General features: G+C 37.9%; 1 protein-coding gene across 1 annotated transcript; it reads right to left on the reverse strand.

Annotated features, from left to right (window-relative positions):
• Positions 1-30,342: 30,342 nt before the first annotated feature.
• LOC104087592 (uncharacterized) lies at positions 30,343-31,064 on the reverse strand. The gene is made up of 2 exons (XM_009592108.1): positions 30,660-31,064; positions 30,343-30,588 (listed from the first exon to the last, which is right to left on the reverse strand). Exons 1-2 carry the CDS (start codon positions 31,062-31,064, stop codon positions 30,343-30,345), a joined length of 651 nt encoding a protein of 216 aa, XP_009590403.1.
• Between the last annotated feature and the right edge of the window lie 25,526 nt (positions 31,065-56,590).

The following is a 56,590-nucleotide window of genomic DNA, read 5'->3' on the forward strand; positions in this document are numbered from 1 at the left end:
TCAGCAACCCAATATGCTCGAGTTTGAGCGATCTCGGCTGCCTCTCTCACTTGTACTTGAGCGGCTTCAGCATCAACACGATAGATGGCCACGAATGCATCCGCCTCGGCCATTGCTTTTTCAGCTTCAGATTTGGCCTTGGCAAGTTCGAAAGCCAACCGAGCCTCGAGCTCCTCTATTTTTCTTGCTTGAACCGAGTTCCTCTCTTTCATGCCTTGAAGTTGACTTTTGACTGATGATAATTGGGCTCGAGCAGCCTCTTTCTCTGCAGCAAGGTGGTACATACCTTCTTTCCACCCCAAGGTCTCTGTCTTTATTATATCGACCTCCTCACAGAGCTGCCCGATCATCTCAAGCTTCTGCTGCAGCTGCAAGATTGAAACTGCAACTGCAAGATTGAAATATTAGCCTCCGATCCTGAATCGAGCCCATGTGTTTTTAAGATTTTCATTACCTGCTCGGTCAGATCGTTCTGATCTTGGTGAGCCCTGGTCAACTCGACTTGGAGGTCCTTAGTCTCCTTTTCTCTTTTCTCACAAAGAAGTTTGAGGGAATTTCTCTCCTCCGTGAGCCTTCGGAGGTCGGCCTCATATCGTCTCAGCTCAGCTCGGGACCGAGAACATGCTTCCCGATGAAGCGTTGAGGCCTACGTAGAAAGAAAAGAAGTTAGAAGGGGAAAACAAACATAGAGATAATACCAACCAAGAGAGTTAAAGCTTACCCGATTTAGAGCTCGCAACACTTTGTTAAAATGGCCCGATGCCTCACCCAAGTCCTTCCTCGAGACGTCCAAATCTCTCAGGCCGGTAGCATCTTCGACCCCAGTAAAATAATCACGAAAGGGATCTTCCCTTCCGTGGCCTCCTTTGACAGAAAGGGTATTCAAGGCCCGAGCCTCTCGAATCATTTCCTCGGAAAACGAGGGGAGCAACGGGGAGCCTCCAATTTCTATTGCCCCAAGTGAATCACTTGGGCCGTTCTCTCCATATCGAGAGGCCTCGAGACCAGCCCACGCAGTCGTACCCACTATTGGCTCATCATGGTGGGAGGTAGTCTCAATCCTCGATGACTCGGGGACTTCGACCAATTCTCTTCCCGAGATTCCCTCATCACAAAATTGAACCTTTGCGGCCTTCATCGATTCAGTAGCCTTTGGAGCCTCGGCGCTCATTTCACTCGGGACACTAGCCCGGAGTCATCATCTTCTTCTTCCCTTAGGCACCAAACTGATTCTTCGGTCAGAGGGATGGTATTCTTTCTCGGCTTACGAGCTGTCCTTGTCTTAAATTCTGGATCCTCGGAAGTAGAGGCCCTTTTTCTCTTATTGTCCTTCGCCGGTTTCGGAACTGGGAATGAAGTCGCTTCCTCACCAGACGGGGCTTCATGACCGCATCTTTGCCCAGGCATACACAAGAAAATTAATTAAGTATAGGAAAATCATTTTGTTCGAATCATCGAAGACATGGGAAAGAGGCTTACCATGATTTTTAGCTTCCCATCGGCCCTTTGATAAGTCGCCCCACGAACGCTCGGCATATGTAGAGGTCGAAGCCAGGTCCTGTACCTAGCTCTTAAGGTTAGGAATAGCACCGGGCATCCAAGCAACCGCTATATCACGGAAAAGGATATCAGTGAGAAAGAAACAAAAGAGCAAAATAATAGAATCTAACAATAGAAATTATACTTACGCTTCGTGTTCCATTCCTCGAGAAACGACATCTTCTCGGCCGAGATTAAGTCAAAAGTCTTCACTCGAATGAACCTGCCCATCCAGCCTCGATCCTTGTCCTCGTCTATGCTCGAGAACAACACTTTGGTAGCTCGGCGCTGGAGTTTTATTAACCCACCTCGATAGAGGCGGGGGTCTGTACAATCTAATGAGGTGGTCGAGGGTGAAAGACATCCCCTAGACTTTGTTCACAAAGAAAAGGATCAGAATAACAATCCGCCAAAAAGAAGGATGGATTTGGCCGAGGATTATTTGGTATTGGTGGAAAAAATCGATGACAACTGGGTCGAGTGGGCCCAACGTGAAAGGGTAAGTATAAACACTTAAAAACCCTTTCACATGAGTAGTAATATCTTCTCCGGGAGTCGGGATTATCACTTCTTTGTCCTCCCAGTTGCAATTTTTCCTTAATTGTTTAAGATGGCCCTCGGTTATCGAGCACATATATCTCGATACTGGCTCGCATCGACCGGGGACCGACGAAGCTTTGTTGATCTTAAAATCGGAGGTAAGAACACACCCCCCGGGAACACACTCCTCAGGTCGTGGCTCCACCGGTGTTTTATCGCCGGCGAGCTGCGAAGAAAAAGCTTTTTTTTTTGAGTAACGGTTTTTGACGTTTTCACCATTAGGATTTAAAGATTGAAGATAGAGGAAGATGACAAGATTCGGTGTTTTAAAAGAGGAATTTTGCAGTAAAAATCACAAATTTACAGATGAAGAACTCAGAAGATGCGAAAGGGAATTTAGAAGATTTGGAGATGTAAAAGTAAAAAGTTGTAAAAATAGGGGCTATTTAGGCAATGACGATTCAATGTCAACAATGGCCGACCATCGTCTGACACATATTTAATGCGTTGGTAAACTGAACCGGCGAGACATCTATCATGTATGTCGTGGTCGGGCTCGATGCAAACGTCAATTTGTATCGAGTCATACCGCTGGAAAATCATGTCGTTTCTCGCCACATTCTTCCCGAGAAATGAGAGGACTATCTATATATGGTCAAAACTGATTTCGACCTTCGTATGATTAGTCAAGATTGGAACATAATAGACCGAAGGTCATCTTCATAATATCGAGTATGAGATCTGAAGCCAGGTTACCTAGCTCAAATTTCTGGGACCGATCAAATACCGAGCTCGAAGTCATTACCGAGCTCGAATCCAAATCTAACTATGATGCGAAGCGGCGTTATCGAGCTTGAGAGCCAGAGACCGACCAATACCAAGCCCAAGTCAATACCGGGCCCCGAGTCAAAATCGAGCTCGAGTCAATATCAGGCTCTAAATCTGAAAACCAACCAAAATCAAGTCCGATCAAGATCGAGCCAAGGGACAAGAGCCGTTACAGCCGCACTAAGGGAGAGAATCTCGGCGGGAATTAGGGAAAAGCTAATCTATCATAGGTTCCCCACTATGTATTTTTAATTATATCCAAAGTAGGATCCCTCTACTATAAGAAGGATGTCTATTACTTCTGTGTAAGAGGATCCAACATTAAGGCATACATACACTCTCATATTCAAATATTACTATTCACAGAGAAATACAGTAGAGATTATCCTTTTGTGAGCATTATACATTGATTCATCTTGCTTGTTCATAAAATCGCTTTCTATTCAATATTGGTTCATATTTCATTCTTTATAGTCAATAATCGATATATATCTACTTACTTTTCTGATTTGTGCCAAGTTATACCACGTACCCTTAGAACTACGTATAAATTCAACTCTATCCGTTTTTCGGGTAAACAATATCTCAAATTTATTAAATTTGGGACCAGAAAGAATTGATAATTCATGGAAATACATTACGTCCATTTAATATTTAAATTTGAGTGGATTACATTAAAAATTTAAATTGACTTGCTCATCTCGACGGAAGAAACATGGGGCATTTTAAAAAATGGCTTTTTTGGAAACCACTAATTAAATTCTGTCTCATTAGTCCAATGAACTGAATTTTGCGGATATATAAATAGCTCTCAAAGTTGATGGTTTTAATTTTTTTTTCTCACTTGTCCTATAGAAAGAACTTTAAATTTAACAATTGTTGTTCCTTGCTTGGCCTTGATGAAAAACATGTATAAACATCGGAAATAAATAGCCAGGATCACTCGCATGTAATATAGGCAACACATAATCACGGGTTTAATCGAACATAAAATCGATACTTATCTCTTGAAACCTGACTGCGATTGCGAAAAGACATTCAAGCATGAGAAAAATCATCTACCAGATCATTCTCCAGTTCTACGGTCTTCTGTTGTGTGACCCGAATACAACAACAACAACAATAACAACAACTACAACCCAGTATAATCCCACTAGTGGAGTATGGGCAGGGTAGTTTATACGCAGACTTTACCCCTACCCTGGGGTAGAGATATTGTTTATGATAGACCCTCGGCTTCCTCCCTCCAAGAACTCCCCACCTTGCTCTTGGGGTGACTCGAACTCACAACCTATTGGTTGGAAGTGGAGGGTGCTCACCACTAGAACCCGAATAATATCCTGAATTAGCGAAACTCGCGTGGGCGAGTTTCTCCTAGGAAAATCGTGTAGTAAAAACCATAGCCTCCTTATGGAATAAGATCTCTTTGTATAGCTACATGTTTTAGGATTTAAAATTTTTTTCTAAATATGTTGGGTCTTCTTTTTCCCCCAAGAAATATGATTCTATTTAATTTGTAATTCTTCAGTCACAGCATGAACCACAATATTTAATTAACGAGACTTCCTATTATGGACTTAATTCAAAATATTCGAATTAATACTACCATAATAAATTATGAATTATTCCACTAAAAATTTTATAACTGCACTGCTCAGTTCAATTTTAAAATTCTTCCATTAAACCTTATTTAACTTCCCATGTTAAGATTCAGATACTAATTAAATAAATTAAATTACTGATAGTTTAATTCATTGATTATTTTCTTTAGACTTTCGCTTAACTTATTTCATGTGACAAATACAAAATCCACCTGCAGGGTTTACACATCAAAACCTATAAGCTTTCATAAGGTGTATCATCAACCTCTAGACCGAGACATGGATTTCATCAACTAACTATTACTATGCTAATGTATATCATCATTATCCAATTTACCAGGCATATTGACCCACAAAAGAATCTCGCATTTTAATAAATCAAAACAATAAATAATATACATAACTAATAATAATTATATCAATATTAAGAGTATAAGTATGTTTAGTGGCTAGAGAAGTTATTTTATTAAGTCAGTATAAAATACTTATCTCTACTTGATCCGTTTAATACATACAAAATGTACTAGCACAAGAAGTCGGAATTAAACCATTCTCATAATCAAGATAAATTATATTTAATCTTGTGCTACAATCATTCCTGATGATTTGTCCAATTCTATCATTAGATTGTGAACATAATCTTGATACTTATAAGAACCGATTATTTAATCTTCCATGTATAAACTAAACTCTATACATTAAATCATCTACTATATAAGTAAAAGGCACAGGCGAATATATGGTCTATTTTAAAACTTTATTAAAATTGAATAAACAATTATTCCATAATAAGTACTATATCCAAACCAAATCCATGACTAATAATATATATCCCAACAAGCTCATGAGCAACACTTCCAATTTTTAACCTTGAAGTTATGCCCATAAGGTAAGTGGAGGTTAAAAATTAAAAATTCATCCCAAAAAGTATCATATTTCTGTAATTTTTGTCTATAAAAAGAATAATTCATCCAATTACTTTTAAAGGCAAACTTTAGCCCTATAGACTAACATGGCTTGAAAAAGGGCCTAAAAAGGTCATACTGTGACTAATAATGGTGAAATGATGCTAGGTAGCCACTTTGAGGGCTGCTAATTAGCATATACAAGAAGTGCGACAAAGTAGTTAGGAAATAGTCACACAAATTTCAAAAATAATTTCTAGAGTTTGAACACAGTGGGTGGGATAAATTTTTACTTTCATGTTCGCATCAAACTAATGAAGGTAAGTTAGGTATTATCACTTTAAATTTTAACTATAAAGTTATTTTATTTGATGTGATATAAATATTAATAAATATTTACCAATACAACATATAATAACAAATGGATTGATTTCATACTTTCGAAACGTAAAAGACAATACTTTGTTTCTGCACTATCATATTGATTACTACTTTCCTTTTCTTTTTTTTTTCTCGCATCGATCATTCACATTGATTATCAGAGGCGGATTCAAGATTTAAATTTTATGGGTTTAACTTTTAAAATTTTTATTATTTAACCCATTATATTTTAAAGTTATGAGTCCATATCTACTATTTTTATAATTTTAGTAAATTTTTACATATAAAAATTTACTCTGCATCAAAAGTTATGAATTCAATTGAACCTATTGATACTACGTTACATCCGCCACTGTTGATTATTACCCCTCGATCATGTTATACTATTTTCAGGACACTTCCCTAATGTGCTCAGCCTTCGTTATTACAAGACACACGGATTATTTCTTTTTATACGTAAAGCTATTGTGTTCCCAGCATGCTAAAAAACAACATGAGTAGTTGGTGAAAAGGCCCGAACAAGTTTTGTTGTTAAGGAAAATGCATAATTAAGCAGGTGGAGCGGATTACAAGCAAACTCTTTGGCATTATTATAAGATCACGAGATCCTATTTACTTGGCTTGAGCAACAAGCAACATTATTATGGAGGCACACTGGAGTAAAAATTTAGTCGTATTTATACCAAACTAATGAATATATATATATATATATATATTGTAGAAAATTATGGGTTCACCCATAAGGGGTGCTCTAAGACCCATTAGGATAATTAGCTTAACCTTAATTATTTCCTATATAAGTACATCTAAAGTGTATAATTAAATATAGAAAAGAGACAGACTCTCAACGCATCCTATTCTCTACCGCATATCATTAGAGTTTAGATTGTGATTTAGGGGGTTGATCCGTCACATCGTGACAACCACCATCGACCAGTGATTCCAGCCGCGTTTCGTTTCACATTTTCGCTTCCGCTTCACGAAGAACAAGTAAGTTCTCATTTTACGATTTATGCGCTAATCTATTATTTTTAGTTTAACTTGTTATCATTTATTTTTCAACACTCAACCATAGTTAATGTGATATATTTCATAGGAAAAATTAGTTACCAACAACAATAACAATAATAAATCCAGTATCATCTCACAAGTGGAAAAAAAATTAGCTACCAAAAAACAAAATATATATTTATGTAGGTAATATTTTTCTAAAATATTTCATATACACACAATATTTGATTGATACCCCTAAAATATAATATAAAGTAAACAATAATCTATGATAAGAACTAAAACCTTAAAGCTAAAGCTCCAAACATGAATACGTATATACTAATAAAATTGTGACATTTGATTGACACTAACGACTGATCAATAGTGCTAATCAATATTATACTCAATAAATAGTAAACTGGAATAGGTAGTGCCACTTATTGTGCATGTTGACCGGAGCGGTTTTGATTTTGATGATTGATAAAGGAACACATGATCCATGAACACTGTATACAAGTTACGACCAGAATTAAGTAAAAGACATGCAATTGCAAGGGTTAAGTATAAGTGACTATTTTTGATAGTCCCTAAACAAAAATATTATATATTTGATAAGGAACCGGACTCCGTACTTGAAGAGAACTCTATCCAAGATAAGGGAAGAGTTAGAAGTTGAAGTTAACTAGAACTCTTCCGCCGAGTAAGAGTAAAGCAATAGACTTCTAGTTACTCTTTATTTACTAACTAACTAACTAACTAACTAACTAACTAACTATATATATATATATATATATATATATATATATATATATATATATATATCAGTTGTGTTCTCTTTTACAGGTGACACACACGTACTGAAGTAAAAGCAGAATTAAGAGCAAAATAGCAAAGCATTTGGTGAGCAATTTCTGTGAGATTCAAGAGTGTGATCTTGAAGGTACACGAACCAGATAGAAGAACCAGTTCCATAAAGAGTTTTATGTGTCTGTCTTTATTTCTAGTTCAAAGTGTAGTAGACATTTTGAATTGTACCTTTCAGCTTTCTTAGAAGCAAATTGTACTAGGTACCTGAGTAGTATCATTCAAGTTTGAGTTAACTTGAAGTAGTCGCAACAGCCTGTGGCGTGTTGCTTAAAGGGTTAAAGTTAATCCTTAGGTTTACAAGAGGTTGTAAACTCGAGTTGTATCTTTCAAGTTAGAGTTAACTTGAAGTAGTGCCAACAGCCTATGGCGTGTTGCTACAAGGGTTAGAGTTAATCCTTAGGTTTGCAAGAGATTGTAAACTCGAGTTGTATCTTTCAAGTTAGAGATAACTTGAAGTAGTCGCAACAACTTCTGGCTGGTTACTACAAGGGATAGAGTTAATCCTTAGGTTTGCAAGAGATTGTAAACATTGTTGTTGGCTCAGAGTTGTAGTGAAGTGTTTGAAAAAAATCCTACTGGGTAGTAGGTCGTGGTTTTTCACCTTTTGAGTCGGGTATTTTTTACGTAAAAATATTGTGTTCTTTACTTTCTGCATTATTAATTCTGCAATCGTAGTGTAAGGAATGCATAGAAGAACCAGGTCCTTCGATAATTCAGTGCACGCGAAGACACCACACAAATCACTCCCCCTATTGTGTGGTATTGAAGTATAAAACATCAGTGCATATTGCGTTATCTACAAATGATGCCCCGCATTAAACTTATGTGTTGGGTTTACGAACAAAGTCCCGTATTGTTAACTGAAAAGATTGGAAGTCTACATGTAAGGTGTATGGATCTCTTAAAGGTGTAAGACCTTTTGGGAAAAATCGTGCGAGCTTGAATAAAAACGAACAATATCACACCATGTTAAGAGTATCTTTGGATTGATTTAGCCAACATTATGTTTCATAAATATCTCCCATCCAACAGCTTCTACAGTACAATTTTTCAGAATCAGCCACTAAAAATAGATGATTCATCAGAGCTTTGAATGGATTTTGATTTTTCTTATTCAGCGTCCTGACATTTGCCTAATAATTATTTTTAACCTAAGTAGATTATCTTCAACGCAAACTGAAAAACAAGGAGGACAAAGTTGACCCTCTTCTTAGTGTGGATTCAAGATTTGGTGACGCTTACTTTCAAAATAAAAAAGATGTTTTTGTTTTTTTAATATTTTCTCGACCAACAAAATTGGAGAATAGTTTTTCATTTTTTTTTTTGCAAAAACTGTAAAATACATGTAAAGTAGTTTTTAAGTTTTTGCAAAAGCCTTCTGTGATGTATGTTGAAAATGTTTCTGATAATTTTTTTCCACTTGTTTTAAAGAAAATATCAAGTAGATACATGATGATTGATACCATATTATCATTGTACCTAAAATTTCTTTATAAGAATTTAGAGAAAAAATTATACTACTATTTTGTCTAAAAAAGGATACATGCTTAACGTCAAAGACTGTGGCGTGCCTACACCTATTGGTCAAAGTGTGCATTCATCTCTTCCTCTACGATTTCTATTCGAAGTATGAAAATCAAAATTTTGGATCATTTGCATCTACTACTTTTATTTGATAAAATAAAAGTCAACTCGATGCACAGAGTATTTCCTACGTATATTAACATAGGGTTCGGGAAATGACTGCATCCCAAGGAGTGTTTTGTCTACAGAAGAATCGCACTTTAAGAGTTGTAATGTAGACGCCTACCTTAATGTAAGTACTATAGCTGCTTTTACGACTCGAATCCGTAACTTATAGATCACATGAAAATAATTTTATCGTTGCTCTAAGACTCCCCTCGTTACTTTTATTTGATATTATCAAAAAAATTTAGTATACACCTTAAGCGAAGGATCAAATAAGTATGAAATTACAAGCAAAAATCCAAAACTTTTTCCTGCCCGCTTCTTGTTTTCTGTTTAAAAATTGGACGTTCCTCCCTTGTTTTCTTATCATTAGTGGTGAAACTGATGGTAAGCGCCTCTACTTTCAATTAAGAGGTTGTGAGTTTGAGTCATTCCAAAAGTAAGGTGGGAGTTCTTGGAGGGAATGATGCCTGAGGGTCTATTGAAAATAGCCTCTCTACCCCAAGGTAGGGGTAATGTCTGCATACACACTATCCTCTCCAGACCCCACTAATGAGATTATATTGGGTTGTTGTTGTTGTTGTAATAGTAGTGGTGACAGCAACATTGCCTTGCATGTGTAGCATGTCAGCAACCAATTCGCCGCCAAAGTCAGATGTATGTTTAGTACTTATTTGACTCGTGCAAAGAGAAATTTCTCCAGTCTTGGTCTTTAGTCTTAGGATAACCTTCTATGACATTGGCCTCCACGACTTGAAAGGGTAGCCAAACCATCCTCCCTACCAACCTTGTTTATTGTAGGGATTTTTTTTTATAAATATTGGTGGAATTTATTGTTTATCTTTTTAGTAAGTATATATAAATTATACATAATTATAGATATATTATACATTCGTTCGACTATTTTTAATTTGAGCTATTGGATGCATGGCGTAATCAATTAACTTACTACAATTCAGACACATGGTCGTTGAAGAAATATGCATCCTCACCAAAATTTAAACATATAGTCATATAGAGATCCACTAATAGCTTGTTTGGATTGTTGTTACGTAACGTTTCATGATGTATCGTATTGTATTGTACTGTATTATATTGTATTGTTTGATGAATATAATGATCATTTGATAGATTGTATCCTTTCCCGTCGTTTCATGATATCATGCACCAACAATACGAATAATAAACTTGCAACATTACTAAGAAAAAATAGGATATGGAGTAAAATTATTATATAAAAAAGTAGGATAAAGGATAAAATATAATTATTTAATAATAAAGAAGAGCAAGATGAGAGAAAAAAGCAAGAAAACGATGCCACCACACCAAATCCGCCATTCCATAAAGTGGTACTTTTTGTCGTTACATAACAATGGATTTAACGATACGATACAATAAAGTTTATGTCACGACCCAAAATCCAAGTAGTTGTGATGACACCTAACCCAACTCGCTAGGTAAGCCAATTAACAAAAAAATACAATATAATAATAATGATAAGAGTCAAAAATGAAATAACTGAATTTTATACAACTCCCCAAGGACTGGTAGAACAAATCATGAGCTTCTAAGACTTAGAGTTTACAAAGGTGATATGAAATAAATACATCATCTGTTTGAAACGTACATAAACAGATTTATAAATCTAAAGCTACCAAGAACAAGAGACAGCTATAACCGGAACACATGTATATCTTCAATGCCAGCTCCGGCCACTCGCAGCAACATCAACTCCAAAATTTGCACGTAAGGTCCAGAAGTGTAGTATTGGTACAACCGACCCCATGTACTCAATAAGTAAGAAACCTAACCTTGGGTTGAAAGCAATGACGAGCTTGGACAACGGTCAGAGTTCAACACCAATAGCCAAGAACAACTCGTAACAATATAATAAAAGCAGTACAAGCAATAACTCAAAGATATGATCCTGATAAACTCATTCATAGTTACGAAAAATAGGCATGCTTTTCAAGTATAACAGTAAAACCCAAATCTTTCACTGAAATTACCAAAATATGAGTAAATCAGAAAACTGTGATTTTTTTCAAAAAAACTTTCAACAATAGATAAGATATTTCATTCTCAGATGTGAAGTTATGAAGTCATGAATGTCACAAAATCGTGTAGCATTGAGGAAATGCATCTCTATGCCTACATGTCAAGTATGCATGTCAAATGTAATGCATCACAGTGGTGAGCTCATGTACTCACACTCTGAGAGTACTCAATCTTACTGTCCCACACTCAATCACTTGGTACACTCCATCACAAGGTACACTTAATCACTCGTCACTCGACACTCGGTACCTGCGCTCACTACTGGTATGTCAGACTCCGGAGGGGCAGATCCTGCCCAAGCGCTAATATAATCCAACATGGCCTGCTGCGGCGTGCATCCCGATCCCATCATGAATCAATAAAGCCTACTGCGGCGTACAACCCGGTCCCATAAATATCATTCATAATTAGGCTCTCGGCCTCAACTTGGTCATCAATCTCTTCAGTCTCTCGGGCTCACAAATCTCATGTCAATCAGCCTAAACAATGATACACGATGTAACAACAAATGATAATAGAGACTGAGATATGATATGCAAATGAATGAATATGACTAAGTATGAAATTGCAATTTAAGCAAGTAGCTCAACAACATAAATGACCTCAGTGGGTCCCAATAGAATAATCATATAGCCTAAACATAGTTTCTAACCTGGATTATAATTCAATTACTCTAGCACGTAGATATTTTATAGATAGAAACAAGATTTGGTAACTACACAGTACCACAGAATCCACTGAGTCATAATTTTTACGGTGCACGCCCGTCACCTAGCATATACGTCACCTCAATACCAAGCACATAACACGTATGTTCAGGGATTCTTACTCTCAGCACCAACTTTAGAAGTGTTACTTACCTCGAACAAGCCGAATCCAATACCGAGCAAGCCAAACAATAATCCAAAAATGCCATCCCGCGTGTACCGACCTCCGAACGGCTCGAAACTAGCCAAAAGCAACTCAATAACATCAAATAATACTAAAGGAAATAAGCTCAATCGATAAAGGTGAAATCTTTAAACAAAATCCCAAAGTCAACAAAAAAGTTAAACTCGGGACCGCACTTTGGAATCCGGCGAAACTCATAAAATTTGATAACCCATTCAATTACGAGTCCAATCATACTAGTTTCACTCAAATCCGACTCTGAATCGATGTTCAAAACTCAAAAATTCACTTTATGAAATTTTAGGTAACCCCCCTCCCCCCCAAATTTTCACTTTGAAATCATCAATCAAATGCCAAAAACGAAGACGGATTTATGAAATATAACCAACACCGAGTATAGAACAGTTACCCCAATCCTTGTGGTGAAAATCACCTCCAAAATCGCCCAATTCCGAGCTCCCCAACTCAAATATGACCAAAAAAACAACCCCCCGATATTATATGCTTCTGCCCAGTTGTTCTGCCTCATTTCTTATGCCAAACAATCCTGTAACTCTCTTTTGATGCCTCCAATGGATTTCTTGTGAAATTTCAGTAAAGTTAGGCTTTTGAATCACTCCATTTGACCTTATAACGAAGTAGATATGTTGGTTTCAATATTTGAAAATGGTGTAGATTTTTAAATACGAATTCAATGGTAATTTCGTAATTAATCTGAAACAAATCTCGCAACTCAATTCTTAGTAAAATAATCATAAATTCATCATACAATGTCAAAACTTGATAATTCCAGTTGCTATGGTTCAAAAATTACGATATGGATATAATAGTTTAGTTGAAATGCGAATCAAAAGCCGTTTGCTCAATATAGTAACTTTTATGCTCAAATCGACGTTGAAACCGAAAACAATCACCATACTACCCAAACTTATCCAAAACTCATCGAAATCTAACCAAACTTTGTGGACATGTACAAAATCGTCATACAAACTTATTTGAATAATTAAAACCCGATTCCGAGTCCGTTTACCCAAAAGGCAAACCCCTGGTAAACTCTTTCAACTTAAAGCTTCTAAAACGAGAATCATTCTTCCAAATCAATCACGAACCGCTTGAAAACCGAAACCAACCATACACGCAAGTCATAATACATAATACGAAACTACTCAAAGTTTTAAACTACTGAATGGAACGCTAAAGCTTAAAACGACCAGTCGGATTGTTATAATTTAATTAACAATCAAAACAAACATTGAATTTAAAGAAACAATACGTTACGATACAATAGGTAACAACTATCCAAACAAGTAAGTATAACAATTATGTATTCGGATTTACGAACTCCAAGTTGTTACTCTTATGTCTTGATCATGCATCCGTTCTCTTTGGTACCACAATAAATATTACCAAGCCTGATTTTCTACCACATATAGAAAATGAACATGATGCTTCTAGAAAGTATTTTTCATTTAAATTCAATCTTAGAATTATTTTTAGACGATGTTAATAGCCAAACACAAGTACACGTGTACGCGACAATAATTTCTCCCATTTGTGAATATATTTCAAAATAACACATCCATGATCTTGAACCACCTTTGAAAAGAAAACCATAGACTTTATGCTACAAAGTTAGTAACAATTAAGATATAGAAATTGGATACTGGAAAACGAAAACGATATAACATGTCGGAAAAGAGGAACAAAAAGGCTGGATAAAAAATAAACAAAAAAGGGAAGAGAAATCTACAGAGAGTACCTATCCCCTAAAATGGTAGCCTGCGAATGTCTATGTTTTGTATATTAACTAGGGGCGGTAATTATATTTGGCTAACCGCCCAATGTATTAAAAGTCCAAACAAAAAGCTAATTAAAAAAATAGCTAGCGTTTACAAAGTCATTAAAAAATAGTCACTATTTTGCTGCAATACGAAAAGTTCCAGCATAATATACTGGAGATTTGAGCCACCTGTGTATGAACTTTCAGCATATTATGCTGGAACTCCAGCACACAGAAAGTTCCAACATAATATACTGGAGATTAGAGCAGACGTGTATGTACTTCTAGCATATTATATTGGAACTCTAACACATTATGAAATTCCAGCATGTTATGTTGGAAGTTCACAAGTAAAAAATTCGAACTCCGGCATATAATGATGTAATATTTTTTGGATTTTGAGCTGTGTTTTTGTTCAAATTTATCTTTACATTAAAAGTGACTAAATTTCGATTACTTTTGAAACTGTTGTTATTTTTCAATTACCACTTGTAAATCTGCCTATTTTGAAATTTCACCCGCTAACTACACAGTGAAACCCACACTTAGGTGTGGACTCAGCCCAAAGAATCAAGGGTTGGCCCATGTACAAAACTCATATTGGGCTTGCGAATTACTGGGCCGACAACTCAGTAGTTACTGCATCTCCTCTATATAAGCAAGTAGGAGTAAAAGAGGAAGGGAGAATCTTTACGCAAGTAGTCGATTGGATTAATTGTATACTTTTCTTCGGTATACATATATTATATATGATTATATATCAATCGACTATTTTTAATTTAAGTAATTGAGTGGATGACTATTTAGGTTAATTCTTTTAATATATGGAAAAAGGGCCAATACTGCCATAGACTACGATTTGGTATAAAAATGCCCATTGTCTACCTATTAGAATAAAAATACCCCCATCGTTATCTTAGTGACTTAACTTTGCCCTTATTACTAACAGACTTATTTGAAAAAAAAAAAATCAAATTAATATTCACGTGTTACCCTCCCATTGGTCTAACTTAAACCCAGTCCCAAATAGAATTAAACCCGCCCGATACCCGCTCGTATATTAACCCGCCCGGTTTTAAAACACCACTTCTCCATCTCTTTGTTTTTCCCTCGTTTCAACCGTTCTCATCAATCCCGATAGTTCTCATGGATGGACACAGATTTTATTCCAATAGAATTCTCATGGATAGACATAGATTCAGTAATCATCAATCCGGACAGCAAACAGAGAGAAAAAAAACTCAATAGCAACCGATTTCAATGGAGGTCGCCGGATTCTGACAGATCTACAAAGAAAAACCATCTCTCTTTTTGTTCTTCTTTCTTTTAGATATGTATGTTGTGTCATGTGTATATGTATATAATATTAAAAAGGAAAAATGGTCAAATATGCCTATTTACTTTCATATAGGGTCTATATTCAATCTCCGATATATTATCAGATCAAATTTATTCCTACCGTTATACTATCGGGCCAAATTTACCCTTACAATTAGCAAATATTTAAAAATACTCCTTGATCTGTTAAATAATTCAAAATCTCCTAAATTTTTTTTATTTAAATCACTTGTTGTTTTTCTTGCTCCATTATTTTCAAAATTACTATTGATGTGAATGCTAAAGTTACTAGACTATACAAGTTATTCATAATTATTTTTAATTACCAATGCACCCATTATTCTTCTTGTAGTAAATAAAATTAGTTTAGAATTTTATTTATTTTTCAGTCATATACAGTGTAGAATTTAGTGGGTCTATTTATTGTGTATTATATGCAGTTGATCATCATGTATGTGCATGTATATTCAAATATATTTTGTCATTGCCTGGTTAGTATAGAGTTCAATCGACTAGCTTAAGAGTGCACAATGTGTAGACATTTAATTAAAGCAAAGGTAAATTAGACAATGTAAAGTCTCTAAGAAACTTCAACTTCAATCACTAATACTTGCAAAGTCTCCATACATTTGGTGCAACGAATTCATTAAATTTGGGATGTTGTAAATACTTTTAGAATTTAGGAAAGCTACTTAATTTAGATTTTTTAATTTGCTATACTTTGTTTATTCAGTTGTATTATTTAATATTTTTTTCTCTAATTCAGAAAGCAGGTAAATGCCAATTATTTCAAAAATAGTGGACCAACAAGAACAACAAGTGACTTAAATAAAAGGAATTTGGGAGATTTTTTATTATTTAACAGATCAAGGGGTATTTTTAAATGTTTGCTGATTGTAGGGATAAATTTGGCCCGATAGTATAGCGGTAGGGGTAAATTTTGCCCGATAGTATAACAGAGGTTAAATATTGACAATATATGAAAGTAGAGGGGCATATTTGGCCCTTTTTCCTATTAAAAATTGAGGCTCGTCAGATATCTGGCGATATCACCGACCATAAAATCTGAAATAAAGTCAAACTATTCGGGTCAGATTTCTTAATTAGTCTTCTCTTAGATTACTTTTTCTTCTCTTAAATTTTTCTTCTTTTTCTAAAAGATGTTGCTGGGTTGGTGTTTGAGCTCATGACAATGATAGTGTTTACCCTCAAAATCGGATAACAATTAAATTTGTAAGTGGTTTTAAGGATATGCAGATTAATTTGATACAAAACGATAAATTGAGTTAGAATGAACAAGTAAAGATACAGTAAATTCCAACAACGCGAGGAGGATGATTCCAGCCTTAGTGAAGCATTCACCCTCGATCCGGGCTCATAGTGGACAACTTTTTTGAACGAGAGAAAAGCTTACAATAATAGTGAAAATAATAGTATATTGCTTTGGAATGTGTGTTACAATATGCCTAAATAATTATCAGATCCCCGTTTATATAGTAGGGGAATCCTACTCTAAGTACAACTCTATAAAAGGTAAAAATCTTCTGTTTAACTGGTTACCGGTTCTTCATCAGTCGCGGATATTACGACCTTCTGCTGTCCGTGCTTGATTGCCCGACAATGTTCTCCGATGTCTTTTAGGATTTAGATCGATCTCGAATCATGATCCCGATATTCTCGAAGGCAGACAATGTGCCCCCGGATTCTGACTCGATGAGACCTTTGCTTCGATTCCGATCCTTCGTAATCATATCTCGAGCTCGTTTTACCCTATTGGAGGCTGGAGTATATCATGAGCTTGATTTTTACCCGTATACAGATAGTCCCCTCGCTTCTCGGAGAGCAAGCTGACGAGAAACGGCATGAGCACCCCGATTCCTTGTTCAATATGTCGTGATATAAACTACAAAAAAAAACCCAAAACGTCTCTTCAGTCATGTCATAATGGCATTAAATGCACGCCAGCCGCCGATTGGCTATCCCTGGAGGCGAAACGCCACGGAGCCAATATAAATAACCCCTGTTTTGTTCATTTTTGACTTTACATCAAACCGTCTACCCTCATACCCTCAGGATTTCACTATTCTTTTTCACATTCTAGCATTTTTACCTCAGTTATTCGAGATTCCTTTAAAATATTTACTCATCATCTACTCAAGCCAACACATATGAGCTTCCAACTTTCAACCTTTCTCTATCTCCTTCAAGCTTTCCCCTATAACAATAGCAAAAACCTCAAAATATATTCCCCCAAAAGGTCGCTTCTACCTCCCAAACGACTGTCGGAACCAACGAAACCACTTCCGATGGGGTCGACCTAGAGAGATCCGCTGCTAATGTGGTTACCGATGAAGCGGCTCTTGAACCTCCCTTGAAAATGTTCATTCCCGGGGGTTATTCGATCGCTGACAACTTCAAGGTTGAGAAGCCTTCTTCGGTACAAGGTCAGCATGAGGATGCCTCGAGATTAATTTGCTCAATCACCGAAGAAGACCTCCCCACGGTCCGAAAAATATAACTAGGCTGACAAAGACATCGTGGTCCCCGACTACGAAGAGGCCATTACCACCCATGTCGAGGGATATCTGAGTGTTTACACTTATCCCTCTACATTGGGCCCGGTGGACTTGGTCATCTTAGACTTTTGCAAGAGGTATAACGTATTCCTCGGCCAAATTCTCCCTTCACTGTGGAGGATCGTGATCCTCCTCCGATTTTTTATGAATAAAATCGATTTGTGCACATTCACCATCGATCATCTATTCAGTTTATATAGTCCCCGAATCTTCCGGGGAGGGGGGGACTGATAAAGCTTGTACCGGAATCGAGGTTGGCAGGGTCGTTTTGTCCGGGTGAGGACCTCAGATTTGATCCTGGCCAAATTCAGACCATTCCCCAGAAGTGGAATGCATCATGTAAGTAAAACTTTCCCTTGAATGTTGATTTCGTGTTCATCTCTCTTTTTCTCATTGGTAGTCGTGGTGGTGCAGCTGTCGCTCGAGTTCCAAATGATGTCCCTCGACTCAAGGAGTGGGCCAAAGGTATTGTCTCACAGATGCCCTACTCCGAACGCTCGTGGCACAAATTCTCGAAGGGCCGTTTGGAGGCCCGTTCCCATGGTAAGATTCCTTTCCCGAGTAGGTTGTGATAGGCTTCTTCTCTTAACATTACGTTCTTATTATTTTTTCTTTACTTATCTTTTGCAGGTTTGCCTAAAACTGTTGAGCTTAGGCCCCCGGTTGGGGACGAGGACTTACATGCCGATTCTTCTGCTTCGGGACAGCCCGGAGCCATAGTAGGGGACAAGAAAAGGAAAAGGGGCCCGAGTTCCCCGAGCTCGGAGAAAAAGAAAACGAGAAGGGGGTTGGTTCGTAAGCTAAAAGAAACCTCCAGCTCCCGAGTGCTTGACTCAGAATCATTCATTCGGCTCAGAGACGAGCCTGAGGAGGATACAGTCTTTGAGGCCCACGAGCCGTCTGTCCCCGAGGAACGGGTGAAAGCCGAGGGGGAAACTATGAAAGCTAATCCCCCTTAGGTTCGCGAGGGTGATGCCGAAGTGAGAGCCGAGAACTCTCGACCGGCTCTGCCCCGCCCGGCGTTATAGATTTCGGGATCGCCTTCGTTCACAGAATTAATGTTCGTTGAAGCTCGAACGACGAAGGAGCGATCCTACGAGGGGATCCATAGAGCGGACGATCCCCTCCGAGGCATTTTTGACAGTGTAGACGCATCCACCGTGGAGGATTTTACCAGATTGGTTGACTTAGAGGTACCAAGGAAAAGTCCATCCTCGGAGATCGGCGGGTCGAGCTTGAGTCCGAGATTGATCAATTCGAGCCGAGTTGGATGCGGCTTAGAAAGAACATGCCGACCTGGTGGAACAGGTAAAAATCTTTGAAGTTATTGACGATGAGCTAGGCACGACGTCTAACGGTCAGAATCCGTAGGTCCAACAGAAGGTTGATCGGGTCGACCAGCTCTAGGCTGAGATGGAAGAAGTCAAGGCCATGACTGAAGAGTGGAAGGGCAAGATGGACCGATTGACTTCGGAAAAGGAGACTGCCCGGGAGCAGCTGGCCTCGGCGGAGGCCCAACTTTGATCGATGAAGGAGAAAGATACAACCCGATCCCAAAATATCGAAGTCCTCCAGTCTCATCTGGGCTCGGCTGTTGCCACACGGGATACCCTTGCCAAGGATCTTGAAGTAGCCAAGTCAGCGGCAGAATTAACCAGGGCCAACGCTGAAGAGATGGTGGCCCAGTACAAAGCTGATGCTGAGGCAGCTCAGGAACGCATGAAGGCCATCGTCAAATATGTGAGGTGGCAGTCCCGAAGGGAGGTTCTCGAGGAAGTTCATGCCCGGGGGTTCGATTTATCGGCCGATATTGAAAATGTTAAGAGTCTCGAGGCCGAGGCCAAGAAGTTGGCGTTCCCCAAGGAAGAGGAAGATTTTGAGGGCTCAGGTGGATTCGAGGACGGGGAGGACCCCGATGGTTACAGTGATGAGGCGGGCTCCAGCGAAGATCGAGCTTCTTAGGTGCCTTGTAGATTTTGCTTTGCTTTTGTAATTTTATATTTTGTTGGGGCCGTTTGGCCTTTGTAAAAATTTATGTATATATACAAGGCTTTTTTCCTTCGACAAAGCTTATTTCTTTTTGCTTTTTTCTTTACGATCACAATGATTTTGAATGCCTTAGCACGCAATAATTAGGTCTTTTCGGAGGTTCGAATAATGCTCGTTCTTGATATTATTTTTCTTAAGACTCGAGGGGCTTGGTATGACCAGAAGCTTTCCTCGAAGTGTTTACTTAGAATGTTTTAGATTATAATTTTGCCGACGGTAGCCTTTGAACCGGTTTAGAAATTTTGAAGGCATTATGTTTTGGTTACGGATCTAGGACGTCTCCGAGCTGTTCTAGGACGACCATTGCCTTTTAAGTTTGGGTGTCACCCAATGGGCTTATTACCCCGAACCATCCGGGCTTGCCCATGATGGCAGTCCTCGAGCGGGGGTGATCTCTTAGATTCAGATAGAGGTGGCCCTTGGGCCCGATGTTATTAAGGAAAAATATTCAGTAATTTTTAAGAGACAAAGTATGTATCTGCAAGGTAGAAACATTCTCTTATTTCTGTGTAACATACAAGATTGCAAATGTGTACAAGCTTCATGTTATGGCTTAAGTGGTCTATGTGGGAACGATTCATTTGACCGTTTGACCCTTACAACAAATTCTATCCACCAGGTCCAGACTTTATTTGAGCATGAAGTTTCCTTCTTTGCTAAAATCGTTACCCGATGGTGATGGCCCCCAGTATTCGAGGCCGATCTTAGAGAGGGCTCGGATACTGTTGATGTGAACCTTGATTCCAGTTATAGCCATCTTCAATTCTAAGTTAGCATGATCCACTGTTGCCTCGTTAGAAACCTTGCCGGAAAACCCATTTGGGACAAAACCGGTTCAAAGGAAAAAGAGTGCAACGCGTGCTTTCAGGCCTAATAGTTGCATAATTCCTTGGTCGTTACCTGCAAGTGTTAGTCCAATCCATAATATATTTAAAGAAAAGTAATGAATGGGGTCGTACCTTAGCAGTAGTATCATTTTAAGTGGGTTATGTTCCAGTTGTTCGATAGCCGCTCATCGTTCACCGTTTCGAGTTTGTATGATCCTTTGCCGGTGATCTCAATACTTCGATATGGACATTCCCAATTCGGTCCCAACTTCCCTTCATTCGTGTTATGGGTGCTCAATGTCACCTTTCTAACATCAAGTCCCCAACATTGAAGTGTCGAAGGTTGGCTCTCCAATTATAATATCTTTCGATCTATTGTTTTTGGGCGGCCAATCGGATGAGGGCGGCCTCGTGCCTTTCGTCTAATAGTTCCAGGTTCGTACTCATGGGCTCGTTGTTTGACTCTTTGGAGGCATATCGGAACCTGGGACTCAGTTTTCCTACTTCGACTGGTGTAAGAGCTTCGACACCGTAGAGCTACGAGAATGGGCTAGCCCCGGTACTGGATTTTAAGGTCGTACGATATGCCCATAAGACTTCGGACAAGATTTCCTTCCATTTCCCTTTGGCGTTGGTCAACCTCTTTTTGAGGTTTTGGAGTATGGTTTTGTTCGTGGACTCTGCTTGCCCGTTTCCACTAGGGTGATAGAGCATTGATATGATCTTTTTGATTTTATGGTCCTCGAGAAACTTGTTCACTTTGCTGCTCAGCTGTTTCCCATTGTCTCACACGATCTCGGCCGGCATTCCGAATCGTCATATTATGTGGTCCCATATGAAATCAATAACCTTCTTCTCCCTAACTTTCTCAACTGCATGGGCTTCCAACCATTTATAAAAATAATCAGTCATAAATAAGATAAATTGAGCCTTACCGGGCTCCCAAGGCAGGGAACCAACAATATCCATTCCCCATTTCATGAACGTCCAGGGTGATAAGACCGAATGCAGCGGTTCCTCGGGCTGATGGATCATCAGAGCATGCCTCTAACATTCATCGCATTTTTGCACGAACTCCTTTGCATCTTTTTCCAAGTTGATCCTGTAGTAACCGTCTCTGATTATCTTCCGAACCAATGACTCGGTGCCCGAATGGTTCCCGCAGGTGCCCTCGTGGACTTACCTCAAAGCATACTAGGTGTTTCCCGGTCCCAGACATATGGCTAGTGGCCATCAAATGCTCTTCTGAATAGGGTACCGTCTTCAGACAAGCTGAACCAGGCCGCCTTCGTATGCAGAGCTCTCGATTCTTTAGGATCCGAGGGAAGTTTTCTGGTCTTCAGGTAATCTATGTATTTGTTTCTCTAGTACCAGGTTAATCTTGTTGATTTTATCTCGGCATGGCCTTCCTCTACTCCCGATTTCATGAGTTGTACGACCATTCCCGAATTGAATTCATCGTCGTCGACCGACGATCCCAAGTTAGCAAGAGGATCGGCCTCACTGTTTTGATCCCGAGGTACATGTTGTAAAGTCCATTCCCTGAACCGATATAACATTACTTATAGCTTATCCAGGTATCTTCGCATTCGTTCCTCTTTGACTTTGAACATTCCATTGACTTGGTTCACCATGAGGAGGGAGTCGCACTTAGCTTCGACCACCTCGGCCCCCAGGCTTTTAGCCAGTTCATGACCTACAATCATGGCCTCATACTCGGCCTCATTGTTAGTCAATTTTATAGTTCTAATAGATTGCCTAACTACATTACCTGTTGGTGGCTTCAATACGATGCCAAGTACTGACCCTTTTGCATTCGAGGCACTATCCGTAAAGTGGGTCCAGATTCCGAGAGAGGTCCTCGAGTTCAACAACAACTCCTTCTCGACCTCAGGAATTAGAGCCGGTGTGAAGTAGGTCACAAAGTCCGCCAAAATTTGAGATTTGATTGCGGTTCGGGGTCGATATTCGATATCGTACCTGCTGATCTCCACTGCCCATTTGGCCAATCGCCCCGAGAGCTCGGGCTTATGCATCATATTTCTTAATGGGTAAGTAGTCACAACACATACGGATGGCATTGAAAATATAGTTTTAGGTTCCTAGAGGCGCTTAGCAAAGCGAGCGCTAATTTTTCTACGTGAGGATACCTAGTTTCGGTTTCGCCTAGGGTTCTGCTAACATAATAGATAGGAAATTGCGTACCTCTTCTTGGACCAGGACTCCACTTACCGCTACCTCGGATACCGCCAAGTACAGGTACAACTGTTCGTCTACCTTCGGAGTATGAAGCAAATGTGGGCTCGAGAGGTACTGCTTGAGTTCCTCCAAGGCTTGTTGGCACTCTGGGGTCCATGAGAAGTTATTCTTCTTCTTCTTCAACAGTGAGAAGAACCGATGGCTCTTATAGGAGGACCTCGAGATGAATCGACCCAAAGCGGCTATGCGCCCGGTTAACCTTTGAACGACTTTGTTATTATCCATAATGTGATGTTCTCAATGGCCCTGATTTTATTGGGATTAATTTTGATTCCCCGCTTGGACACCATGAATCTGAGGAATTTCCCAGACCCGACTCTGAATGCGCATTTTTCTGGGTTCAAATTCATATTGTATTTCTTCAATATATTGAAGGTTTCCTGCAAATATTTCAAATGGTTCTCTGCTCGCAGGGACTTAACCAACATATCGTCAATGTAAATCTCCATTGATTTTCCTATTTTGTCTTCGAACATTTGATTTACTAGGCGTTGGTAAGTAGCACCGATATTTTTTAGTTCGAATGGCATTACATTATAGCAGTAGGTACCGTATTTAGTGATGAAGGACATTTTTTCCTGGTCGTCCAGGTCCATCCGATTTTGGTTGTACCCGGAGTAGGCGTCGAGAAAATTGAGGATCTCGTGGCCAGCCGTGGCATCGATCATGCGATCGATGTTTGACAGAGGGAAAGAGTTCTTGGGACATGCCTTGTTTAAGTCTTTATAGATAACACCGTTTTTTAGCTCCCCGGCAACGGCTCCCAAAATTGATCTCGTCCAATTTCACTCCTCTCTTTGAGGTTATGAAAACGGTCTATGCAATAGTAATACCCAACAAAAATCGGGGTCTAATTCCGTAGGGAGCTATATGAATGGGTGTTAGTAGTATATATCTTAGCACGTGAGTTTGTATATCTAAATTTGCACTTCCGCAATATTTGGTTTTGTTTAAAAATCTAAATTAAACTACGATTGTGATTCAAGGAATGAAACTAGAAAATTATTTTTGTTGTTTTCCAAATAATATAAAAGGCCTAGATCTATGACCTTCAACTAGGTGTTTGCCTAATGAGTTGTAAACTTTAAAGCTTGTTTTATTGGTCGGGGTGTATTATAGCTATCAACACTCAAGTATCCACTCAATACCTCTCGGTCAGAGAGTGATTTTACCCAATTTGGCTTTCTCCAGTCCAAATGGGTATTGAACAAAATAGTTGATAATAAGCTCAAGTCAGGTTTTACTATCTCTAGGTTCAACCCTTTAATTGGGCTTATCAATCTCTCGATTGACACAACTTCTTGCTAGCCAAGTTTTCCTAGACTAAGTCTCTCTTTCTCAAGTAGAGACTAAGTCAAATAGGCATGAATTAATATTTGCAATCATTAATTTTTCAAATAAAAACAAGAACAAGGCTAGATAATAAACACTCAAACATAGAAAAGCAATAAATCACGGATTAATTTGATTCAAAATGGTAAATTGAGTTATAATGGATAAGTAAAGATACAATAAATTCAAACCATGTGAGGAGGATGATTCCAGCCTTAGTGAAGCATTCACCCTCGATCCGGGCTCACAGTGGACAACTTTTTTGAATGAGAGAAAAACTTACAATAACAGTAAAAATAGTAGTATATTGCTTTGGAATACATGTTAAATGTGCCTAATGAATTGTCAAACCCCTGTTTATATAGTAGGAAAATTCTACTCTAAGTAAAACTCTATGAAAGGTAAAAATCTTCTGTTTAACTGATTGTCTGTTCTTCATCGATATGTGCCGAGATCCACGCCGTGATATCCGGTCGGACGCGGATATTACGGCCTTCTGCTGGTTATGCTTTATTGCCCGACAATGTTCTCTGAAGTCTTTCTGGATTTAGATCGATCTTGAATCATGACCCCGATATTCTCGAAGGCAGACAACGTGCCCCCGGATACTGACTCGATGAGACCTTTGCTTCGATTCCGATCCTTCGCAATAATATCTCGAGCTCGTTTTACCCTATTGGAAGACGGAGTGTATCATGAGCTCGATTTTTACCCGTATACATATAGATACAACCAGAGAAGAAAGGAGTAAGCTACTAGGAAGAAAAGAGAGATGGAGAAGTAGTGTCGGGGCGGGTCAATATTGGGACATTTAATTCTATTTGGAGTGAGGTTTAAGTTAGGCCAATAGAACGGTGACAAGTCAATATTAATTAATTTTTTTTCTTTCAAATAGGCCCGTCAGTAGAACGAGCAAAGTTGAGCTACTAAGATAACAATGATGGTATTTTTATTCAAATAGGTGGACGGAGGGTATTTTTTATACCAAATCGAATAATCTAGGGGTAGTTTTGGCCCTTTTCCGCTTAATATATAAGCAACATAACAATTTTTGCAGAACTGTGAAATTGCTTTTATCATGATTTAATTTTATGCACTAACAGAGTAAAACTAGTTACTCAACTAGATCACTTATATGATAATTATAAATAAATTTTTATAATAAACATTAGCCTAGTAAAATGATAATTAACATGCAATCTCATGTTAAATTGCGCCGAGTGTAAAAGATCTTTATACCACCATTAGTATATATTCCTTAAATCCTTTTTATCTCACTTTTATTTTGATTGGGCATTTGACAAAATAATAATGAACATCATTAAGGAAATATCCATAGCTAAATGTACAGTCATACCTCTCTATAACAACATCCTTATATAAGAACACTTCACTATAAAAGTCAAATTTTTTCGGAATCAATTTTTATTTTATGTTATAATATATGTTCTCTATAACAGCATTTCGCTATAATATCAAAAATATTCGGAACAAATGATACTGTTATTGAGAGGTTTGACTGTATTTCCTCAATGATTTTTTCATCAAATTCTTTCACTTCTTTCTCGTGCAATAGCGGTATTTATCGCTATTTGATTATTTCACGAATATAAGAACTACAATTTTGCTCTAGGTTTAGACTTATAGCATATTTAGTCAAGCTTTTAAAATCAGCTTATGTTGAAAAGTATTTTTTCAATAAACTACTTTTTGGTACGAAAAAGATTGGCTAATTAATTTAAAAAATTATTTTTAAGCAACAATTAGTATTTGGCCAAACTTTTAAGAAGTGATTCTAAGCGTATTTTTCTAAAAAAATGCTTTTTTAAAAAAATACTTTTTAAAAAAGTAAGAAACTATTTTTTTCTGATTTTCAAAAGTTACTTCTACTCGAAAATACTTTTTCTCTTCTAAAAGTGTGGTCAAACACTTTAACTTTGGGAAAAATTTTTTTTGACCAAAAAAATACTTTTGGGCCAAAAATAATGCTTGGCCAAATATGAGAGACTACAAAACAAAATATTTATTCCACAGAAGAAATGCTTAATTTTTTAGTTTGAATTGCTTTTTCCTCCTTAAAAATAAGATTAGGAGGTGACTACGTTTTTTCCAAAGCTTGAACAACCTTCATTTCATTCTGAAAACACTAAGTGCAAAATTATTTGATTGGTATGTGTGTATATATATATGTAAAAATAAATAAAAGTTAGCACAAAATAATTAGTGGGTACAATAATAATCCTCTGTATTCACTGATTTAAATCTTAGATATACTGATGTGAATGTTGTATTAGGTAAAAACTACAGTTTGTAGGTGTATACTTCACAAGTGGGCACGTGGCAGTGGAGATAGACTGGAGACGAGTCAGCAGATAATTGGTACCAGATACAGACTTGTGACAGGTATTGTGTAAGTTCCGATTACATTAAGTCTGGGGAGGAATATTTGAAAGTAAGGTACCTGTTGAAGTAGGAAGCCTTAAAGAAGCAGTCATTACTTAAAATCATAGCATTTATTCCCAAATGTTATGCAACCATCAAGATGGAATTTTTATTCATCTTTAAGATGGTGTGATTTGAGGATCTTGTCTCCTCAAATTTAGATATAAATAGCAACATTTGTACTCATCGATGGGACACAAAATATTTGTATCACAAAGACTAACATTCTTCTCTCATTCTTAAAAGAGCTTTATACTATTGTTATTAAGATTTTCGAATTGTTCTTAGTTCTAGTGGGATCAATCTAAAATCCAGACTTGTTCTTTCTTTAATTATTTTTATTTTATTTCCTTTGTATTGTATTATTTTATTAATCAGATAAGTTTAATCCACGTGCTTATAAACCACGTCATAAATTCAACTGTACCTATTTATAGGTAAACAATTTGTCGCTTACTGTGAGGCTTAGACAATGGTGGTATTAACTTGATCTGCTCATCTTTTACTAACGTACTTTGAAGTCCTTTTGTTGCAAGCATAAAACAGTTAATGATGTCAACAACTTGCTCAATGTTAGAAGAAACAATAATAATGAACATGTGGACAATTTTGATGATGGAAATCTATAAGACGATTCAACCAGTGAAACCCATATCGATGGCAATGAATCAACTCCAAATCGGGTAGAAAGAAATACTCAGCGTGCGATGAGTCCTACCCCTGATGATTTGGATCATGAGCCCGTTTCTGATACTGTAAAAGTTTTGAAAGCATAGCAAAGGGAGATCATGAATCATCTCTTAAGACAAGACTGGATAATGACTGAGAAGCATAGCAAAGGGAGATCATGAATCATCTCTTAAGACAAGACTGGATAATGACTGAGCTCTACCAAGCACTATCAGTGGCTTTAATTAATTCCAATGGTGGAGTTCGAGCTTCTCCTGGCGTGCCTATAAATCAAACAACTCCAAGAACTGGTAACGTCACTTCAAGTGAGGAGTTCAGATCGAACAACAACCAAGCAGGCGGTGCAGGTAGTGGATCTAAAAATAAAAACAACACGAACGATCCTTTCAAGAGTGAGCTCATGAGATGCATGAGAAAAATAAATGCTCGACATGATTAGAATGCCCGGATGGATCAAATCCTCGACATGCTCGACATGAAAAATAAATGCTCGACATGATTTGATTCATGTTCGGATGGATCAAATCCTGGAGCACCTTTGATCTTAAAAGGCCCGGACTCAAAGAAGTATATACAGTTGTCGTTAAAGCCTAGTGCGATTCCAGAGTTAATCCCAAAAAGATTCAAAATGCCGAATATTCTAAATTATGATGGAACATTGGATCCACAGAAAAACATTACAACTTACACTACAACTATGAAGGAAAATGATTTGCGCCACATAAGATCAAATCAGCTTTACAACAACAACAAAATACATAGTATTATCTCACATCGTGGGGTCTGGAGAGAGTAGTGTGTAGACCTTACCCCTATATTTTGAAGGTAAAGAGGCTGTTTTCAATAAACCCTCGGCTCAGAAAAACATAAGCATCACATTACTTAAAATATAGACAATGAGGGACAACACTAAATAGTCATGTAAAAGCAGCATAAAAACAACACTTTAATAAGATGATCAAAATGAAAGAAAATAACGGGTAGTCATAGAAACTTACTACCAACAAAATTCTAGAGTGCGTACTAATACTACTGGTATGAACAATCTACCACCTACCCTACTACCCTAATCCTCGACCTCCACACCTTCCTATCAAGGGTCATGTCCTCGGTCAGCTGAAGTTGCGCCATGTCTTGCCTAATTACCTCTCCCCATTTCTTCTTCGGCCTACCTCTACCTCTCCGTAGGCCCTCCAACGTCAACCTCTTATACCTTCTCACTGGGGCATCTGTACTCCTCCTACTCGCATGTCCAAACTACCTAAGCCTCGCTTCCCGCATATTGTCCTCAATAAGGGACACACCCACCTTGTCGTGAATAACCTCATTCCTAATCCTTTCTAACCTAGTGTTTTCGCACATCCATCTCAACATTCTCATCTCTGCTACCTTCATCTTCTGGACATGGGCGATCTTGACAGACCAACACTCAGCCCCATACAACATAGTCAGTCTGACCACCACTCTGTAGAACTTACCTTCAAGATTTGGTGGCACCTTTTGGTCACACAAAATACCATAAGCGAGTCTCTATTTCATCCATCCTACCCCAATACGATTAGTGATATCTTCATCAATATCCCCGTCTCCATAAATAATAGACCCAAGGTACTTAAAACTTCCTCTCCTAGGGATGACTTGTGAGTCCAACTTCACCTCCCCTTTCCCTCCCTAAGTCTCACCGCTGAATTTATACTCCAAGTATTCTGTCTTGGTCCTACTCAACTTGGAACCTTTAGATTCCAGGGTCTGCCTCCACACCTCTAACCTCGTGTTCATACCGCTTCGCATCTCATCAATCAATACATTATCATCTGCAAATAACATGCACTATGACACATCCCCTTGGATTTGGCGCGTCAGAATATCCTTCGTCAGGGCAAACAAAAAAGGATTGAGTGCTGACCCTCGGTGCAACCCTATCATGACCGAAAAATGGTCCAATTACCCTCCCACCGTCCTCACTCAGGTCTTTGCTCCATCACACATCTCCTTAATCACCCTAATATAGGCAACATGTACACCTCTAGTCTCTAAACATCTCCACAAAACCTCCATCGTGACTTTATCGTACGCGTTTTCTAAGTCGATGAGCACCATATGCAAGTCCCTCTTCCTCTCCCTATACTACTCCATCAAACTCCTAACAAGGTGAATGGACTCTATAGTCGAGCGCCCCGGCATAAACCCGAATTGATTCTTGGAAATAGACACACTCCTCCTCACCCTTAGCTCCACCACCTTCTCCCACACTTTCATAGTATGGCTAAGCAGCTTGATACCCAGATAGTTATTACAATTTTGAATATCACCCTTATTCTTGTATAAAGGAACTATCGTGCTCTATCTCCACTCCTCGGGAATCTTCTTCGTTCTAAAAATGACATTAAATAACTTAGTGAGCCACTCTAAGCCCGCCTTGCCCTCACTCTTCCAAATCTCCACTAGGATTTCATCCGGCTCGGTCGCTTTGCCCCTGCTCATCTTATGCATAGCCCCCTCTACCTCCTCAACACTAATCCGCCTGCAATACCAAAAGTCGCAATGACTCCCGCAATACAATGTTTCCGTCCCCCCCTCCCGTTCAAGAGACTATGGAATTAGGTCTGCCATCTCCGACGGATAAGCCCCTTATCTAATAAAAGACCTTCTTTGTCCTTGATGCACTTCACTGGTCCAAGTCACTGGCCTTCCTTTCTCTCACCTTTCCTAACCTAAACAACCTTTTATCCCTACCTCGGCCCTCGAGTTCTTCATTCAAATGACCAAAAGTGCAGTTTTGGCTGCCGTAGCTACTAATTTTGCCTCCTCCTTAGCTAACTTATATTGCGCCTTATTTACCCTTCTCTCCTCCTCGTCTACATTTTCCACTAGCTTCAGATATGCCGCTTTCTTGGTATCCACTTTTTCTTTCACCTCTCCATTCCACCACCTGTCTCCTCTGTGTCCACCAGAGTAACACTTCGAGATCCCTAATACCTCTCTAGTGGCTTTCCTAATGCACTACACAGTCGTTGTCCACATAGAGCTTGTATCCCCTCTACTCCTCCAAGCCCCCTAGTTATTAACTTAACCTCCAATCCCTGCGCTTTGGCTTCTATCAAGGCTCCCCACTTGATCCTAGGTTGGCTATACACCACCATTTTCCTCCTCTTCCTCGTGATCTCAAGGTCCATGAGCACGCACCTATGAAGGGTCATGAGGTTCTCACTCGGGATGACCTTACAATCTGTGCAAAGTCCTATATCAGACTTCCTATAGAGAAGATAATCAATTTGAGTCACGGACACCGAACTCCAGAAAGTGACCAAGTGCTCTACCTTCTTCGGAAAACTCGAGTTTGCTATCACCAAATCAAACGCTCTAGTACAGTCCAACAGAGAAGTTCCTCCTCCGTTCCTATCTCCAAAACCGAAGCCACCATGCACATCATCATACCCCCAAACGTCGCTCCAATGTGGCTGTTGAAATCTCCTCATATGAAAAGCTTCTCAGTATATGGAATACCATGCGCCATCTCATCTAAATCCTCCCAAAAATGCCTTATGTCTTCCTCGTTCAAGCTTTTTGGGGTGCATACGCACCGAAATAAATCATCCAACAACTATCTTAATAGTCATCAACCTGTCATTTACCCTCCTAACCTTCACCACTAAATTGCAGAGGTCCTCATCAACCAAGATACATACCCCGTTCGTGCCCCCGCCCTCCCAGAATAGCATAGTTTGAACTTGCCCACATCCCGCACCTTATCTCCTACCCATCTAGTCTTCTGTATACAAGTTATATTTATATTTTTTTTCGAGAATCCTCGCTAACTCTATAGACTTTCCAGTCAAAGTTCTTATGTTCCATGACCCCACTCTCAGCCTGGAGGCTCCCTTAGCCCTCTTTCCCCTATTACCCCTCCCCCGTCAGGACACCCCCGAGTACAAGACCTTACCCTACTATCGTTCACCAAAATCACTATAATCTAGGAGACACTACGCAAACACTATCCCGAAACTAAGAGAAAAAATTAAAAGGAATAACCGAAATATAATCTCCAACTAATATTGATAAAAACAACTAGAGGTCACAGATAAAATGGGCAAAACTACTATAATATAGCTTGGGAAGAAAAAATTAAATAAAATACAAGTAGTTGAGACAAAGTGGCTACAATTAGATCACAAAAATACGCTAGAGACAGATTGTAAATAAGCTACCTAAGGAAACAAATATGGCAGGAAAGCCCTAACTAATATCTAAATAAGGGGTCTAATAAAAATGACAGTAAAACAAGTGTCGTTCTACAATTAAAGCAAGACAAAAGACAACTTGTAAATAATATTCTTAAGGAAACAAATATGGCAGGCAAGTCCTAACTAATAGCTAAATAAGGTCTACTAAAAATGGCAGTAAAACAAGTGACGTTATTCAGTTAAAGCAAGACAAGTAAGACAAAATATCGAGATAGTAAAGGCAAGAAAAATAATAATTCAAGAAAGATAGAACCTGGACTGTAATCGAGATGTAGGGCTTTGCTGCAACAGGCTTGCCAAAAAACTGGTTGTATAAGCTTGGACAATGGAGATGTGGGATTTGCTACAATGGACTCACCAGAAACCCTAGGAGCTTTAACTTGGTACCCTAGGGGCTGTATAAGATCGAATCAGTTTTGTTAAAGAAAATTGGCTAAACCCTAACAAAAGGGGCTTTAACTTGGTACTCACTTTTACCTAAGCACTCAATTAATTCTTTTGAAATGCTTACAGATTCTTTCATCAAAGCTCACACTGGAGCAAGGAAAGTTCAAGCTAGGAAAGCAAATATTTTCAAAATTTCTCAATAGGTATCAAAAGGAGAGGATGTTGTTGCTGGCAGTACCGGATAAATAGGAAGCGGGAGCATCTACCAAAGGTCTCAAGTCCTTAAGCTCTGATGTCTCAAGAAAGTTGAAGGAGAGTTTGTTTGAATTCCAAGCAACCACATAGGCTAATGTCCATAACCGATATGAATCTAAAATTTGGATTGATATGATCAGTTGGGTTCTCTGGTGTCTATAAAAGGTAAAAATCATGATCAGAATCTAGAAAGGTTCAAGAGTGACTTCGATGCGGATTGGAGGCCATCCAGGAGTCGTTACCAACCATATGTGTCAAAACAATGGCCAGATACACTGATAGGACATTGGCATAGAGTTAGAGGTTTTCAGTCATTGAAAAGACCCGGACCGGACATGAGGGATGATCATGGGCAAAGTAGTTGAACTTTGCAATATAAAGTGCCACCGGGGTCCGGGGATTCTAGTTGTCCCCGGTTATTAGTTTACAATTTCAATATCAGCTTAGTAAAGTTGGATTCTGCTATGAGGAATATAAAGGAAGCAAGATTTTCAAAACCAATTCAATCGGATACCAATCAGAGAGACCCTAATTTATGATGTCAATTCTATGGAACACATGGTCATAGGACTGGGGACTGCCGTCATCTTAGTGAAAAGTATCAATCTTACTAAAACATAGTCATCTTAGAGAGTTTTTAAGTGATCAAGCAAAGAATAATTACATCAAATGTCGTGATACAATAGAACCAACAAAACCAACAAGGTCTCCCTATCTTACCACAAACATAATTTTTGGAGGGGTTGAAGTGAACGAGGTGAAATTTTCGGCTGCACGCATGGTAAGAGGATACGGGAAGCACCGGAATATGATGAAATCACCTTCACAAAGGAAGATGCTGATGGACTTATTTTATCACAGAATGATGCACTGATAATATCTTTAAATATTTTAGATTTCAAAATTAAGCGTGTGTTAGTTGATCTAGGTAGTTCAGCTATTATTATTTAATTGAGAGTCCGAGAACAAACAAAGATGATCGGTAACATAGTTTAGATGATAAAGCTTTTGGTTGGGTTCAACTTAACAAGTGTGACGATCCGAGGAGAGATTGTATTGCCTACGTACGCCGAATGGATTACGAAATCAATACTATTTGAAGTTGTGGATGGTGATATGAGATATAACGTGATTCTCGGTAGACCATGGATCCACGATATGAAGGCTGGGCCATCAACTTTTCATCAGTTGCTAAAGTTCCCAGCACCAGATAGAATTAAGCAAATTAGTGGTGATCAACCCATTACAAGGGAAATGAATGTAGTTACTTTACCTAGGAGTAAGGTAGATAGAGTGAAGAAATAGCAATTACAGAAATTGGTATCAACTTTTGATCACTAAAATAGTAATGAGGAGAGACACCAGATATTTATCAGCTACCTAGATCTTTCTAGGTACAGAAAGAAACGTATATAATAAAATCAATCGTAGAAGAACGAACAAGTCATTTTGCTCATTGGGTTCTCGGAAAGGAAGGTTTACTTGGGAATTGGGTTAAGCCTCGAACTCAGACATAAAATTATTGAATTTCTTAAGGCTAATGTTGATTGTTTTGTGTGGTCATATTTAGATATGACAGGTATCCCACTTGAAGTTGCAGTTCACAAGCTTAGCTTGGACCCCAATTTTACTCCGATAAAATAGAAAAAATAGCTGATAGCCGAGATCAGAAATAGGTTTGTTAAGAAGGAGGTAACCAGATTGCTTAATATAGGTTCAATACGTAAAGCTGAGTATCCTGATTGGTTAGCTAATATAGTAGTAGTCCAAAAAAAGAATAATAAGTTTAGAATGTATAATGATTCTAAGGATTTGAATAAGGCTTGCCCTAAATATTCTTTTCCATTGCCGAACATCGATCAAATGATTGATGTCACTTCTGGGCATATGTTTATGAGTTTCCTTGATATATATTTCGGGTATAATAAAATTAGGATGCACCCGGAGGGTCAAGAGAAAATATTATTTATTACAAAATTTTGGTACTTACTATTATAATGTGATATCTGTTGGGCTCAAAAATGCAGGAGCCACCTATCAGAGGCTCCATAATAAGATATTTGAGCGTCAAAGTTGATCAAATGATGGAAGTTTGTATTGATGACATGTTGGTTAAGTCTCTTAGTGCAGGGGACCATTTGACTCATCTTCAAGAAACATTTTACATCTCAAGGAAGTTCAAGATGAAACTTAACCCAAAGAAGTGTGCTTTTGGAGTTTGATCATAAAATTTCTCGTCTTCTTGGTTTCGCAAAGAGGAATTGAACTAAATTCTGACAAGATCAAAGTCATAGATGATATTCTCAATCAACTGAAAATGTAATGGAGGTGCAATGTTTGACCGGAAGGTTGGCAGCCCTTCGTAGATTTATATCAAGATCTTCGGATAAGTGCCATCGGCTATTTTTATTACTAAAAAGAAGAACGAATTCTCGTGGACACCGGAATGCCAGCAAGCAATGAAAGATTTGAAAAAAAAATACTTGTACAATCCTCTTTTATTGTCTTGTTAATGGACAACTGTACCAGAGATCTTTTCAGGGTCTGTTGGCTCGATGCTTGGGACCAACGAAAGATGATTATGTGACAAGGGAAGTTCATGAAGGAATTTATGTTACTATTGGTCCTGAATGGAGCAAGAAGCAAAGATATTTGTGCATAAATATGATAAATTCTAATGTTATGCTCAGTTCGTACACCATCCGGCTGAACAATTACATTCAGTTATGTTGGCATGGTCATTTATGAAATAGGGGATTGATATAGTTGGTCATTTGCCTCTGGGACCCGGAGAGGTAAAATTTCTTTTAGCTTTGACTGATTATTATACTAAATATGTTGAAGCATGTGCTTTCAAGAAGGTTGGAGAACGAGAGGTGATAGATTTTATTTGAGATTACATTATTTGTCGATTTGGAGTACCAAAGGAACTTGCTTGTGAAACGGGCCACAATTCATAGGCTCCAAAGTTAAAAAATTCTTAGAGGGATTAAAGATTAAAAGGATAACGCCATCTCCGTATCATCCAAGTGCTAATGGTCAAGTAGAGTCAACAAACAAGGTGATAATTCAAAGCCTCAAAAAGAAATTAGAAGATGCAAAAAGCAGGTGGTCTGAGGAGTTACCAGGAGTATTATGGGCGTATCGAACCACAACAAAATCAAGCACTAGAGAAATAAATTTTTCCCTTGTGTATGGTGCAGAATCTCAGATTCCAGTGGTGATAGGTGAATCAACAATGAGGTTCTCCCGGGCGAACGAGCAAGAAAATGAAGAACTGATGTTGATTAAGTTGGATTTACTTGAGGAATACCAGAATTTGGCTAATGTGAGAATAATGGAATGGAAGCAGATGATGGAAAGATATTATAATCGTAGATCAAATCTTTGTTATTTTAAAGTTGGAGACTTGATCTTACGAAAAGTGACTCATAATACCCGGGAAGTCAATGTCGGAAAGTTGGGACAAAATTGGGAAGTGCCTTACCAGATTTTTGCTATATCCAGTTAAGGTTCATATTAACGTGACTCAATTTAAAAGGTACTATTTTTGAAGATTGCTGATTAAACTGAGAGTACGTGCTGCACTCTTTTTTTTTGGTCCAGTTTTTATCCGAGATGAGTTTTTCTGGTAAGGTTTTTAATGAGGAAGCAACGTAAAGCGTACTCCAAATGGGAATTGCTAATAGAAACAAGAAGTCTAGTGTTCAAATTCTCATACTTTGCATCCAAATACTACGGGAGGAGGGGGAAACTACTCCTATCAGAGCACTAAAAGTGTCAATGCTAGTCTCAAAAGACAAATGAAGAATTCGAAAATGGAGTAATACCGTGGACTGCATAAATCAGGAAACATATCCTGAACTTAAAAGTTCAGTTGTTACGAAAGACCTCGAGTCAGTACCGGGAACAATATATCCAGCTCCGTAGAAATAAGAAGTATAAATTAGCCACATGTATTGGCAGTTTCGTTTACTTAGCAAATGTATAAATTTTCTTACTTATATAAATGTACTTCTAAAAATAGAAGGAATAAATTAAATTCCTTTTGTTTTTATATCTTAAATCTTGTCCAATAGACATGGGTTTTCTTTTATTTGAATGTTGCTTAAACTTTAAATATAAGTACCAGAATGAACAGGAGACGTGCTCTTCAAGAGCACCATAAATATAAGGGCCCTCTCTTATGAAATCTTTCTAGTTAAAGGTTAAAAATCAAAAATATAAATACCTGGTATTAAAGTTAATCGAATGTAAAAATTTCCAGACTTTATCAATGGAAACGCGTAGATCAAAAAGATATTTTTTGCAAACTAAAAAGCTTGAGAGGATAAGTAGGAAAGATATCTTTTATTTCAAAATTTTGTGCCCAAAAGTGAGGTCGGAATAGTAGCAAACATTATAGTTACAAAAGTTGTAAAAAAACTTTGTAAAAACATTAATATGCTTTATTATCAGAGGTTGAAGGATGGAAAGTCTCTTCTACATCTTTTGGAGAAAATGTTATTCTGTATTAGACACAACATCTTTACCTTCACCTTCAAATCCCGAAGACTTAGAGCAAGCGCCCAAAGAGCTTGAAGTAGTGGGTCGAGCAAGAATGTTCTAGAAGGCAGTTGTTTCCAAAGTAAGAGTTTCGAAAATGTAGTCATCTATGTTTGAAATGCCATTTTTGGCATTTTCCAGAGTCTTCCTCCTCATGCTATAAACAACACGAGTTTTCTTAAGCAATAAAGAATCTTCTTTATCTCGAAATCTGGCTTGGAGTTTTTGGATCATCAACTGTAGTGTCTTGTTATCGACCTTTAAAATATTATAGGCCCCAGAAAGGTCAGTGTTGGTCTTGGCATGTTCACAGTTTTGTTCCATGACCGTTTAGAGCCTTTCCTCTATTCTTGCCCTTTTCTCTTCGGCCGCAATAGCTTCCTCGCTCTTGGAATGTAAGTAAGCTTCCAAGTTGCTAATTATTTCCATGAAAGTAGACTCACGCTCTGACGCCGAGTTTACAATTTCCTGCAGCTCTGTCTATTTAATCTTCAACTCAGCAAGCTCAATATGTAGCTTAGTGGCTTCTTGACTATGAGCCATCTTTTCTTGCTCTATTTGTTCTAGCTGGGCTTCCAGTTTCCTCGTTGAGCAAGTTTGGCCTCTAGAACCAGAAGACGCTCAGTAAGTTGATCTCGCTCAGACCGAAACACTTCTTTTTCCATTATTATCTTTTGCAAACCTTCGGAGCCAAGAAGGTTAGCCTATAAGTTTAATATTTGAATTATCAAAGATGATATGAAATAAGTGAAAAGAATAGGAGCAGAAGATGAATGATACCTGAGAGGAGAGATGCATGTTGTTGTTGATTAAATATTCAGCAGAAAGAGCATCCATTATTCTTCAATCTTTATTCGAAGACAGAAGCTTCAAGTAGTTGGCTACCCTAACCGGTTTGGAGAGTAAGTGGCATTCATCTGATACTGTGAGGGTAACACTATATTTACCGTTAGTGTTTTAGATGAAATTCGGAAAGGCATTTGCTATATTTCCCTATTCTGGCTATCGTGAGAACATGCACCTTGCTCTTGTTCGATAGAGACCAGTGGCGAAACAGGAGCTGGTGGTGGAGTAGGAGTTGAGGCTATCCCTAAAGTAGATCCTTTCTGACTATCGGGGAAGATCGGAGCCCGAAAGCGAGAATCAACCATTTCAACCAATTCATATTACAGAAAGAGTCCCTCCACATCCTCCGATGGAGTTATTGGTATTTTTCTTCTTCTTCTTTGAAGAGAAACCATTTCAGTATCGTCCTTGATTTCTTTTTCATTAAATACCACTGTGTACTGTGCTTTCGGGATCTCTTCTGTGACCGCTAGCTTCTCTTTAGCCTCATTCTTAGAGGATTTCTTCCTTTTTGGTTTCTTCTCCTTGCGCTGGGGACTGATCGACGATGCTCATTTACCATAAGCAAGAGCTGCATCATGAGCTCTTTTCCAGTGGAGGACCTCTTGAATCCGTGTTGGGCCAACTTTGGGTCAAGTGAAATCTCGAGAGTCGGGCAAACAAAAGATCCCTTCAGAAGGTCTGAAGTAATAATATTAAAGTTTAGCAATTTATTATGAAGGCATATGTCTAGAAGGGGAAGGGGAAGATTTTTTCACTGTGGTTCTTGCCCGTCCAGTTCTTCTTTATTGAACTTTCCTTCCACAAGCGGAGTTCCGGTGTGAAAGTATTCAAAATATTTTGAACCCATTGGGTAAGAAATAGAAAAAATATTTTCAAAATAGCAAAGAGAGAGATACTTGAGAAAACTTACGAGTATAATTCCAAACTTCGGAGATGGGAGATGTTGATGCCCATAAAATATCTTCGGGAGCAACAACAACAAACCTGTCCATCCACCCACAGTCATTGTCATTATTTATACTAGTGACGATAGTGTTATGACCACGTTTGTTGAGTTTGATCACGCCTCCTCGGAAGATCTTAGGAGCATAGAGATTGATTAGATGTGCAAGAGTGAGGTCTTCCTAAGTCTAGGAATACAGGTACCATAGGCAAGCCACCGTACACCATATTTTCAGTCCTACTTCAGCCAAACAAACTTGGTAGTTCCAGCAAAATTTCAGAATGATTGGGTCTATTTCCTTGCCAAGTCTTAGAGTAAAAGAGTATGTATAAATGAAAATATACCCTGATTTACTGAAAGTAAGCCTCTCCACTTTGCGAGGGGCTAAAACCTCAATGTTCTTCCAATCACAATACTCCTTTACAACAGAAATACTGACCGGACGAATAAATGGAGGATATTCACTAACTTCTTTGTTTCTGTCGTCGTCTGGGTCAGAGGAAACTTTTTGAACCTAAAGATCCTTTTTGAAAGACAATTGAGAAGGGATGATTGTGTTCGTTGTGGGAGGTCCAATGCCAGGCTTCTTGGACTTGTTTTTTTGGGATGGACAACCGCCAATTCAAGTCCCAACGCCGGTGGGTAAAGGTAGATATGAAGTCAAAATAAGGCCGTGTTGTTTATTGGCAGAAGATGGGCTGCCGGGGAAAGAAATAGTAGAAGACATGGTAATTAAGGAGGTGAAATTTGATATTCAAACTTGAAGGTTTTACTGAGAAAAGAGAATTGTAGAGTAGTTCTAAGAAAATTTGATGTATATGTGTGAAAAAAGTGAAAGATGAAATTGGAGGAAAGGGGAAAAATTTATAGGCGGTTCAGTATAAAGCCATCATTATCTAGATAGCTGGCAAAATTGTTCATTGAACCATGGGGTAGCACATGTTTGACTCATTGAATGCAAAGAGACATGCGTCCTATCAAGTGGCAGAAACCGTTCAAGAATTTTTTCCCCCAAGAAAAGGGAAAGTCTTATCTACTTTTCAGTCACGTCAAGTTGAGTCACCAGAAAGTAGGGGGACTATCTGTAGTAGGTAAAAATTACAGTTTACAGTATACACTTCATAAGTGTGCACGTGGCACTGGAGACAGGTTGGAGACGAGTCAGTAGATGATTGGTACCTGATACAGACTTGTGACGGGTATTGTGTAAGTTCCGATGACATCAAAGCCGGGGAAGAAAATTTGAAAGTAATGTACCGGTGAAAGTAGGGAGCGTTAAAGGAGTAGTCGTTACCGAAAATCATAGCATTTATTCTCAAACATTATGCAACCATCAAGAGAGATTTTATTCGTCTTTAAGAAGGCGTGATTTGACGATCTTGTCACCTCGAATTTAAATATAAATAGCAACATTTGTACACATTGAGGGGACACAAAATATTTGTATCACAAAGACTAACATTCTTCTCTCATTGTGAAAAGATCTTTATGCTATTGTTGTTTAGATTTTCCAATTGTTCTTAGTTCCGGTGGGATCAACCTGAAATCCAATCTTGTATTTTAATCAATTATCTTTATTCTATTTTCTTTGTACTATGTTATTTTATTAATCAGATCAATTTAATCTATGTATTTATAAACCAAGTCACAAATTCAACTGTATCTATTTGCGGGTAAATAAATGCGCATGGACAAATATTTGACGAACGGGGAGAACAAGATTATTACATAACTTCATGATATTAATAACTGTCATTAGGTTATCTTAATAGTTTTAGGCTTTAAGTAACAAGATAAAGGAGTAAATTTCACCTACCGCCATTCAACTTTGAGTTTGTAACATAAAAGTCACTTTTTTTAACATAAAAATCATTTAACTTTGAGTTTCAAATACAAAATCACTTTTCTATTTTTTGTCACATAAAAGTTATCCAACTTTGGCCAAGTTAATTAAGAAGTGAATTTCACCTGAATTTTATGTTTTGTACCGAAAATATGACATGACACTCCAAAATAAGTTAGTTATATTCGGGATAATTTCAGAAACCTCCTCCAAATTTCACTAATCTCAGTTGTGGTTTACGATTATTATGTTTACTTTTCTTATTTTTATTACTTTGTAATAATTTTGATAACTCATTAATATTAATGTAAAAATATAATTTAATTATTTTTTCCTTATTATACTCATTTATTTAGAGAATTTTATAAATACCTTTTTGTAATTAGCAGAAGAGCCATTGTTAGACCATCAAGCGATCCGGCGACCGAATTTATGAGCTCAATATGTTTCCATGGCATTGAGTTGTTACAAAGAAATCAAAATATGATGATAAACGTACTTTCATAAATCACAAGGGAGAGTAACGGGGATGTGATGAGCGGTCAATGCTCGCAAATAAAATATGTGAGAAGGGTGTCACAACCCAAAGCCCGCTCTCACTTAAAAGAAAAAGGGAGAGTAACGAAGAGTCATGCCATGTCATATATTTTTTTAAAATTGATTTATTATATATAATATGTTTTATTAAGCTAACTAGCTATTTTGGAGTAATCTGTCGTATTTTTGATATAAAATATAAAAATTCTGGTGATATTTATTTTTTATTTAATTTGGCCAAAATTAGATGATTTTTATGTGACAAAAGATAAAAAAGTAATTTTTATGTTACAAGCTCAATGTTGAATGATTTTTATGTAACAAGCTTTAGTATACGTGCGTTGCACGCGTTTTTACGTTTATTAATAAAAAGTGTATAAAATTTAGAATAAGAATGAATTATGTGTAATAACAATTGACATCGAGATAAATATAATATGTATATAATTAGGAGTAAAGAAAAGGGGTATTATCACTTTTAGCCCGCGCCAGAAATTATTTACATTCGGTAGCCGGAAAAGTGTATAAAATTTGTATAATTTTTATATATAACATACATAATGTGTATATATGTATAAAAAAAAAAATATATTTTTCGGTTATTATTTTGAGAGCGTTTATAAGTGTCATTTTTCCTAAGAAAAATTTCTCTATTTGTTTTTATTAAGATACTAAAATTGTACACAATTAAGATATTAATTCATTTAAAAGTTTGAAAATCAATTGAAATATCCAACATATAAAATATTAATGGCAATTATCATTATATCTAACATGGAATGTAGATTTGTGTTGATATATTTACTTCTCATAATTGTATAAATATTTACCACTAACAAATGTATTCTAATATAATTTAAATGATTAATTATATTTAAGCAAAAAAGTAAAAGTAGACAAACCTAACGTGCACTTTGTGCATATGGAGAAGTTTACCATAAATTGATATAATGTCATTATTCTTTTATTAATTAAAAAGATCATAAAATTTAGGAAATGTTAAGGACTTCTTACCTAACTCAAATAAGTTTTGATTTAGTAAAAAAAATTGGCTTGATTAAATGTCCTAAATATTAGGAAAGCAATTTAAATTATAATTTTATCCAATGTAAAACTGATTTTTAAAGGGTAAAAAAAGGCGAAGGACATTTTCCTACGGGCCTTCGTGCTTTAATATAGTATAGATAAAATAGACAAAAAAACGACTTTATTGTTATAAACTCAAAATTGAATAACCGCCGATAAAATTTACTCCAAAATAAAGCAATATGATTAATAATATGGTGTTCACAATTCTTAACATAAAATAGATTCTACCTACAAATATTCTAATTTTAACGACCCTAGTCTTATCTTCTCAAAACAGTGGACATATTGCTATTGGGTTTAAGTTTGATTAGCTTTAAAATAAAGAGTGAATGGGAAATGGAGGGAAAATGAAATATTTAAATTTCCTTCCTTGTCAAAGGGATATTGTCCTATATTGAAGGAAGAAAAGACTTTTGATGGGTATATAAGCAATTATTTTTTTTTATTCAAGCTCTTAAAGAGTTAAGAAGAAGGCAAGCCTCGCACCATCATCGTCGTCGTTCGCTCGGTTTCGTCTTTAGACTCGGACTCGGATTCAGATTCAGATTCAGATTAAGATCCGGTCAACGATTAATTGATTAATCTTTTTGGACAAAATTTCTTTAATTTTTTCCCGAATTTATATTTAAATTTACCTCCCATTTTTAAGTGACTGTTATGAAGAGTTTTATGAACTTCAAGACTTCTTCTTCTTTTGCACAAATCTATTTCGGTGTGATTTACTACCATTGAGTGGTTCGAGGTGTTGGAATATTATCCTCTCAGGATAGAATGATTTAACTCATCGGTATATTGGTACCAAAAACCACGGTGTTAGCGAACCACTCAACGGTAGTAAATCACACTAAAATAGATTTGTGCAAAAGAAGAAGAAGTCTTGAAGTTCAATATGAGACTTTTCAATTCGAATCTAAGTTTAATCGTACCCTAATACGAATATTAGATACCGAATAAAAAATAAAAAAGAAAAACAATCATCTGCCCGGTAGCATATGATTGATAAAACTACTTGGTTTTTCTATGAAAGTTGAATTTTTTATTGTGTAACGACCTGTAACAACCTGGCCGGTCGTTTTGAGTATTTTAGAATATATCCCCTATTTATTGCCTCCTCTATATTGTATTGTGGTTATGGGACTTACCAGAGTATTTGGTTTTGGTTACGGGTGAGTTTCAGAGTGAACAAATAGTCCCTGACTTAGAGGCTTAAGTTAAAAGAGTTGACCATAGTTTGACTTTTGTGTAGACGACTCCGAAAAGGAGTTTTGACGGTTCCAATAGCTCAGTATGGTAATTTTGGACTTAGGAGTGTGTATGGATGTTGATCTGGAGGTCCGTAGGCTGTTGCATCTTGAATTGGCGTAAGTTAGAAAGTTGAAGTTTTGGAAGGTTGAGAAGTTTGATCAGGAGTTGACTTTATTGATATCGAGATTGGATTCAGATTTTGGAAGTTGGAATAGGTCGGCCATGTCATTTATGACTTGTGTTCAAAATGTGAGGTCAATCGGAGTTGTTTTGGTATGATTCCACGTTAGTTTTGGATGTCAGATATTCATAGTGTCAATAAGCTTGAATTGGGTTGTGATTCATAGAATCTATGTTGTTTGATATGATTTTTGGTCTCGAGTAGGTCCGTTATGTATTTTGGAACTTGTTGGTATATTCGGACGGGATCCCGGGGGCCCTAGGTGTGATTCAGCTTGAATCCGGAACCAAATTAGACTTAATCATTTTTGCTAAAGCTCTAACCTTTCTGGTGTCATCGCACCTGCGGTGGAATTGGCCGCAGGTGCGGACTCGATGGTGCGAGTGAAGAAGCACAGAAGCAGAAAAGGGCATCCCAGGCGTAGGTTCGCATGTGCGGAGCCTTGACGCAGATGCGCATCCGCAGACGCGATTGTTTCTTCCACAGAAGCGGACATTGAGGAGCTTGGGAGGGACCGCAGGTGCGGTGGATTTCTCCGCAGAACCGGGCTCGTAGGTACGAGCTGGTGGTCCGCAAAAGCGGAATCTCAAGGCATTAGTTAGAACCGCACATACGATGGATTTTTTGCAGGTGCGACAGTGAGCCCGCATATGCGAAATCGCTGGGGCAGAAAATGGCTTAGGTCGAGGGTTTCATCTCATTTTTATTTTTAGACCTAGAGAGCTCGATTTGTGGCAAGTTTTCTAGGGAGTTTCAAGAAAATCATCGGGGTAAATGATTCTAATCCGGATTCGACTATATTACATGAATCTATTATTGTTTTTATCATTTAATTAGTGATTTGAGTTGGAAATTTTGGGAAAAAATTGTGAAAACGTCTTAGACTAAATTTTGGAGATTTGAAAGGCGATTTGAGGCCAGATTTGAGTAATTCTTGTATGGTTGGACTCGTTATCTAATGGGTGTTCGGATTTTAAAATTTTGGTCTGATTCCAAGACGCGAGTCTGGGATTGACTTTTTGAGTTGACTTTTTATTTCTCATTAAAGATTGCACCTTTATTGTACGGAATAGCTTCCTATAGTTTATATTTATGGTACGAAGTTATTTTAGCTAGATTTGAGCCGTTCGGAATTGGATTATCGAGGAAAAGGCTTACTAGTGGATTGAGTTATTGTGTTTTGAGATAAGTGTCTTGCCTAACTTTGTGTGGGGGAATTGTCGCTTAGGATTGGTATTACTTGTGTTAATTGTGATATGTGAAAGCCGTGTACGCAAGGTGACGAGTGCGTACACGGGTTGAATGTGGTAATTGACCGGTTCTAGCTATGTAGATTCCTTTCATGCCTTTAATTGAGTTACCATAATATGTTATATCTATCATCATTGGTCTATCTTCACATGCTTTACTTGTCTTTCCTCTTACTTGTTAATTGCCTTTACATGCCTAGTTGAAATTATTGTTTTCTCTATTCCTTATTTATTATTTAACCATTGAGTTCCTTACTTGAAATCGTTATTTCTTAGAATATCTTATTGTTGAAATTGGTATTGAGTTATAAATGTCACGACCCAAAACCCACTATAAGCCGTGATGGTGCCTAACGTCGCTGTTAGGCAAGCCAACGATGAACTATCACATTAATTGTTCATTTTATTACTTTTGAAATCATAAATTTTATTAAGGAAGAAAATTCACACTTTTAAATTCACGGGAACATATATAAGTAGTAGTTTATAAAAGAAATGAAATGCGATAATAATATATAAGTCCGTAAGCAACAACTAGCATATCCCAAAATCCGCTGTCATAAGTGTATGAGCATTTACTAAGGAATACAATAATAATATAACATCTGTCCGGAATGTAAACAAGACAAGATAAAGAAAATAGTACGATGAAGATTCTGTGGGCTGCGATGCGTAGCATGGAATGCAGCTCACCATAAAGTCTCCTCAGCAGTTGCGCCTACGCGCCAAGATGACCACCAAATGAACCTATCGGATCCTGCACATTTAGTGCAGAAGTACAATATGAGTACGTTAATCAACGCATACCCAGTAAGTATCTAGCCTAAACCCGGAGAAGTAGTGATGAGGGGTCGACATCGACACTTACTAGAGGTCCAATAGAGTAATATGATGAATTATAAGCAAATATGAAGCACAACAATAATAATGGGGTAAAGCTGTAAGTTACATAATCTTCCAAAAATTATAGATTTCTCAGTCTCGTATTCTATCTCAACAACTCGGATGTATCAAGTGCCAATATCAAACAGATAAGGAAATACCATATAAATGTCGGGCATCAATGAAAGGATAATCTCGTAAATATTCAGACTGCTAGCGATATAACGCACGATTATGCCGAGGTGGTACAGTCCGATCCAGAATAATGTGTACATTGCCGAGAGTCGACCGACATGAACCATAGATGCAATTTTTTTATACTGCCGAGGCGTTCGTCCCGCTCCACAACAAAGGAAGGAACTTATCGAATTTTGAGACACGGGCTTACAATACAGTACATGAGCATAATGTGAATATAAACTTTACCGTTTCTCAGTTAACTTGCCAACAACTCAAGGTGATAAGGCTCGGCCTAATATATATATATATATATATATATATATATATATATATATATATATATATATATATATATATATATATATATGTATTTCTAAATCAATTTTAATTATAATTTCAACTAATTAAGCCAGCAGAATGAGTTCAATTAATTCAAATATTACATAATAAAGTATACCCAGATATAAACATGCTTTAGCTACATACGGACTCTCGTCACCTCGTGCGTACGTAGAACCCACAACTAGTAGAACATAAAAATTACATCACCTAGGGGTAGTTTTCCCCTCACAAGGTTAGACAAGAGACTTACCTCGCTCCTAAGTTCCATAACCGACTCCAATGCCTCTCTAACTCTTCAATTTAAAGTCAAACGATCCGAAACTAGTTAAACAATGTGCAAACCAGTAAAAATACACTCTAATACTCATAATTAATCAATTTATAATAATTTCCAACTTCGCTTGAAAAGTCAACAAAGTTAATCCTCAGACCCACGTGCCCGGATTTCGAAAGTTTTTCGAAGATAAACATTACCCGTAGTATTACGAACTCAAACATATAAATTATTCCTAATTACTCTTCCAAAATCGTGGTAAAAATCCAAAAATTATCAATTCTAGGTTTTTCTTCAAAATCCCGCAGTTTTTCCTCAAATCTCCATGTTAAATCCTTGAAATCAACTTACAATACGTGGTAAGTACCTTGCAGTTGATGATGAGAATCCCCTCTTGAAGAGCTCCAAAAATCTCCCAAACCAAATGAAAATGTGGAAGAAATGGGCTATGTGTCGGATTAAAAGCACCCTACTGCCCAGTGATTTTCGCATTTGCGGTCAACTACCCGCTGCAGAAAATCCATCGCAGGTGCGGCTCGAGCTCCAGCTCCAGCCAGAAGCCTTCGCTTCTGCGCCCCAAATAGCGCACCCGTGCTTCTGCTTCTGTGGACAACAAACACTTCTACGCTCACGCACCTGTGTGACCAAGTCCGCTTCTGCGGCCCCAGGCCTCTTGGCCAAATTTTGCTTCTACGATCTCTTCTCCGTATCTGCGACTTTGCAGGTGCGGAATTCTCCTCACACCTGCGCTCCTTGACCTCCTCCACAAAATTCGCACATGCGTGACCGCACCTGCGGCCATTCTTTCCGCAGGTGCGATGACACCAGACTTCAGCAGCAACACCTTGTCCTAAATTCCAAGTTTTAATTCATTTCGACCTCGAGGCCCCCGGGACCCCATCCAACTGTACCAACACATCCCAAAATACAATACGGACTTGCTCGAGGCCTCAAATCACACCAAACAACATCCAAATTACGAATCGAAGATCGAAACCTTCTTTAAAATTTCAAACTTCCAAACTTCGACGAATGCGTCTGAATTTTACTTAAACATTCCGGAATGATGCCAAACTTTACGCACAAGTCACAAATCACGATACGAACCTATTCCAAGGCTTTGAACCCCAAACGGACATCGATAACACCAAAGTCCACTTCAAACCAAACTTAAGGAATTTTTAAACTTTCAAAATGCCAACTTTCCATAAAAAGCGCTGAAATGCGCCCTGACCACCCTATACTCAACCCGAACACATGCCGAAGTCCGAAATCATCATACAAATCTATTGGAACCGTCAAATCCAGATTCCGAGATCGTTTACTTAAAAGTCTACCTTAGTCAACTCTTCCAACTTAAAGCTTCAGAATTTAAAATTTTCCATCTGAATCAACCCCAAACTTCCTGAAATTCTATTCCGACTACCTGTACAAGTCATCACACATGAAGTGAAGCTACCCAAGGCATCGAACCACCGAACGACGTGCTAGGGATCAAAATGATCGGTCGGGTCATTACATTCTACCCCACTTAAACATAAGTTCATCCTCGAACGTGCCAAGAACGTGCCAAAATCATTGTTTTACACCTCGTGCACCTACTCGTGCCACCACAACCCATGTGAGCACATTAGCTTGAGCCAGACTGAAAATCCTCCCTATAACCTTAGCTAACAAGCCTTAGAACCAAATTCCAACATCTGGAATTCTCCACGAGACCCAATTCTGACATACGAACACCACATCAATCACTACACAATGTACCAAAATATGATCATGCACCTATACTGAAATCACAACATGCACCACATAAGTCGTTTGCCCATAATAACATCCTCCAACCACAATAGTTGAACTTTCACGAATTCGATGCCCATAATACACTACATAACACATATAAGCCCTGTTCCAACTCTCGTAATAGTGCCATGACAAAAGAGATGTGTAGATTCTCATAACCACCTACCAAATCAATAAATCATGGGGTCTCTCCACCCGACAAGAACCATTACCTTATTTTGAGCTGAATAACAATAATTTCTCTTTAATATACCCTACATAAATCAATCGCACTGATCTCAGATCTAATAACCTAGTCTCACCCAGTACAAGCTGCTCGGGCAATAGCCACCTCAAACACCGTCTAACATCTTGGCATCAAAGCGCCAACAAGTCACAACTCGAATATGACCTATAGGGAAGAACAAACTCTGGCAAAGATCCATCTAGCTCGCGTAAAGAATAAAATAGTTGAACCGATGCAATGAACCTACCACAGAGGTGAGAAATAAGGCACACAAAATAAGTACAAGGAACCATACTTAACATCTCACTGTTGCGGCGTGCAACCCAATCCAACTATGACGCTGTTGCGGCGTGAAACCTGATCCGAATAAAATCGTTGCAGCGCGCAACCCGATCCACACAACATACCCGTGGCGACATGCCACCCGATCCAAATAATGTACCCGTGGCGGTGTGCCACCCGATCCACACAACAATCAATAAGGAAACACCCATCAAGTCGTAATACTTATGCTTACGAAATGCCTGAATATTGACCATAAGCATGCCAAGTGCTTAATATAACTCTGGGGAGACGGATGGCACCATACGCTACAAAAACCCAAGCACGACTAAGGTACAATAAATAACCTGCATCTCGAGAGCCATCTTGCTCATATAACACCACAAGCTACACGGGATCACAACACATGTGCGAATAATCAAGCCATCTCATAACCCATCTAGCACAATAGAGTATTACATGGAATAGATGATGACATGAATAACATCCAACGCTCGAAGACTCCTCCGTAAATAGTGCTATGACGAATGATCACATCTGACCTGACGTAGAGCACACATTCACATTAGACCCACCAACGGAACTTGAGCTAATTGTGATCATACCTTATTGGGCCAACAACCTTTCAAGGATCCACAATGGCTCTATTCATGACTCACACGAGCATCCATCCAATCCGGAACAAACTCCCACAGTCCACAACCAACTGAATAGGGCGCCTTTCAAGCATAAACTCTCACATTAGCGCTAGTACCAGAATCTCCATACTTGGTTTTAATCTACAACAATCAAGTGACTAACATGTCACACTTATACAATTTCTCGTGGGACATGCTTCCACGACCTTTCGCACCAGGTAGCAAAGTCTGCATCCCCATATCACCAACCGTACTAATTCTGTAAAGCAAATCAAGAATTCGCAAATCAATACACAATGCCTCTTACACAAGACACCATCCTCAGGTGACACTAAGATAATTTCAGCTTACTCTGAACATCTGAATTCTTTCCCCTGCTCCTCTGAGCTCGAGACATTCTCATCAAAACTGAACCGTAACCTTGATCCTCATTCTCCAATTTCCATATCGCTCACTACACCTATCCTGCCGCTATGCGAGAGTACAAGAATTTCATCATAACCCTTGATTTATAAGTAGAATAAACACTTCATTGGCTAGAAATCCTTTACTTAACCCATTCCAGAAGGACAATTGCAACATGCAGCCAAATTCCCAAGACCGTAGAAATTGTAACCTCAAGTCGAAAGATAGAACCACTGTTGAATGTCATCCACTCTGACCTGGTCCCGAATGTAATCAAACTCCAATGCTCCATTAGCATATGAACACTCCCAAAGAAGTAACCAGATGAATTCTTTTTCTTGTACATCACATCCACAAGAAGCATAAACTTCGAGTCTTTCCAAAACTTGTACATGAATCGATAACGCGAAATATAGCCCCCATTCATCAAGTTCTTTGCTCGAATTACCCCTGATGTTTTCTTTTCTTAGTCATAATTAATCCACCAATGCATCAATAACCAGAAACCGCACAAGCAGACAACCACATGACCCAATCGTAGACTGTGGACTCCCCCAAATAAGGACATAAGCTTCAATAGAATCAAATCGCACGAGGAGGAATTAAGAAGGGAAATGCTCCTAACAACCCTGTATCCTCCTAAAGATAAGTACAGACGTCTCCGTACTGATCCACAAGAATCTACTAGACTCGTGATACCCAAGTGAACCTAGAGCTCGGATACCAAGCTGTGAAACCCAAAACCCACTACAGGCCGTGATGGCGCCCAACGTCACCGTTAGGAAAGCCAACGGTGAACTATCACATTAATTATTCATTTTATTACTGTCGAAATTATAAATTTTATTAAGGAAGGAAATTCACACTTTTAAATCCACGGGAACGTACATAAGTAGTAGTTTATAAAAGAAATGAAAGACGATAATAATATATAAGTCCGTAAGCAACAACTAGCATATCCCAAAACCCGGTGTCACAAGCACATGAGCATTTATTAAGGAATACAATAATAATACAACATCTGTCCTGAATGTAAATAAGACAGGATAAAGTAAATCGTACAATGAAGACTCTATGGGCTGCGATGTGTAGCCTGGAATGCAGCTCACCATAAAGTCTCCTCAGCAGCTGCGCCTACGTGCCAAGATGACCACCAAATGAACCTGTCGGATCCTGCACATTTAGTGCAGAAGTGCAGCATGAATACGTAAATCAATGCATACCCAGTAAATATCTAGCCTAAGCCGGAGAAGTATTGACGAGGGGTCGGCATCGACACTTACTAGTGGTCCAATAAAGCAATATGATGAATCATAAGCAAATATGAAGCACAACAATAATAATGGGGTAAAGGTGTAAGTTACATAATCTTCCAAAAATTTCATTTAAAGATATAGATTTCTCAGTCTCGTATTCTATTTCAATAGCTCAGACGTATCAAGTGCCAGTATCAAACGGATAAGGAAATACCATATAAATATCGGGCATTAGTAGAAGGATAATTTCGTGAATAGTCGGACTGCTAGCGATATCACGCACGATTATGCCGAGGTCGTGCGACCCGATCCAGAATAATGTGTACACTACCGAGGGTCGACCGACACGAACTATAGATGCATCTGTTATCCTGCCGAGACGTTCAGCCCACTCCACAAGAAAGGAATGAACTTATCGAATTTCAAGACACATGCTTACAATACAGTACATGAGCATAAAGTGAATTTAGCCTTTACCGTTTCTCAGTTAACTTGCCAACAACTCAAGCAGATAAGGCTCGGCCTAATATATATGTATATTAATTTCTAAATCTATTTCAATTATAATTTTAATTAATTAAGCCAGCAGAATGAGTTCAAATATTTCAAATATTACATAATAAAGTCCTAAGTCTAGTCGGACATAAACATGCTTTAGGTACATACCAACTCTCGTCACCTCGTGAGTACGTAGCACCCACAACTAGTAGCACATAACAATTACATCACCTACGGGGTAGTTTCCACCTCACAAGGTTAGACAGGATACTTACCTCTCTCCGAAGTTCCATTACCGACTCCAATGCCTCTCTAACTCTTCAATTCAAAGCCAAACGATCCGAAACTAGTCAAACAATATGCAAACTAGTAAAACTACACTCTAATACTCATAATTAATCAATTTATAATAATTCCCAATTTCGTTTGAAAAGTCAACAAAGTCAACCCTCGGGTCCACGTGCCTGGATTCCAAAACCTTTTCGAAGATAAACATTATCCACAATATTACGAACTCAAATATATAATTTATTCCTAATTCCTTTTCCAAAATGGTTGTAAAAATCAAGAAATTATCAATACTAGTTTTTTCTTCAAAATCCGGCGGTTTTTCCACAAATCTCCATGTTAAATCCTTATGAAATCCTTGAAATCAACTTACAATACATGGGAAGTACTTACCTTGAAGTTGATGATGAGAATCCCCTCTTGAAGAGCTCCAAATATTACCCAAACCAAATGAAAATGTGGGAGAAATGGGCTAAGTCTCGAATTAAAAGCACCTCACTGCCCAGCGATTTTCGCATATGCGGTCAACTAGCCGCTTGTGCGGCTCCACATCTGCAGAAAATCCATCACAGGTGCGGCTCCAGCTCAAGCCAGCAGCCTTCGCTTCTGCGCCCCAAATAGCGCATCTGCGCTTCCGCTTCTGTGGACAACAAGTGCTTCTGTGCTCATGCACCTGCGTGACCAAGTCTGCTTCTGCGGTCCCAGGCCTTTTGGGCAAATTCCTCTTCTGCGATCTCTTCTACGCATCTGCGACTTCGCACGTGTGGAATTTTCCTCACACCTACACTTCCAGACCTCCTCCATGAAAATTGCACCTGCGATGGCCCCTACGCACCTGCGTGACTGCACCTGCAGCCACTCTTTCTGCAGGTGCGATGACACCAGACTTCAGCATCAACATCATGTCCTAAATTCCAAGTTTCAATCCGTTTTAATCCCGAGTCTCCCGGGACCCCATCCAAACGTACCAACACATCCCAAAACAAAATTTAGACTTGCTCGAGCCTCAAATCACACCAAACAACATCCAAACTACGAATCGATGATCAAAATTCTTCTTTAAATTTTGAAACTTCCAAACTTTGATGAACACGTCCAAATTATACTTAAACATTCTGTAATGATGCCAAACTTTGCGCACAAGTCACAAATTAAGTTACAAACCTATTCCAAGGCTCGGAACCCCAAAAGGACATCGATAACCCTAACGTCCACTTTAAACTAAACTTAAGAAATTCTTAAACTTTTAAAATGCCAACTTTCCATAACAAGCGCTGAAATACTCCCGGGCCACCTGATACTCAACCCGAACACAAGCCCAGGTCCAAAATCATCATACAAATCTATTGGAACCTTCAAATACTATTTTCGAGGTCATTTACTTAATAGTCAACCTCTGTCAACTCTTCCAACTTAAAGCTTCCGAATTTAGAATTTTCTATCTGAATCAACCCCGAACTTCTCGAAATTCAATTCTGACCACACGTACAAGTCATCACTCATGAAGTGAAGCTACCCTAGGCATAAAACCACCAAATGAAGCACTAGGGCTCAAAACAACCGGCCGGGTCGTTACAATAAAAGCCGTGATTCACATTGAGGCAAAATTATAAAGTTGTAAAATACTATTCTTGTTGAGTTATTAACTCCCGGTTGTTATTGTTGAGACTCTTGTGCATATTGTGGTTGAGCCATGGGATATTTATTGTGAAAACACCATTATTGTTGAATTGTTTGGCAAGTTGTGACATTGGGAACTTGATGTGCGATTTTTGATACGTTGTGATATTGATACGCATGCGGTGATATCAGGATTTGGGGTTTGAAACGCATGCGGTGAGATAAGGTGGGTTTGATACGTATGTTGCTAGTAGGGGAACTAATTGAATACATGCGGTGTGATAAGGTAGGATAAAATGCGGGAAGCTATTTCGGAAAATAATAATTTTCAAAACTAAATGCAAGGCTCCCGCGGTGATATGAAGAAAGATTGTAATTTGTTATGTGATTTGAGACTACGAGGCGGTACCTCCTGGGTATATTTCTTCATTGATTCATTTCCATTGATTATCATTATTACACTGTTATATACATCTTCAGTTTCTTATTTATTTAAGTAGGGCCTTGGCCTGACCTCGTCACTATTCTACCAAGGTTAGGCTTGGCATTTACTGGGTACTGTTGTGGTGTACTCATGCTATGCTTCTGCAAATCTTTTTGTGCAGATCCAGATACCTCTTACCAGCCAAGGCACCAGTGAGTTGAGTTCAGATTTGGACACTTCAAGGTATACCTACCGGCGTCCGCAGGCCTCGAAGTCACCTTATATCTAGTTCTATATTATTTTCTTTCCCTTTATTAGCTACTGATGTATAGGGATGTTCAGTACTTTCTCGTAGAGCTTGTGACTTGATATCACAAGATTTTGGGAGTTCTTTGATAATAGTTGCTGAGTTATTTAAGAGTTTTATCATTATCTCAGTTATATTTTGCATGTATGTTAGGTTTACCTAGTCTTAGAGACTAGGTGTTATTACGACATCCTATGAAGGAAAATTGGGGTCGTGACATATTGCCTTTTGACTTCCTTTTTCTTCATGCTTTATAGAGCTGAAATTACTTAAGCTAGCGCGCATGAGAATGGTAGGGGTATGGAAGATTCTGAATCACCTCTATTTCCTTATCTGATCTATGCGATTCTCTGTCACCAACTTATGGCCCTCATTCCCCGAGTACGGAATCAAAGTGTGGTTCTTTTGGACTCAAAAGATACAAATAGGTAAAAAGAGTTGTGTACCATTTTATATATAGCGCGGTTATTCACCACGCTATACCTTAACGACACGTTTGTCCGTTAAGGTATAGCGCAGTGAATAACTGCGCTATATTTTAATTCAAAAAGGGCGGGAGGTATAGCGCACACATAGGATGCACTATAGTATAGCGCATCCTATATATGCGCTATACCTACTTAAAAAAGCGGGTCTCCATCTTCCCCGACCAAAAAACCAGTAACCCCTCCTTCCTCATTCCAGCGGTCCCCCCTCCCCCCACCTATTTTTAAAGAAAACAAAATCCCATTGGAGCCCACCCGTCTCACAAAAAGTGTATCTTCTTCGTATTTTAGCAAGCTAACACCAGATCTAAGTGGTTATGGCTTAGTGAATTGCTCGTTTCGCCCCCCAAATCATCAAATCTTCACCTTTCAAAAACTTTTTAAATCGAGGTATACCGCCTTACTTTTTGGTAAAACTCATGTAAAAAAAATGCGTATTAGTTGTTTTTACTGTGGTCTATATTTTTTCGTGATTGTTTTATGATTTAATTAATTTGTTTTTTTTCGGATTATATTATTTATGTGCTAAGAAATCAGTAAAATAGATAAATTATGATTTTATGAATAATTAATGTTATTAGTTGTTATAAAAAATATTTATTAGTTGTTTTTTACTGTGGTCTATGTTTTTTCGTGATTGTTTTGTGATTTAATTAGTTTGTTGTTTTTTATCCGGATAGATTATTTATGTGCTTAAAAATTAGTAAAATAGATAAATTATTATTATTTTATGAATAATTAATGTTATTTGGATTTTATTGTTGTACGTATATTAATATGTGACTTTATTATTGTTTAGTACCCTTTTGTGTTATGTTGTGCCCGTAATTGTAATGTAGTGCCCTTTAGCGTAGTAAAACTGATAATAAATTTTATCTAATGGTAGTTGAGTTTGTTCATGGCCATTTTGAGTAGTGTTACTTTAGTGGGAAAATGTTGGAAACTAACATATGAAATATTAATATAGAAAATTTATCAACCTAAGTATCTGTTATATGAATAATTACTAAATTATCTTTGTAGTTAATGAAATTAATCATTTAATTACCTGTGAACCCCAAAAATATTTGAAAAAAGATAATAGTTCAAACACAAACTCTCTCAAAATTTAGCCAACAAATGTAAGAAAATAACATAAAAAATAACAATATTTGTCAAACTAAGTATTTTTATATGAATACTTATTAATTATATCATGTATAGTTATAAAAATTAATTATTTAATTATATTATATCCAAAAATAACTGAGTAAGAAACAAACATGTAAGATAATAAACTAACATATAAAATAATAAAAAAACATGAAAAATAATAAACAAATATATAAATTAATAAACTAACACATAAAATAAGAAACAAACATATAAAATAATAAAGTAACATATAAGATAATAAACTAACATATAAAATAATGTAATAAACTAACATATAAAATAATGAAATAAACTAACATATAAAATAATAATATAGAAAATGTATCAACCTAAGTAATAATATATTAAAAATATCAATTAAATATTAATATAAAAGATATTGCAATATGTTTAAAGTTGATAAGTAATCAAAAAGAAAAATACTTTAATTAATATTGTTCAATTTACAGTCATCGTCATTGAGGTTCCCTCTGTACATCCCAAACCTACATCTCGAGAGCTACTGTTGCTACCAGGCAATCATAGGTCTTCATACATCTGGGATGGGCAGTGTCTGGCCCAGACATTCCGCCCCA

This window comes from Nicotiana tomentosiformis, chromosome 2 (genome assembly GCF_000390325.3).
Source record: "Nicotiana tomentosiformis chromosome 2, ASM39032v3, whole genome shotgun sequence".
NCBI classification, from domain to species: domain Eukaryota; kingdom Viridiplantae; phylum Streptophyta; class Magnoliopsida; order Solanales; family Solanaceae; genus Nicotiana; species Nicotiana tomentosiformis.

What these genes read in the sequence shown, in the direction of transcription:
- LOC104087592 (XM_009592108.1), bottom strand. Translation starts at nt 31,064, where the DNA reads ATGAGGAGATTTCAACAGCCACATTGGAGCGACGTTTGGGGGTATGAT. An exon ending in CCAAAGCGCAGGGATTGGAG is followed by an intron (nt 30,589 to 30,659) that starts GTTAAGTTAATA and finishes ACGACTGTGTAG; the next exon opens with TGCATTAGGAAAGCCACTAG.